This window comes from Pinus tabuliformis, chromosome 9 (assembly GCF_031772625.1).
Source record: "Pinus tabuliformis cultivar Carrire ecotype Pingquan chromosome 9, CPIR1, whole genome shotgun sequence".
NCBI lineage: Eukaryota > Viridiplantae > Streptophyta > Pinopsida > Pinales > Pinaceae > Pinus > Pinus tabuliformis.
In genome coordinates, this window is record NC_142307.1 from 866,076,589 (window position 1) to 866,148,677 (window position 72,089).

A 72,089-nucleotide genomic window follows, 5' to 3' on the forward strand; every position below is an offset into this window, starting at 1 on the left:
ATACACGCAAGGAAAATTTGATGCCTAAAGGTATAGTCACGTTGGAAAAGTTGTATGATTTGCATAATCACTTCAAAGGGACCCCAAACACCAAGACTTAAAGTTCTACATTAAGGCATGAAACAAATGAACCTTGGTACAAAACAAGATCCCAAGTATGTAAATATCGGTACCTATTGCACCGAGGTAGAACGCCAAGAATTCATTCAATTATTTAAGAATTATCGAGATGTATGTTCTTGGCATTATGATGATCTAAAGGCATATGACACCAAAATTATCAGCCTGTCATTCCCATAAAAGAGGGTGTCAACCCTTTATAGCAAAAGTTGTGTAAGGTGCATCCAATTCTAGAACTACTTATACATAGGGAGTTGAATAAGTTATTGGATGCATGGGTCATCTTAAAAGTAAGACATTCTATTTGGGTCTCCAATTTAGTTCCTGTAAGGAAGAAATCAAGGAGATTTGACTGTGTGTAGATTTTCGTAATATGAATTGAACCTCTAATAAAGATAATTATCTTGTTCCATATGTGGATTGATCCTTCAAACAATGATTGGTTCTAAAGTGTTTTCTTTATTAGATGGTTTCTCAGGTTACAATCAAGTTTTGGTTTGTTTGATCAAAAACAACATTCAGGACTAAAATGGGGCACCTTCACTTATAGGTGCACGCCTTTTGGACTAGTAAATGTTGGGGCTACTTTTAAGCATCATATGGACATAGAATTTATAGGATTTATCGGGAAAAGTGTGGTCATATATCTTGATGATGTCATGGTTTTCTCTAAAAGGTGGTCAAATCACTTACGCCATCTCAAGAAATTTTTTTAGCACTGTCGTAAATACATAATATCACTAAACCCCAAGAAGAGCATCATTATGAAGGGAATATCTCGGGTCATATAATCACAAAGAATGAAATCACCATAGATCCTGAAAGAGTGAATTCTATCACATAAATTACATATCCAAATGGCAAAAAGTCTATGTAATCCTTTTTGGGAAAGTTCAATTTCGTCAGGAATTTTATAACTGATTTCGCACAAATTGTAAAATCTTTGCAGGATATGATAAATTATGATGCAATATTTAGATGGAATCAAGAAGAGAAGGAAGCTTTCACAAATATCAAGGAATCTATCACTGGGGACCCCGCCTTGTACATTCCTAACTTCAATAAAGAATTCATGCTATATAGGTTTTCCTTTGATTGCTCTCTTGCAGTGGTACTCACGCAGAAGATGAGCAATGAAATGAATGGCCAGTATCCTTTATGAGCACAAGGATGCAAGGATTAGAATTAAAATATCCAAAAATTGATGAAAATGCCTAAAATGTTTTTCAAGTAGTGAAACATTTCAGGCCTTACATTCTAAAAAACCATGTCAAATTAAACATTCCCTATCATGTGGTTAGAACATTATTCATGCAAAAGCAACTAGAAGAACGACGAGCGAATTGGATGACTTCACTACAGGAATATGACCTTGAATTCAAACCTGCACATATTATCAAAGGTCATGGGTTGTGTAAACTAATTGCACAAGCCCTAGATCCCAAAGTAGAAGTCAGTGAAGATTGGGTTAAGGAAATTGAGATGTATAATTCAAATTCTATGCACAGGTATGCTTATGAACCATCTTGGTATAAGGAACTGAGGTCATACTTGGAACATGGCACTTTATCTTCTAATCTATCAGCTAAGCACAAACATGTGATCAAACTCAAATCAACTCAGTATCAATTGATAAATGACATTATTTTTAGAAGACATCATAATGGAGTCTTATTACAATGTTTGGAATCATTAGACACAAGTAAAGTTTTAGGTAAACTTCATGATGGACCAGCTAGAGGTCACGTCATTGGTGACACCATGCCACATGTAGTCATTTGGGTAGGATATTATTGGCCTAATATATTCATAGATGTGCATGCTTATGCCAAGAAATGTCTTGCAGGTCAAAAGTGTGTCGGGAGGGAGAGAAGTGCAGTCGCTCCATTGCAACGAGTTACGGTTGAAGAAACTTTTTAGTAATAGGGTCTAGATGTTATCGGTGAGGTCATTACACATTTCCCTAAACAACACTGATATATTCTCATTGTTACACATTATTTCACACGTTGGGTTGAAGCCATATCTCTCAAGCAAGTTAATGATCAAATGGTAATACAATTTATCGAGCAACACATTATTAACAGTTTTGGAGTTCTAATGTCTCTTGGTTTTTACAATGCTTCCTATTTCTCATTAATGAAATTAATTGGATTTGACTTGGATAAATGTATCATTTGAAGACATTCTTCTAATTATTATCCACAAGGAAATGGCCTAGTTAAGTCAAACAACAAGGATTTAATTTGAATCATTAATAAAATCATAGTCGACCAACAACATAATTGGCACAATGCCTTATCTAATGCTTTGTGGCCCAAAAATGTGACCCCAAATCTTTGCTAGGAGCTTCAACATACTTCCTAGTGCCCCAAATATTTGCTAGGAGCTTCACCATACTTTCTAGTGCATGGGAAATAAGTTATTCTCCCTCTGAATATTTATCTTCCTGCATTCCAACCTTCTCAAGATTCCCTTGGTTAGTCATGCCCCATTATTCAAATCTGAATCGATACTTTGCTTAAGCTTGATGAATAAAGACAAAAAGCCCATTCCAAAATTTTCGCCCATCAATAAGGAATCAAGAGGCGGTTTGATAAGAAGTATACAAGTGACAAGGAATTATAATTAGGTGACCTTATATTTAAATGGGATAAACCCAATGAAGACAAGGGAAAACATGCCAAGTTCCAATCCCTCTAGCTTGGTTTGTTCTTCATCCATGAGAAGCTTGGCCTCAACACTTATCGATTGAAAAACTTACATGGGGAGATAAAGCCCCTCCCTATCAATGGCCAAGATGTAAAAGCTTACTTTCGGTGATAACTCTTTGAGTTGTTTTACCTTGTACACATTCCATTCATGCCTTTTCTTTTCTTTTGTCGGATTGTTCCTTTGTTTTGCATTTCAATGTGAAACCCTTGTATACAAATAATTAGGTTTTGTACATAAATAACTCACCCATATAAACAAATAAATCATGCTTTATTGATGCCATGAATGGGTCTGTAGTAATTGTTCATCAATTGGCTAACACCCAATCTTTGTCAATTGGTTAAGTCTTAAACATCTCTACGAGCTTGCATGGTTCATACATAAAATAAGAGTTGAGTCTTGTGGGGAACTCAATCAAGTTGGTAAAGCTCAAAATTTTAATAGAATATTTGTGACTTGATAGGTATTGAATAAATAGATAATGTGTGTGAAAGTATCAACCCATTAGTTAGAGAAGAGAAGGGGAGAAAAGTTCAATTGTGAGAAAACCCATTTCATAAAAACTTAGAAGTCTAAACAAAAAGGAACAACCCCTTTTTTCTCATAAAGCTAAGTCGAGATGCCTCATCCTCCCTGGCACCAAATGGCCAAAATAATATTGCAAAAAATTTCATGCAAAGAAAATCAATAAAAGGGTAAAGGCACGAAAAAGGATTTTGTTGGAAATATTGAGAGGGGGGTGAATTAGTTATACCATTCATCAGTCTATCGTGAAAGCAACAACATCAATACTATCAAAAGCATACACATGTGACATAGTTATTTTTAGGTGGAAACCCTTCTAGGAGAAAAACCACCGAACACTTTTAATATAGGTCTTGAAGAATTACATCAATAGGAAGCTCCAACTTCCAAGACTCTCCATAAACAACTTGAAGGAGGCTCCAACCCCTTGGTTTTATTAGATCCAACTGAAAGGATTATCTAACACCCTGGTTTTATCAACTCCAACTGAAAGGATACTTGGACACCCTATTTTTATCAGCTCCAACACCTTGCAACATCAATCTGTTGCCCTAGAACCACCCTATCATCTTAAAGTATTCTCAGGATCCAACCTGAAGGAGACTTCGATCTTCGCTTTGCACCACCCTTTCTACTTAACAAGCCACCACTTTCCCTGAAGTATTTGACCTTCAATTCACCACAATGGACCATGTTTCATATATTTTCAAACTGGATCCACCTTTTCTCAATATCAACATAAACAACATCAAAGCAACTTGTTGAATTTGTAAATCTACAATGTTGGCACAAGGTCATCAATAACAATACCAACTCTCTCTACTCACCAAAAGATCAAACCCTAGTTGATCAATTTGGTAGCACTCAACACTCTCTATTGCTCAACATGTATATCCAATATTAAACCCTAACAACATATAGATAGATCCACAACAAGTATTTGAGATGAAATCACTATACCAAAATCATCCTATAGGAAAGAAATTTGGGTTACCAAACCAAATCATTCAACCATAACAACTTCAACAATAAACTCCTACTCATAAAGAACATCAAGCCCTGATTTCCACCTATTGAACAAACTTTGTCCAAATCCTATCAACACTTATGACCAACCAAAATTCAAGATACTTTTACTGCTCAACAGTACATCAAATCCTAGCTCAATAATTCTCATTCAACCATATATGAACATACAAACTTGGCCATTACTAAAAAAAACTCAGTAATATAGGAATACTTGCAACACACTGACTCAAGTATACATAACTAGTTCTGCCAAACTTTCCCAGAAACAATATCTTCAGGGCAATACAATGCTCATAACAATGAGCTAAAGCAATGTTATCAAATCTCAACCTCAGTTACGCTTATACAACAATATATGGCTTTAGAAACAAATGCATGGCAATGATGAAGAAACTTTGCACCATGGTCCCTAGATATCACATGGAACAATTTGCAACAATCCTGGATAATATGGCTTAGGTCATTTAAGTATGATCACACTATTGTACCAAATTATGCTTTTGACAATCTTAATTTCAGTCTTAGATAGGCCCTAACTTTCTCATTATCAACGGCTAGGAGTGGCTACCAAGAAAGCCCTAATACAAGCCTTATACATGTATACTTTTGGCCCTTAACATTGGCAAAAAAACTCCTTACTTCTACTTCAGATTACACTTATAATCATCCCTTTAGTCTATGTTTGATTATACTTTGTTAGTGCACCAACCAACCCTTAGCCTTCCTCGTCCTACTGCCTTATGTCTTCAACTAAACTAGGCCTAATGCGACCCTTTCTCAAGATCCAAATGGCCCCAAAACAGACCTCATATCAATCCTTAGGCAGTCCAAAGTTACAGTTAAAAATGCCTTTAGATTTGCCACAGATAAGTCCAAAAATAGGCCTAAAAGTAAGGTCATAAAAGATCACAGGGTGAAATCTCCTTTAGAATTGAACCTTAGATAGGCAAAAACAATGCCTCAAAATAGGGCCTTAGACCAGGCCAAGGTTTGCCTCAAAACATGCCTTAAACAGAGCTCACACATGCCACAAATAAACCTGAAGAACTTGACTTTAATCAACAACAATTATGCCTTAGAAAAGATTGAATTATGCCATAGAAAAAACCTTTAACCTGCCTCAGATAAGACCAAAATAACCTCAAAACATTCTCTTATCCAACGAAAACCTCCCAAAATGATAAACCCTTTAAGCTCAAAAAATCCCTCAGAAAACTTAGCATTCCATAAATTGGTGTGACTCCTCTTGGCCTGAGATGATTTCAGTAAAATACAAGATATTGAAGGCCGAATTGATTAATTATGACGACAAATGGGTACCCTGTATATACACAATGAAAGGGGGGCTAACAATGGAGTTGACCTTCAAATAAAATAAAAAATTCAACATGATCTGACTTGACTATAACCTTAAATTCAGATTTATTATAAGTCGACCTTAAACCTTCCTTTGAAGTCGAATTCTCATTTCTCTTTTTAAGGCAGATTTGGTCAACACAAGACCCACATAAATCATTCAAGGATTTCTTAAATATTAATGCCACATTTTGATCCAATTATAAGGTTTCTTCTTATTATCTCCTTTGGGGCACCTTGACCATACTATTGGGGCTCCAAATTTAATAAGGCATATCTCCTCAACCATGAGGAATTATGTGCCTTTCCACCTACCGTTAGAAATGACATGACGAGTACAATTAAATGATGATGGTATTGTTAAAAAAATCACTAATCTTACCATTCATTTACCTCAACAAATGTGTGGCTTCTTCTGGAAACTACTTGGGTTGACATCAATTGGTTGCTTCTGGTTAAACTTTGTCATTGATTTCAAAGGGGGAGACAAATATTAAAAGCATGGAGTCATGAGAGCAACATGATCTCAACCCAAGTAGTATCTAGAAGAATTCCCACATTTGTTGAGGTAAATGAATAAGAAGATCAGTGAATTTACTAACAAGACCATGATCAACTGATTGTACTCATCATGCCATTTCTAACTGTAGGTGGCATGCCAAATACCTCCTCATAGTTGAGGAGGTATGACTTATTAAATTTGGAGCCCCAATAGTATGGTCAAGGTGCCCCAAAGGAGATGATAATAGACGACCTTATAATTGGGTCAAATTCTAGCATTTATATTTAAGAAATCCTTGAATGATTTATGTGGGTCTTGAGTTGACCAAATCTACCTTAAAAAGAGAAAATATTCATTAAGCATTCAACTTCAAAGGAAGGTTTAAGGTCATCTTATAATAAATTTTAATTTATGATTATAATTAGGTCAAATCTATTATTAAGGTGGTTTTAGGGCAAGTCGACTCCATTATTAAGGCAGTTTTAGGTCAAGTCGGCTCCCCTTTCATTGTGTATATATATGGTACATGTTTTCCCTCATAATTCATCATTTTGACTTGCAATATCTTGTATTTTGCTGAAATTTTCTCAAGCCAAGAGGAGTTACACTAATCTGTGGAAGATTGAGTTTTCTGAGTATATTTTTTAGCTTAAATGATTTGTTTTTTGTGGAGGTTTTCGCTAGATAAGAGAACACACATATGAGGTTATTTTGGTCTTGTCTGAGGTAGGTTAAATGCCTATTATGTGGTCTAATTTAGATATTTTTTGAGGCATAATTGTTGTAGATCAAAGCTAAGTTCTTTGGGCTTATTTGTGGCTTATGTGAGCTTTGTTTAAGGCTTGTTCTGAGGCTAATATCAACCTCGTTTGAGGCCCTCTTCCGAGGCACTATTTCAGCCTATCTGAGGTTTAGTTTTGAAGGAAATTTTTTCTTGTGGACAGTGTAGATTTGAGGAATCACAAAGGATTAATCAGAGCTTTTCTGAGCTTACTTTGAGGCCTATTTTTGGACTTATCTATGGAAGACCTAAAGGCATTTTTAAGTGTCATTTTAGACTGTCTAAGGATTGATATCAGGACTATTTTAGGACCATTCGAATCTCGAGAAAGGGTCACATTAGGACTGGTTAAGTTGTAGACATAAGGCAGTAGGATGTTGCAGGTTAACAATTGGTTGTTGCATTGACAAGGCAGAATCAAACATAGACTAGAGGGTTGATTAGAAGTGCAATCTGAAGCAGAAGTAAGGAGTGTTTTTGGCTAATGTTAAGGGCCAATACCATACCTGTATAAGGCTTGTATTAGGGCTTGTTTGGCAGCCACTCCTATCCGCAGAGAATGAGTAAGTTAGGACTTGTCTAAGATTGAAATTAAGGTCTGTCGAAAGAACAATCTGGTACAACAGTGTGATCATACTTTAATGACCCGACCCAGATCATCCAAGACTATTGCTAATTGTTCCATGTTATATCTAAGGATTACAATACAGAGTGTCTTCATCATTTCCATGCATTTATTGTTAAAGCCATATATTGTTCTATAAGTGTAATTGAGGTTGAGATCTAAGAACATTGTTGTAGCTCTCATTTCCATGAACATTATATTGCCCTGAAGATATTGTTTCCGACAAAGTTTGGCATAACTAGTTGTGTACAACTGAGTTAGTGTGCTACAAGTATTCATAAATGACTGAGTTTTGTGGCCAAGTTTATATGTTGATATATGGTTGAGCAATAATTGTTGAGCTAGGGTTTGATGTATTATTGAACAGTAAAATTATCGTGAATTATGGTTGGTCGAAAGTGTTGCAAGGATTTGGACAAAGTTTTTTTTGCGAGTGGAAATTAGGGCTTGATGCTATTGATGAGCAAGATTTTACTGTTGAAGTTGTTATGATTGACTGAGTTGGTTTGGTAACCAGACTGTCTTGCCTATAGGATGTTATTTGTATAGTGATTTCATCTTAGAGACTTGTTGTGGATCTATCTCTATGCTACCAGGGTTTACTATTAGATATACATGTTGTGCAATAAAGAGTGTTGAGTGCTACTAGATTGATTAGTTAGGGTTTGATCTTTTGGTGAGTAGAGAGAGTTGGTATTTCTATTGAAGATCTTGTACTAATATTGGAGATTGATATATTCAACAAGCTGTTTTGATGTTTCTTATGATGATATTGAGCAGAGGTGGATCCAATCTAAAAATATATGAAACATGGTCCACTGTGGTGAATTGAAGCTCAGAGCCTTCAAGGAATGTGGTGGCTTGTTGAGTAGGGTGAAAGGGTGGTTCAAGGCGAAGATTGTAGTCTCCTTTAGGTAGGAGCTTGAGAACACTTCAGGGTGGCAATGTGGTGCTAGGGAAACAAATTGATGTTGCAGGGTGTTGGAGCATCCTTTTAGTTGGAGATGATAAAATCAAGGTGTCAGAGCATCCTTTTAGTTGGAGATGAAAAAACTAGGGTGTTAGAGCATCCTTTCAATTGGACTTGATAAAAATAGATGGTTGGATCCTCCTTCTAATTAAAACTAGAGAATATTGGAAGTTGGAGCTTCCCTATGATGTAATTCTTCAAGACATATATTAAAAGTGTTCGGTGGATTTTCCCTCATAAAGGTTCTCACCTTAAAATATATGTGCCACATAGGCATTCTTTTTAGGGTATTGATGTTGTTGATTTGAACATATAATGATGAATGGTATAATGGTATAAATTGAATTATTACAGAAATATTGATTCACCCCCCTCTCAGTATTTCCAATAGGCTTCTTGCATAAAAGGGTGATGCAAATAGCTTCATTGGGGCTATGGATTCTTGCTAGTAGCCAAGAAATGCTTGTGTCCCTTGAAGTGACTCTGTCGAAGCTATGTATGCTCACTAGCATCAAAGAAACACTAGAGACTCATCTTAGTTCTGAGCATTTTTAACTCATGTGCACAATATCTCCATTTCTCATCAAATCTTTTGGTGTATGATCTTTAATAAAATTGGTGTTATGAATCAAGACCGAGCTAGTTAGCGGGTTGAAAACCTCTTATCGGGATCAAACAACTACACAAGTGGTACCCACAGATTCAAGTAAGTAATTCCCAAGACATGTTAAGATTTATCATAACTAAAGGCTAAACCTGAGATGCTGAAGTTCTATCAGTGATTTGCCAATTGTTGTAGCAACTACAACAACCCTAAAATTCTTCAACAAGAGAAAACTTTTGGGGTCTCCTCATTCAAAACTTAAACATCTATATGAGATATCCTTGAAAGTTATTCTTCATGCCTTTAAGTTACATCGATGAAAAACCTTTAACTTAGAAAATTTTAGAAATTCAATAGAGCATTGCATCTCTGTAAGGAAACACATCACATCTTTACAATGCACCACAACCCTGCAATGGCACATCACAATCCTTCAGTCCATCGCGTCACACCTTTTCAACCCATTCTTCCTTCACAAATCCACTTGAGAAAGCACCATAAATACATATTAAATGCTTTCACATGGGGGGAATTGCTAAATATATCTCTCCTCTCCATTTCATTTTCACCATTGGGTGTTATCTCATCCTTCTTCACTTCCTTGTGTTGCACACTTTACTATCACTTCCTTGTCATCCAAAGTTACATTGTACCACCAAGATTCGTAAAGCTCGCGTCACGTGCAAGGTATGTACTGTGCACTTAACTCTTCCAATCATCATTTTTTAGTAAGATTAGTGTTACCTATTGTTTCTCAACCATTCACCTACCTTTCCATTTCATCTTTTGCATATTTATACATATAAATGTGATCATCACTAGTCCATTCCAACACTTAACCATTTCCTTTTCATATCCCCTTTGTTGGTGTGTTGCAATTTCATAGCGCACTGGGCTTTCCCCTTGCGTTGTTGCATTACTCTTTTGTGCCGCACATGTTGCATCACCACATCACAATCCCCCACAGCACATCACAATTATGTTTCATAGTCTAACTTCCATAATTGTGAAATGATTCATTCCTCCAATGTAATCTATGATAAGAGTCTGCAATGTGCATATAATTATGTTACGATTGATTCCCACATTGCGTTGCACTTCCATTTATAGTCTCACTCCTAGCTTTGCGTTATGGAACATTTCTCCTTCGTAGCCTATGGTGACATGAGGTGATGTACCATATAATCACAATGCAATACAATTCAACATTGCATAACAATCCCTCTTCCTAGCCTAATTGCTTGCCTTATGCCATAGTGTAGTTCACACCCTCTCACTGTATTATCATCTTACGTCGTGCACTAAGCTTCTTTTATTTTCTAATTTAAATGTTATGATGAATATATTTGATTTTCCAAGTCTAATAGATTTGTTGTTTCTAAGCATGTCTTAATTTGAAGACGTGGCTCCTCTGAAAAGGAGGTCTAAAAAATAACTTGTGGACGAAGGATCAGAAAAAGGTCTTATTGCTTTGGTAACTACATATGCTGACACAAGGTATTTTATTGAAAAATATATTTCCCTCAATTGGTTTGAGATCTATCAACTATTCATAATAAGGAAATACCTCGATGGAGAACAAGATATTAATGTTTATCAAAATATTAGAAGATCAAAGTTACACAAAGTAGCATCTCACCCAACAATATTTCCATGTGAGGAAACTATTGAATGGATCATCAAATGCACCGACAACAAGGACATGAATATCAGGGAAAATCATGGCAACAACATCGCTGCACTCACGTATCCTCAAATAGTTGAATATTATAAACTGCCCAAACATCAAGTGGCTCTCTCAGTGAGCTAATATCACAATTTCATTCTAAGCAGCAAGTATATTTTAAAGAGTTGGTGGCAAGACCCTAACAAATTTAGGAGTAATGTTGATGGTATATATAAAACAAAGTTACTCGTAAAATCTTATCAGCTAGTTGCAACCATGTGTTGCAGACTTTATGGCGAGGCCACTACAGAGTTATTCGAGGAGAGTTAGATCCCATTGATGTATACAAGCACCCATGATGGAGCCATATTCAATTTGGCTGAAATCATTGTAGCATCCATTTAGGCCAAAGTCACAGAGGCTCATAATCTAGTGGTTGGGAAGTAACCAAAGTTTTATATGGCTTCATATTTACTTGACTATTCGCCAGTTGCAAGTTCAAAATGATGGGGTGGAGGACGAATCTCATCCCCGACATCCAACGAGTACATATTTATTGTAAGGACATGAGGGAAATTTTACAAGTAGCATCATACATGAGAATAGTCGAATGCTTTGTTTCATAGCTATTCCACATTCTATTCAGCCCCGATTCACCCTGTATGTTAGGCTACACTAAAAAAAAATTACACGAAGTAGTTGATTGGTTTAGACCACTAGGCTCAATGTACATCCAAATTTTCGGGTCTTGGAAGCCACCAAACCAGCTCACATTGTTCGTGACAGATAAAGTGATTTTGTAAGAGGTTACTTATTAGGTAACCATAGGATTTAGTGGCTCGCTAGAACGGTAAAAGAAGGCACCATGGCATATATACCCATTTTATGTAGGTATGTATCGTATAAAGAATTATAAAGAGGCATAGGTAGAAGCTGTAGAGCTAGAGCACTTCAAATTTAAAGAACTTGACTTTCATAAATATGACCCCAGGGGCATAGTCGTGACACATTGCTCCCAATGCAAGTGTAAGTGGACTTGCTCATCAAAAATCAAAGAAGACAACGAAAAAACAAAGAAATTCTATAATGTTGTAGAAACCTTGATGAACACAAATGGCTCCAAACCTACAAACAACGATGAACCCACAACAAGAGAACCTTCGAAAGGGAAGGAGGAAAAAGATAAGAAGGATGCTTAGAAAAGAGAAGGAGAAAAGAAAACAACTAAAAGGAAAAGGAAAATAAATTAAAAGAGGACATGAAATTAAAGAAAGAGAAGGCAAAAGTAGAACATAAAGTAAGAGAAGAGACAAAACAATCACAAAAGGAAGAAGATGAAAACAAGAAACAAGAGAAAGAAAGGATAGAAAGGGAGAGATTATAAAAACAAGCCCTAGATGAGGCTAGGCTAAAATAATAGCAAGAAAAAGAAGCTCAATATATGACCAATGATGGTCTACCCAACATGGATATTGACCTATCAACCTCGGTTTCAACGCCATTAAGAGGAGGTCATTTGCTAATTCGTGAAATGGGCATCATTGTAGGTGATGAAAATCAACTGATGAACTTAGAAAGCTTCCAATTCGATAGAAATATCATTCAAATTGTCCAAGAGAGGAAGAGATATCTCGCCTGAGAACCAGTTAAGCCTATCTCAGTGACCAAGGAACATAATGTCCAACACCATAGACAAACCATTGGCCATAGCCTCAGCAATAGGAACATCCTTTTCCTCAACAAAATAAATAAAAAATGAAAAATTTAATGGAGAAGGTTAAAGAACAGGACAAGAGCTTGAAAAAGGCACATTAGGAAATTGGAAGGCTATGCAAGGAGAATCAAGCTCTATTGGCCTCAGGCTCATGTAACATATATTATTAGACAACAACATTGTAAACGTATAAATTGTTGGAATACATTATGAAGCAATTGTACCGAGAGCTTAGAACACTCTAGAAGATGGATTGCACGCTCATATATGTTCAAAACGTAGTTAAAGCAAAAGTTGTGCAACTAAAGGAAGCCTTGGAAACCATTAATATAATGCACAAGTGGGGTACAAAACACATGCCTTCACTAGAGACTTTGTTGAGGAAAGATTAGTTGGGTAGGGAAAGAGATAAAGCAGAGATGAGGTTTGCCATTCCAGCCCAAGAAAAGCTTGAAAAAGATGTGATGAGAACTTTGGGAACTTATCAACAACACCACATCATGATGGAGAGGTTGATCAAAGCTCACAAATTAGTCTCCATTGCAACAAGAGGAGAGGTGAGGCCCAAACAAAAAATTGAACATGAAATAAAATATGATGCATGCATCAAAACTAACTATCACAGAGAAAGCCACAAATCCCACCAAAGAAGAATTAGAACAACACTTGGTGGAATCCACAAGGCTACACACAACGCTGGCTTCACTATTCCACAAAATCTTGGCTGATTTGAAGACAACAATGCCCAATATATGCGAGTATGAAGTCATCAATAAGGGGTTAATTTCAAGAAAGGTTTTGTCTATTGTAATTGACTACAAGCCTTGGCACATCCATATGATACAATGGTTACAAATTCAAGTGCAAGCCTTGTCAGTTTTGGACTTAAGCTCATGATAAATGTTTATTTTATTTATTTTGAATTTTAATGTAATTATGTAAAAGAAAACAAAATTAGAAAATAAAGTAAATTAAGAATTGGACACAAGGGTAGGTGAAGAGTCATGTAAAGTAAAAATCCACCTCATTTTGTATAAATATAACCCTCATGTAAGGAGAAGGGACTTTTAACTTTTGGAATCTTGGAGCACTCTTGAAGGGGAGAAGTATGTAACTACCTTGAGGATTAAGTTCCAACTTTATGCACCCCCACTATTGGGTTTCTTGAAGATACTTTGTGACTTCGCATTAAATTTTTTGGCACTAATACTTAGAAGCCTAAAAGGCCACAACAAGGAGTTTCCATCATGTGTTATCAAATGTTGCAAGATTTTTCTTTATTGTTATTTGGAGTATATGGTTGTTGCACACCTGTTGCAAGTCAATGAACTATTTTGTTAACTAAAAAAATCCATATTTATAGGAATTTCTTGTTGATTTTACATGCTTTCATGCTGGTTATTAGTTGCAAACTATTTTACAATTAATAGCTAGTATGCTTTAATCTTCATGTATCTTAATTAACGACTGCTTGCAAACTATTTTACAATTAATAGCTAGTATGCTTTAATCTCAATGTATCTTAATTAAAGACTGCTTGCAAACTATTTTACAATTAATAGCTAGTATGCTTTAATCTTCATGTATCTTAATTAAAGACTGCTATCACTCTTTCTTTAAGGTTCATGCTCATTTACAAATCTACCAAAACATTCCTTGTATAAATTCACTTAAGGTATTTTCAGTAAAGTTGATTTCACTTTCATCTCCTCAAGGGATTTATTTGTGTTTCCCTGTCTTATCTCGTTCATCTAAAATCTAACTTTCACGGAGCATAAGATGAGATTCGAGCCAACAATCTAGATGGGACTCTCATCCCACATAGTGTGAAGTCTAATTGGGGCATTATATTGGAGAGATTCCCTTAAGAATGTAAGCAAAGCATTAGCTTCGTCAACACAAGTATGTGATCAAAATATGGTGATCGATCTTCCTCTTTATGGTATTTTTGTTGGCTCTATTATTAGCAAACATCATTATGACAATTTGACAAGCATGCCTTAGCCCCTTTGCAACTTGTTCATGGTGATTTTTGTATTTGACTTTATTTTCCTTCTTTCTCTAGGTACAAGCACTTCTTAACTGTCATTGATGACTTCTCTAGATGCACTTCGTTTTACTTCTTAAATTTTAAGAGTGAAGTTTTGAGTGTTTTTGGTCTACAAGGTCCCAATAGAAAAATAATCTCGACATCAACTACAAATGTTAAGAACACATAATGGGGGGGGGGGGATATTTAAAGACAAATTCACAACTTAATACACTACACAAGGCATTCAAATGCAACATATTGTTCCATACATACCACATCAAAATGGTGTTATTGATAGAAAGAATTGAATCTTAAGGGAAATGGCTAATTGTATGATCCAATCTAAGGGATCAAGTCTTCATTATTGGGTAGAAACAATCAATTGTACAAATTGCATAATAAATTACACTTCCACAAAGGTGTTAAAAATACAACACAGGAAGAAGCATGAACTACAATTAAGCCAAATGAAGCCACTTCCATGTAATTGGTAGTGAAGCATGGGTTCACATCCTTGATGAGAAAATAAAAACAATGTTACAACCTACAAGGGAGAATTTCAACTTTTTTTTGGATATTCTAAAGATGTAAAAGGTTATAGACTTCTCCAACCTCATTCCAAGGAAATAATTATTAAAAGAGAATCAATTTGACAAAAATCTCTCGGGTCGTCAGCTTATTTTGGTGTTTGTGTCGCTTAAGACCTACGAGTTGTGTTTGATGCATGTGCCATCTTCTAGTCCTATTCTAGTTTCTTCTTTAGGCGATGGTAATATGGATGAAAATCCACCTCTGCTTGCTCACCTTCCTCCATATGAGTCCATCAAACATGAACCTACAGTAGCACCACAACTTTCTAGAAGGGTTTATTCAACATGAGAAGCAACTATAGATCCTATAGATCAATGCATACATGTTCACAGTTTCAATGAGCCTCCTATATTTTGGCTCAAGTTCCAAAGTCTCGTGATCCATAAACATTTGCAAAAGTTTTGGGCCATATAGATTGGGATACAATGATTAACCAAGAATATAATTCCTCAATTGCAAACAATACTTGGGAACTTGTACCTATTTGGAAGGAAGAAAACTTTCCAGATGTAAATAGGTGTATAGAACTAGGTAAGTATCAAATGGAAGTGTTGAAAGACACAAGGCTTGATTAATTACCAAAGGATTATCTCAAGTTGAAGGAATTAACTACAATGAAACACATTCTCCAATAGCCAAAATGAATTCCATCTACCTTTGTTTTAACCCTTATTGCCTAACATAGACGGGAGGTCCATAAGATGGAAATTAAACTCACCTTCTTCCATGGGGATCTATAAGAATAAATATACATGGAAAAACCTCTTGGCTATGTTCAAAATGATTCCAACCTTGTTTGTCACCTTAAGGAATCTCTCTATGGTCTTAAGTAAGTACCTCAAGCATGATATGCTAAATTTGATAATGTTCTTCTTGATAATAGATTTTCTAGATATCATCCTAATCCCAATTATACACCAAAAAAGTAGGAAAACATCTCATAATCTTTATTGTTTATGTCAATGACCTTATCCTCCCTAGTAATGACCTCAATCTTTAAACCCAGATGAAATTCAAACTTAAGAAGAAACGTGAAATGATATACTTGGGCTATTTGCATTATTTCATTAGCCTCTAAGTATTGCAAACCAAGGAAGGAATTTATCTTTCACAATATAAGAATGCATGGGACCCTTGCCGCTTTACAATTGTAAACCAACCCCTTCTCCTTTCTAGTATAGAGTCAAAATTACTACCACTTGTACTAAACACCCCATGAAAGTCATTGGAAAACAACAAAAAGGATTTTTAGGATATCTAAGGTACAATTCAATTTGGGATACATTACAGTTCAAGGGGGACTCCTTTGTTTGTTGGTTTCATGATTCATATTAGGTTGGTTACCCTAATGATCGAATGGCTGCTATAGATTATGTTTTTACTCTTGGTTCAAGACTTGTCACTTAGGCTTGTAAGAAACAACAAGCTATTGCTTTCTATTTAACAAAAGCAAAGATTTAGCAACTATTAATGTAAGTCAAAATGCCTTTTGGATTTGATAGTTCCTTTTAGAGTTTGAATTCCAATAGTAACATCTAACCACCCTCTAGTGCAACAATTAGAGTGTCAACAAGCTTGATAAAGATAGAGCTCAACATTAGCACAACAAACACATTGAGCTATAAATGCACTTCATCAAAATGCTCATTAATGATTTTGTTATTGAAGAGCTCTTTTGCTTGATAATTGATCAAGCTATAGACATTTTCACAAAGTCTCCCATAGAAGCAAATTTTTCTAAACTTCGATCTATAGTAGGAGTTTAATGAGTTATTGTTAAGAGGGATTAGGCTCTAACACCTCATTTCTTCTCCTATTGAGTCACCTTTATAAATCATTCAATCCTATCCCGGTTGTTATTAAGGGGGAATGTTAGGATTTTAGACACTTGAGAGTTAGTTAAGATCAACATGATCTAATGTGTCTTTAGGTAAAAGTAAGTTTCTTTAATATGCATTTGTTGTTATCTAATTTGATTCTCATGACATGTTCTAAATATAGCTTGGCCCCTTTAGCCCCTTCTTTCGTGGAATCATATCCCTCTATGACTCTATCATTGTCTCTCTACAACCAATGATTCATTTTTAATATTATTATTCAAGGCACTACATTATTTTCCCCATGACCATTCATCATATGTAAACATACATTACTAATATGGGTATTGAAATTGGAGTATTATATAAGCCAAACCCAAAATGACCGAGGTGACATTGCTCATGCTCTTGTAGAGTAACATAAGGTAGTAAATGACGAATTGTTGTCTAGAGGCATCATGAAAGTTGTTGTGAAAGGTGATGCAAGAAACCCATTGCCAAACTATCAACAAGAATCATTGTATCTCCCTCTCACTCTTCTCAATTTTTTGATAAAAGCTCATTATCTATATTCAGTTGTCAAAATGTTAAATGACAAAAAGTTTGACTATCAAATTGTGACACTTCTCTCATTATTCACACATATCCCCATAAAAAGAAAATAAAATAACCCAATTAACCACAAACTAAACTAAATATTAATAGCATGACAATTCTAAACCACAAACTAAATATCAATAGTATTGGGCAAACTCACCTCCCTTTAGGTGAAAATTTTCCTCTAAATATTTAATTTACATAAGTCATAGAATTATTAGAATATTGACCATGCATTCCAATTTAGACCCATTTTAATAAGAATTCCGAAATATTGAAAATGGTAAATGGTGAAGTCTAACTATTTTAGGTTTTTTGTTTGTAAAATGCACTGATATTTTTTTTGGTGAGATAACTATTTTTTGTTATTTGTAATGCATTTTTGAATGCATGAACTATTTAAAACCGTGAAAAACATGGGACACCCACTTTACATATTTAACAACTCAAATATGTCATTTAAAAAACTCATTTAAAAATATAGAACATAGTCTTTACATATTTCACAACTCAAAATTGCCATTTAAAAAACTCATCCAAAAATATGTCTCGGAAAAGGCAAAAAAAGTAGAACATACTCTTTACAAATTTCACAAACTCAAAATTTCCATTCAAAAAACTCATCCAAAAACATGTCTCGGAAAAGGCAAAAAAGTAGAACATACTCTTTACAAATTTCACAAACTCAAAATTGTCATTCAAAAAACTCATCCAAAAATATGCCTCGGAAAAGACAAGAATGTGGAACATTTAGATACCATTCTTGGTGAGATCATTTAAAAAACTCATCCAAAAATATGTCTCGGAAAAGGCAAAAAAGGTAGAACATACTCTTTACAAATTTCACAAACTTAAAATTTCCATTCAAAAAACTCATCCAAAAACATGTCTCGGAAAAGGCAAAAATGTAGAACATACTCTTTACAAATTTCACAAACTCAAAATTTCCATTCAAAAAACTCATCCAAAAACATGTCTCGGAAAAGGCAAAAAAAGTAGAACATACTCTTTACAAATTTCACAAACTCAAAATTGTTATTCAAAAAACTCATCCAAAAATATGCCTCGGAAAAGACAAGAATGTGGAACATTTAGATACCATTCTTGGTGAGATCACCATTTTTAGTTATTTGAAACGCATTTGTCTTTAGTGAGACTTTTCGGAAGCTTTTTTGGAGAGTTTTTCCGGTCTAATTAACTTGAGAGATAAAATTCCAAAAAGTCGCACTAAAGACAACTCCATTTGAAATGCATAAACATATTCATAACTCTAAAAACAATGAGGCACTCACTCTTTACATATTTAACAACTCAAATCTACCATTCAAAAAACACATCCAAAGATATGCCTTGGAAAAGGCAAAAAAGTAGAACATACTCTTTACATATTTCACAAATTCAAAATTGCCATTCAAGAAACTCATAAAACAATCCAAAAATATGTTGGGAAAAGACAAGAATGTGGAACATTTAGATACCATTCTTGGTGAGATCACCATTTTTCATTATTTGAAATTCACAAAAGATTCAAAACTCTAAAAACAATGGGACACTCACTCTTTACATATTTAAAAACTCAAATTTACCATTCAAAAAACTCACCCAAAGATATGCCTGGAAAAAGCAAGAAAGTAAAATATAATATTTACATATTTCACAACTCAAATTTGCAATAAAAAACTCATCCAAAAATATGAATGGGAAAAGGAAAAATGTAAAAGATTTAAACTACTCTATACAAAAGAGAACAAACAAGTAGAAAATTGGATGAAAACTCTCTTCCAAATCCCTAATGTAAGGAAACTAAATATTAACAATATTAGTTAAAAACTAAATCTTGATCAAACTCATCTCCTCTAGTAAATCCTTAATTTACATAAAACTTTACACTTTCCATAACTTTTAATTATGAAAAAGAAAGTAAATAAAATAGAATTTTATTTATAAGTTCAAAGATTAAGTCGGCCTGGAGTATGCCGTAAAACTGCTTCTGCTTGGCTAAGGTTAACGGCCCAAGACCCAGAGGCATCTGGCAGGAGTGAAAGCCTGCTCTCTTACGGACACGAGCGGGTTATTACAGGTGGCGTGGTTTTCCTTGATAACGGTGATGAGTCAAACCGACATTCGCGGATAGCAGCCAGAGATGGCTGTCCTCACTGTTGGTTCGACATTCGCGGATAGCAGCCAGAGATGGCTGTCCTCACTGTTGGTTTGACACCTGAGTTTGATAGGTTTTGCCACCTTCTGGAAAAAAGTTCAAAGATTAAGAGAAAATTCTCTTCTTTAAATCCTTATTTTAGGAAACACATTCATAATATTGTACAAAATCACTTTTTCTTGAGTGAGAATTCTAAATTGAATATGTAAATAGTAAATTGCTCACAATGTGTAGAATAGATGGTGATGAACTTTATTGTTAAGACACTCTTTGTGGAGAAAAAATCTAACCATGTTAAGCGCTGGCTAGTGCCATTCTAGCTGATTATGATTATGACGACCTAGGTGTCCACACGTAACCATTTCTCAAACTAGAAAGTTAAGCTTGTAATCATTCAATCATCTCAAGCTTGCAATCATTCAATCAATCATCTCAAGACTCACGCAGCTTAACAAAAAAAAAAGAAAAAAGGTAAATTAAAATGAAACTGTACTTATCAATTATAAAATTAGGTTCAGATTCCCTTCTAAACACTTAATTTACAAACTATTGAATAAACCCACCGCCAAATTATAGGACACTTTGATTATGTAGGGGATACCTATCAAACTTGTAATTTCAATAAATCCCTGACAAATTTTAGAGAAATTAGACAAAAAATACTCACCCGAAAAACTTCCAAAAAATAACACTAAAAACAACTCACAAATTAAAATTTTATTTAAAAAATAAATTTCTTTATTTTCTCCATTTATTATTTCACCTTTTTATCCATACCACTTTACGTGGACGACTTTCTAATTCATTTTGATCATATAAAAATCCCTTTGCAAAGAAACAACATATAAGTTTTCTCACCAAACGAAAGCATGTGGTATTGAAACTGCTAGGACCATTTCAACTCGCCTATTTTCCCGTTCTCTCTGCACCTATAAATGGTTGACAAACAACAGGTTCGAAAGTGTCCCGGCGACGAGGTTTGTTACTTCTTTTTAATTATTTCGAGGCTGCCAAGGAGAGGAGCGCGGTTCGAATCTCCATATTGCCTGCGTACCTACACTCAGTGGAGTTCAAATCATCGGAGAAGAGTAGTTATTAAAAAAAGTCCATAACGAAGAAACTGGTGAAACAGTAGAGACAGAGAACCGAAGGAGACGGAGAACCGAAGAACATGATTGAAGAGATGTAAGTGTGGAAAGAGATGGGGGAGGAGAAGGAGAAGACCAAGTCCAAGTGCAGTCGCTGCGAGAAGGAGAGGTGCTGCCTCCATCACCTCAAGGTAGAGGGCCTGTACCAGCTCCTCTGCAGCTCCTGTGTCCTCGTGACTCATTGTCACATGTACTGCCCCTATTGTCTAGATGACTGCGGTAGCTCCGCCCAGGGTCTCTTGAAATGCTCCGCCTGTCCTCGTAGCGTCCATGTCAATTGCCAGCACATGGCGGCCGCCACTCTGCCCATGGCAGTGCCCATGAGCGAACCCTTCTTGTGTCCGCACTGCCAGAACCCTAATTCTGATGTCATGCCCTTTGCCCTGCTGAACAGCCACAGACAAGGCCCCCCTAACAAGAAGCTCAAGGGCGCCCACGGTCGCCCCGTTAACTCGCAGTCGGATTTTGTCTCGGCCAAAGTGGTCTTAACCGCGGCTAGAATTGCATCCTCTTCGATGCACAGCGTCGCGGCAACTGCGAGCGCGGAGGCCCAGAAGAGGGCCATGGAGGCCGCTCGGCTGAGGAAGGAGGCTAAAGAGGCCATCCACAGAGCGCTCAATGTAGCCATGGAGGAAGAGTCCAAAGCGCATGCAACCAACCCTAGTGCAGCTACCCCTACATCCTTTACCGCAAATGCAGGTACCATTCGGTTCACATAAATATTTTGGATTAAATTAGATTTTCTATTTACATTTTGGTCTGTAATTGTATGTCCTAAAATTTCATTTTTGATTAAGTTCTGTATAAGTTCAATTTTCTATTTCTCTTCAGGGAGAAGAATTCCTATAGATTAAGTAGGTCTCACATCATTCGTCTTTGCTTCTGGGAGAAAAGGTCCCATAGATCAAGCAGGGCACAAATAAATTTTGATTAAATTCGATTTTCTATTTTGCCTCTGGGAGAAGAAGACCTATAGATCAATTAGGTCTCAAATGACATAAAATAAACATTTACATGGCCTTTTGATTGTTGGAAAGCCCCAGAGGTGTGAAAATCAATTTAAAAAGCATGTTTCCAACTATATTTTCTGCGTTGCTAGTCACACGGCACGGAGTTTTAATTTTTTTTAAGGAACAATGTTTTTTCCACCTATGTTTAGGTAGGAAATAACCATAAACATTCGTATGTTTCTTTTATGACTGGAAAATCAGCCCTAGATGGTTGAACCATTATCGCAAGCACTTCCATTTGTCTATGCTATGGACAGATTTGAACTTAACCCCAACTGCTTCTTTGTGTCTCCGAGCAAAATTGAACTGTGGTGGATGGCCCAAAGGTTCAATTGATTCATCACCAACACTCCCTTTTAAAAAATAAACACAAACAATTACGTCCCAAAAAGTTAATTAATTTAATAAATTATAATTTTCAACTGTATTTTCTGATCTGTTCACAGGTCACACATCATAATTTTATTTTCTGAAGAAATAACTGTTTCTCTAACTATGTTTATATAAGAAATTTGTGCCCAATATTTATCTGATCTTTGTCAAGACTGGATTCTGGGATGGTTTTCTGAAGCAAAACTTGAATTTGTATTTTTAATCTATCCGCTGCAAAACATGATTTTGAATAAGTCACAGGACACTTCCCCAGGGGGCACGTGACCCGTATTTCACGTGCCGGACATGAATACGACCTAAAACACGTCCAACACGGTTTTGAATGTGTCCACCAATTGAGACACCCGTGTTCGACGCGGTGAAAACGTGCCCTAGCATTTTTTCCTCTTAGGACATGTGTCCCACCCACGCAAGCTTCATTTTTTCGGTGTTTTTTCGCCGTCGAAGCTTGCTGGAGTCGCTACCGTCCAGTGGCATTCCCTTAGTATCTATGTAATGTAATACATTTTGATTTTGATGACCTAATGGAAAATCTGCATTTTATGGTTTTAATATCTAAGTTCTTCTAAATTTCTAGTTAGTAGTTTCTTATGTGCTTGTAGCCTTGTACAATTGTTAATTAGTTAATAACATGAAGATTCAAGAATGAACATTGAACTGTGAACAATGAACCAATGAACATCATTGATGTAGTAAATTAATAAACTAATACTATATTTTGTTGTTTCAGTAACTTAATATGTATCAATAACTTAATATGGATCAAGAACTATATTTCAGTATTATATATATATATATATATATATATATCACGTGTTCCTCGTGTCCTGTTTTTGGGGCCATTGTGTCTCGTGTTGAATACTCGTATTTACGTGTCCTTTGTGTCTCGTGTCCTCGTGTCATGGGACTTAGCTTTTAAACTAATTTCCCTTGCATTATGTGTTAGCAACTGTGAGTGGGGTACCTATTTGGCAAAAGTATCCCAGGACTGGCCCTTGGCCCTAACTGCTGTTGCATATGTTGGTAAACATCCAAAAGTGTGAGCACAAGCAGTAACATGTCACTTGGTAGAACTTGAACCTTGGTGTTGGCTATATTAACTATCTGCTTTCATAAACTTGGAAAGCCATCGTTGATGATAGTGAAATGTTAATAGAAAACATTATTTTGACATTTCCGTTATTTGAACATCATGTGTGTAAGGATAAAGAAAACAGTGACAGGTGTGTCACCATGTTATAGTCCGAAAAGGGGTCATTAATTAAGGTCCCTTTACTAACTACCTGATGTTCAAGGGTGAATCAAATCATCATTGCACTTGGGTCCTAAAAAATTATTGTTATCATACAAAATTTAAAGTTTATAATAATTGTTCCAAAGGGCATACCAAAATCAATCATAAATATTTAGGCTGTTGCAGAAGGTGGAGGATGTGTTTTATTTTTATTTTTCTAGTTTGTCCATGACTTGTGGGATTACCTCTGGCTAAGAAACTGCAATCTTGGGGCATTTAAGCCCTTTCAAAATCACCCGGGGATCACACTTGGCTTGGGCCACACCAACCCTTAACATGGCTGGATCTTTTTGTCCATGAGGTTTTGAATTGACAACCTTAATATAAGGAATGCCTTAACAAAACATCTTGTCATCGACTATTCTACATCTTGTGGGTAGAAGGTGGAAGATGTTGTGGTTTAGAAAATGACTTATTATTTCTTGCATTTTTGGAAGATTGGTGATTTTGTTTTGATTATTTTATTATTTGTTATCTATCTTGATGCTTTTAGAGTGGAAAATTATTGGAATTTGCTTGGAGGGTCATTTTCACTAGTTGGTCCCAATTTGGAGAATTAAGGTTTGAAACCTTTTGGAGCCGTTTGAGGCATTAAACAAAGTTTTCTTGGCACTGTTCTACACTCAGAGACCTTTTTAATGATGTAAGTGTTGTCAAATGGAGTTTGTATACAAAAGTTATGCCTCTTGCAAGTTGACTGTTGTGGTTTGAGTGGATGCCACATCAACCTTTGTTACTCATGCACATGGGGCGAGCCATGTGTTGATTTTGAAGAAGACTCCAGAAGATTCAAACATGTAACTCTAGTTGAGGGCTGAGGGAGTCAAACCTAGTTGGCTTTTGGACTATGTTAATTATCGAGCCACTAGGAGGAGTAGGGAAAGTTAGAGAGCAAAATAGATGGGGGTTTAAGATTTTGTAGCAGCCATACAATCTAGAGGCCTCAGGTAAATCCATAGAGAGTACCTCGTTTTTGTATTTGGACATTTTCCATGGGAGAGAAAAGAGAGCAGAGTAGCCTCACCTTCTAGTTGGGTTTTCTCTTGTAAGGGTTTCCTAGGGCAATTTTTGTCTATTGTGGATGGTGTGTATTTCTTTTGGTTTTCTATTTCTTACATTTCAACTATTTCATTCAATTAAATAGAACATCAACCAACTAAAGAATTTGAAATTTAAAGGAAAAATTAAGAGTAATGATTTAATTAATTTTATCAGATTTTGTTAAATTTGGCAACTAGGGCCAAACTCCACCTTGGACAACTCATATGATGCAACTGATATTTTTATTGGATTCCTCTTTCTGAGAGGTGTAGGATTGATTGATCTAAAGATTATCTCATATTGACATGTACAAATGAAATTATGAATTTATTTTGTTTATGGACAAATTGTCAAGGTCGACCAACAATCTAATGTAGGTTCAGAAGCCCAAAAGAGACGTCTATTCATCCTCAACGTTGCATATAAATAGGAGCCTCTTCCTCATTTGCTTACTCATCTCTCACACATCTCTCTTTCTCTCTCTCCACATGTGCGAAGGACAACCTGCAATTTTCTGTTTTGGGCGTTGACCGAATTGCAGGAGGGCTTCACCAGCGTTGACCGGGCAGTTGTTGACTTGATTTGACTGTGTTTTTCTTGAGGATATTTCTGTTTGGGCAGGCTGCAATTTTGGGCACAAAAATTGAGGCAATCTGAGTTGTTTGACTAGCGTTGACTGTAGGAGGGTTTGACTGCAGGTTTGACTCTGTTTGACCAAGTTTGACTGAGTTTTTTGGGATTGTGTTGGGCAATCTCAACCTTCCATCACTTAGATTAGGTCAGAAAATTATAAAAGAGGAAATAGGTTGTTGGAGAGGCAGATTGATTAGCACAAGAACTGGGCATTCAGCTGGTGTAGGAGGTTGAACTGACAGAAAAGTGAAGAGCAGTGAATAGGATAATTTCAGGGGCTGCGAGCAGGCAAGGAGGCCAAATTACCCAGGCTGTACAGGTCGACAGAACTGGGCCAATTTGATAGGGCCGAATTGAGCTGATTTGACTGGGCTGAGCTGGGTTATATAGACTGATATCAGCTGGGTCGTACAAGCCAAATTGTGTTGGGGCCGTACAATGAGTTAGTTGGGTCGAAGAGGCTGTGCAGAGCTGGGCCATACAGGGAAATTCCTGAACTTAATTTGCTGCTGAAAATTCCTGTAGTGTACTTGCTGTACTCAATTTTCTGAAACTGAATAAGAAGCCCAATTTTTTCGGTATCTGTTCTGGGTATAATTTTATTGGACATTAAATCTCACCTGGGTTCAAGAAAAACTAACAGTCACATGTTTTATCTATCCTTGACTGGTGTGGTAGAGAGGTCTTGTGCAATGACTTTACATCCGTTTAGGACTTGTGGTTTTATCTGATGTTCTAGAACTTGTACATGTCTACAGCTTTGGTAATATGGCTGATCACTTACTTGGTAGACATTTTCCAAATTGTTCATTGAGTTTTATAAGTGCTTTGATAGCATTATGAGTTGACTAACCTTCGGAATATCCCCTGCTCACTCAACTCTCTTATTTCTTTCTTTCCATGCTTGTTGAGCTTGAGGCACAGGTGTCAAAGCACATTAAAAGCACCTTTATTTCACAGATTTGAGTGTTTTACTTGCAGATATGAAGTAGATCATAGCAGATTTTTGAAAGGCAACATTAATGTTTCTATTTGTCTCCTTCCAGTTTCAAGTGATAACATTAATGAAGTTCATACTTCATATCTTTTGTGCACTCTGAATTTAGTCTCTTATTGACCACCACCATAGAGTCATAAAAGGGGTTGTCAATCAAATCCTCTTTTGATCAGCTAACTAACTGAGATCATAAAAGGGGGATCATCGGACAATTCCTGTTGAGCAATTGCTTACAATTATCCGACATCTAATCTCTGAGATCATAAAGGGGGGGTCAATGGACAACTCCTGTTGAGAAATTGCTTACAATTATCTGACATCTAATCTCTGAGATCATAAAAGGGGGGTCAATGGACAATTCCTGTTGAGCAACTGCTTACAAATACTACACGTCAAATCTTCATTGATCTTGGGCCCTAAAATTTATTCATGATAGAAAATTGGAAGTCTTAAATAATTCCCCCAAAGTAAAGTATCGACAAACATAGGATCAACATCATAAATGTTTAGGCTCATACAACCACTGCTGCCACAGAAGGTAGAGAATCTTATGTTTGGAAAATGACTTATTATTTCTTGAAATTTGGCAAATTTAGCTCAGTAAGTTGCGATTAAATTAGTAAATTACTGCTGTCAACATTGGAATTTCAGATATTAATTGGAAAAGTAGTCCTTGTTAAACATTGGAAAATGTGAAGACCTTTTCTTGCATTGCACTGTGGCAGAATTTAATGAATTAGTTATTACTATAATTAGCAAATCTCATTTTTTTAAACAGGAGGTTATTTTGCAGTAAAGTCCCCATCTTTGCCATTTGTACAAAAGCTGGAAGAGTTTGGTTGGAGTGACCAGCTTTGCTCATTTTCCAGAACTTAAAATGTCTTTTATAGAAGGCAACTCTAAATTCTAATATCATTTTTAAAAGCCGTATAAGGTATTGGCCTGCAAACTTTTTAGCTTGAAAAATGAAGATCTTTTCATATTAGTATCTCTCTCGTAAATGAGGAGGAATTGCATGTCAGCAAAATATGGCATTGGAAGATACATTCATGACCCCTTCTGTCATCTAGCAGTACTGCAATCAACTCGTCTATACAGTCATACAAGCATATCTTCTAACTATCTGACTTACTATGAATACAAATATACAATTCTGTCTTCTAATAGTTACCAGTATGTGACCCCTATGTGTTTAAATTAGGATGTCAAACACCACACATTATTGACACAGTATATGCTTTTATAGGCTGATATCCAACAATATTCAAATGTGCATGGGAAATACAATGTTCAGAGACCCATTTATACAGTTAATGACTATAAACAAAATGGATGTAAGATTATACATTAACAACTATATAGACAAAATGGTACTCTCGCTGCCAATTTTGGATGAGAATGTCATGTTCATAACATTGAATGATGTAAAGCAAAACAGAACTGAGTTGCCGCACCCATTAATATGCTTTTATAAGCTGATATTCGACATACTCAAATGTGTGGTGAAATGCAATAGGTCCAGAACCCCATATCATATAATCAAATACGGAAAAGGGTTTAGTCACATCTATAAATATCTGACTATAACAATAATAACATCGGTGACATTCATTAACCCTAATTGAAGAGTATGCACTAACAACTATTGAGAAAATGGCACACTAAGTGCCTGTTTTGGATAACAGTATCAATGTCATAACATTGCATAATGTAAAGCAACAAAACATAATTAAGTTGGGTGTTGAAAATTGACAGCTCAGGGATGAATTTCCTTAAATAAAATTTCATTTCTTACAATTCTGGAGTGACTTTTAAAAAATAGAAAGTCATGTCTAGCATTTCAAGTTTGACTTTCCAAAAATAGTTGAAGAAAAATCACTTAAACTTATCATTAATCTGTCCTAGTAGTTCAATCTTGAATTAATAATCAATATTATTACTATTATTATTATCCTTTATGATATTATTATTAAAAAGAATTACAAGTCACCGTACCTTCATCACCTCAATCAATTCACGCCTCTCCTTGATGACTCACATGGCACTTTGTAACTCTCTCTCACTCTTAATGATATGTTACACTCATTAAAGACTCTAGAATTACCACAAAATTCTGATATACTGATAAGAACAATCTGAAAAACACTTTCTTTTCTTACAAACACAAAATTTCTCTACTCAATTTGCAAAGGAATTAGGAACAAAAATAAAACACAGTCACACAATTCAAGACACAATTTTTTTACTAGGGAACTCAATTGAGAAAACCCTATGTTTGATGAGAATTTTATTGATAGCAAAAACCAAGCACTTGATCTTTTACAAAATCCAATTGTTTCAATCTGAAAGACACACTTGTCTTTCTTGCTTGTTCTAAGCTTGAAACCCTTGCAAAACTGCTGATCTATGCTGCCCTCTACCAACTTGTGCACAAGCTTCTCTTGCACACTCTTCCTTTCACAAGCTCCACGCATTGACTCGTGCTCCTATTGCTTGGTCTCACCAACTCGTGCTCACCAAAACAATGCATAACTTGTGCCTTTGTTCCTCCTTTTAAAGGCATTTCAAATGGTTAAAATTAGTGAGTTCTATGTTTGGAAAGTCGAATTGGTGCTTTTCTATTTAACAACAGTTAACTCAACTTGTTAACTAATTTCAATTTCAACACATCAGTTCACTGCCTCATGCACCCCTAATTTTAGGGAAACTCTTAAATTTTATAAATTCAACCATGCACAGAAAGGGACTCGGTTTTGACTCCTTGAATTAAGGCACAAATCAAGGAATCACTTTTCTTGTTAATTTCAACACTCCCTCTTAGCTAGGAAAGTGTTCTTGGAAGAACCTCGTCCACTTGGATCTTTCTACAAAGACATGACATTTTCCTCTTACACTCATTAAAGGCATGTCATAAAAGATTCCTCTTACACTCTCTTTAATGCATATGTTACACACTCCTTAACTAAGGCATGCATACCTCTCTTAATGGCATAAGTTACTAAGGGATGCTTTCCTCTCTTAATGGCATAAGTTAGCTAAGGCATGCATTTCTCTCCTTAATGGCATGAGCTACACTCCCGTAAATGGCATATGTTACTCTTCCTCAAGGCATGTGTATTGCTCCTCCATTATGACAAGAATTTGTTGCTCCTCCTATATATGTGTCTCATGTCTTCTCACCTACTACAAGTACTTGTGCATTGTGAAAGAAGAATTCGAACTTGAGAGAGATAGTTGGAGAGACTTGAAGGAGATTGTGAGAGAGAGAGACTTGGAGAGGAAGAGTAGAACTTGGTGAACCAAGGTTGATTCAGTGTTTCCGTGTTGATTCAATTGAAGGGAAGGTTGATTCAGTGTTTGCATCTGCTGCTGCTACCAGTGATCTTCGTGTTACAACTTGTTCAAATTTGAGTGAACTTACTCATTCTTTTGATCTCTCATTGTACCCTGGATCTCTGTTGAACAAATGATATCTAATAGAAAAAAATCTAGTTTGGTTTTCCCCTTGTGGATTTTGCCCTGGCCATTGTACCTAAATTCTCTCTCATGTTGTTTTTGGCTATCTTTTATTATGCATTTGGTTTATGTTCTATGTACAATAGCTTAACTAATATTGTAGCAGAAAAAAAGAAAGTTGTTGGAATAAGTAATTGTTTCAACATAAAACATCATAATTTCAACATAGTATCAAAGCTTTGGTGAAGACTTGCCCAAGAAGATAAGAGCTATCACTCATTTTGTAGAAATATTACTTCAAAGAGATCTTACACGCTGCTGAAATTTGTTGCTCAAGAAGATAATAGCTATAACTACCTTTGCACAAATTTCACTTTAAAGAGATCTTACTTGCTGCTGAAGTTTGGTTCATGGAAGGCGAGATTGGATATTACTCTTGAAGAACATGATGTATAGGAATATGTGGAAGGCGAGGCAGTAGAACCACCAGAAAATTTGAATGCTGTTGTCAAGGCCAGATTCAAGAAGGGAGAAGTCAAGGGTAAGAAGATTATCCTTGGTTCTCTTGGAGACCATCTCATCACTTATGCCTCCAAGTTGAATAAATCTAAGGAAATGTATGACAAATTGATTGAAATTTATTAAGCAAGCAACTTGAGTCAAATCCTTGCTTTGAAGAATCAATTCAAGGACATTAAGATGAACAGAGGAGAGACCATTCAAGCATACTTCATGAGGATATCAAAAATTAAGGATGAACTGTCAATTGTTGGTGAAATTGTATTCGATAAAGCGCTGGTGCTAATTATGTTGGAGGTCCTTTTCAAACTTGGGAAACTTTTATTACTACCATCAACAACAATGATAAGTTTTCCACATTTGATGAGCTCCTAGGAAAGTGCAGTAAGGAAGCAACCAAAATTATTTTCAGAGGAAGAATTCCCAAGTATGAAGAGGGAGAACCTATAGCCTTTGCTGTCCAAGGCAATAAGTAGAAAGGAAAAAGAGGTCATTACTTTACAAGAAAGCCTTCTCCTAGATCCAACAGTTCCTATAAATGGAATAGAGACTTATCAAAAATTCAATTCTACAATTTCCATAAGCATGACCACTATGCTTGTGACTATCCAAAAAATATAAGAGCAGTAACATCCAACTACAATAATCGCAAAAACAATTTCAGATCTGATTATAATAGAAGAGAAGCTCCTATGGTTTGTAAAGAAAGCTACCGTTCTTCCAAGAGTTCAAGGAACCCAAGATATGATAATAATGCAACTGAAATACAATCACAATACTTTCTTGTTTCTGTTCTTTCTAGTTCCTCTCCTGCATATTCTTGTGGCAATTGGTTGGGGTTGATAGTGATGCTTCAAGACACTTTACTGGTTATAAAGAAGTTCTCTCAAATCTGGTTGAGAGGGAGGTGGATTTGAAAATCATTCTTGGAGATAACTCTACATATCCTATAAGGGGATCTGGTTCTGTTTCTTTTCATCTGGATCAAGGTAAAACTGTATCTCTTCAAGAAGTTTTGTATGTAGTTGCTTTGAAAAAAGAAACTTGTATCTATATTTGCCTTAAAAGACAAAGGAATGAAAGTTGCTTTCATAAATGGAAAAGTTCTCACTTGGCCAATGAAATCTAGCATGCGAGATGCCTTCTGTGGGATGAAGATTTGAAGGTCTTTATAAAGTTTTAATGGAAGACCAATCCATGCAACATTCATGACAACAATCATCAATGTGAACTTTGGCACCGAAGGTTCGCTCATCTACACTATAAAGCATTGCCTCATGTGAGATATGGTTTATAGAATGTATGAGATTAGAGTGTGCATCATGATGGGGTCTGACAAGGATGTGTAAGTGGAAAGCATGTAAAGGGACCATTCCCTTCAAGCAAAAGCAAAACTACTAATGTACTTCATCTTATACATTCTGATTTATGTGGACCTATGCTTGTAACTTCTTTTGGTGGTTACTTGTATTATATAATCTTTGTGGATGATTTTTCTCGCAAGACATGGATTTTCTTTTTGAAAAACAAAAGTCAAACATTTAATATGTTCAAAGATTTAAAAACTCCGGTAGAAAAACAAACTGGAAAGTAGATCAAAATCTTTAGATTTGACAATAGAGGATAGTTCACTTCAAAATGATTTCATTGACTTCTGCAAAGAAACTGGAATTAGGAAAGAGACCACCGTACCATATAACGCAGAACAAAATGGCGTGGCCGAAAGAAAGAACAAAACTATCATGGAAGCAATCAAAGTTATGTGGCATGATCAAAAGCTACCAAAGTTTATATGGGGAGAAGCGGCTAACACTGCTATCTTGTGTCCAAAATAGATTTCCACACTGAGCCTTCAAACAACAAGACTCCTAAAGAAGTCTTCACTGGTGAAAATTTGAGGGTTGGCATTTGACTGCCCTGTCTACTTTCATTTGCCAAAGGAAAAGAGGAGCAAATTGGAAGCTTTAGGTAATAAAAGTATGTTTGCTGATTACTGCGAAAATTCTAAAGCTTATAGAATATACGTGCCTGGTCAAAGAACTATAGAGTTTAGTAGGGATGTAACATTTGATGAAGATGCAACTCATTGGAAAGGCAAGAGACACTCCTCTTCCTCCTGCTAATGTTGATAGACAAGATGATGCCTTTGATGTTGAAATTTGGTACCGGAGGACAGGTGGTTCCCTTAGGCTTTGATCTTTGGCCTAGGGAAAAGTGTCCAAAAGAATTTAATTTTTCTCCTAAAGTGACTTTATAATTTTATAAAGTTAAATCTAATTTAAAAGTGACTTTAAGTGATAAAGTTATTAAGTCTAATTTTAAAGTGACTTTTATAAAGTCAATGAAAAATTAGAAAGGAAAAGTGACTTTGGAAATAAATGACTAAGTGGGTCTTTATTAAAGTGGGGTGAATTAAAAAATAGAAAGTGAGATTTAAATGAGCATTTAATCTCAACCATTGATCTAAATCTATTTCAGCCATTGGATTTAGAGATCACCCAAAAGTCACTTGGATCACCCAAAAGTCACTTGGAGTTATATTAAAGGAGGAAAAGGTCATTCATTCTTTCATGAGCAGATTGGGAGAAGGAGAGCAAGAGAGCAAGAGAGATTTCTGAGCAGGAAGGAGAAGGAGACAGCAGCTTGGCACACATTCCAAGGCAGCAGTTGAGCAGATTTGTACAGCTGATTCAGCACATAGTGAAAGGCAAATTTTTGCACAAAAATCGAGGAGCAGTTTGCTGATTTTTCTGCACACAAAACGGAGGTCGTACAGCATTTATTGCTGTCCTGTTTGCTGTAATTTCCAGATTGCTGTGAGGCACGGGAAAGGAGATAAGTTGTAAATTTGCTTGCTGATTTTTTGCTGAATAATTCTCACTGTAAAAAGACAATTTTCAGAAATAAAGAAGAGCTCTCAAACTGGTTTTCCCCAAGAGTTGTAGGGGGTTTTTCCAGGGTCAAGTTGACCAAAAATATCAGTGTTTTAATGTGTTTTAACTTTTAATGGCTGTTTTTAATTGCTGATTTTTAATTCTGCAATTTCCAGCATTCTGAAAAATTTCCAGAATTTGTGTTTTCAGCAATATTTATTTTTTTCAGTTTGTTAAATGTATGGTTATGGGAATGAGCATTTAACTACATGGGAGAAATAAGGAGAAACTGAAAACCGGGGTGGGAAAACAGAAATTTTTACATGGTATCAGAGTTTGAGTGCTGAAGGGCAATTTGGGACAGCAAAAGGAAAAATTACAGTTGCTGATTTTTCACTCAGAAAATTCCAGCAAGTTGATTTTTTCATAAACAACAGTTTTATCTTTACTACAGCAGTGCTATTTTTCAGTTTTAGGACAGCAGGATGTCATTGGGATTGAGGGTGGAGGATAGGCTGGGTGGGCATATAAATTACAACGTTTGGAAGGAGAGAATGCAGAGTATCTTTGAGGAGGCAGAAGTCTGGGATATCATGGTGCATACCGCACAGAACCCTGTTGTTGTGCCCACTGATGTTACTCAGTTGGCTGAGTATAAAAAGAAGAACAATAAGGGTAAGAGGCTGATTCTAGACGGAATCAAAGACCATTGCATTCCTCATGTGAGAGGAAAGAGCAATGCCCATGAGATGTGGACAACATTGTCCAATCTCTACCAGAGTACCAATGAGAACCGGAAGATGGTCCTGAAGGAGAAGCTGAAGAACATTAAGATGGGTAATGATAGTGCAGTTGGATATCTCACAAAGATTACCAATGTGAGAGATGAGTTGGCAGCGATTGGAGAGGCCATTCCATCCACTGAGTTGGTGCGTATTGCAGTGAATGGCCTCCCCCGTTCATGGTTGAACTTTGCTGATGGGGTTTGTGCACGTGAGACCCTTCCCACATGGGAGAGGTTTTGGGATGATTGCATTCAGACAGAGATCAGGAAAGGACAGCTTGGAGCAGCCAAGCCAGTTGAGCAGGATGAGGATGTAGCACTGGTGGCAGGAGGCAAGAAAGGCAAAGGGAAGAAGCAGGCTTCCACAAGCAGTGGTGGGGGCAAAGGCAAAGGTAAAGGTAAACCGGGGAACACACAGAAGGACTATTCCAAGGTGAAGTGTTGGAATTGTCAAAAGATGGGACACTATGCAGTTGTGTGTCCGGAGAAGAAGAAGAAGAAGGGAAAGAACCAGGACGTGGCAGCTTCAGCTGAGATTGAGGACTTTGCAGGTCGTTTTGACCGGGAGTTTGCGTTCACTACATGTGAGTCCTCTAGTGCAGGATCACCTGCCACACAGGTTCAGAGGGAGCATGCTTTTCCCTCGATTAGCGGAGCATCTACAGGTATTTGGTATGTGGACAGTGGGGCTTCACGTCACATGACAGGAGTCCGTGAGTACTTCTCAGAGCTTTCAGAGAGTGGCACTGATATTGAGGTAGTACTCGGTGATGACAGAGTTGTTAGAGCAGTCGGGGTGGGGACAGTGACATTTCAGAGGGAGTCCAAACCTCCCATTGAAGGTGTCAGAGGTTCTTTATGTGCCAGGGATGAGGAAGAACCTCGTATCCGTCTCAGCTTTGGAGGACAGAGGATATGACGTACTGTTCAGGGGAGGACAGGTGTTGATGTATCCCAGGGACACTCCAGCTGATTCAGCTAGAGTGATAGGTGTACGCCATGCAAAGGTGTACAAGTTTGCATTTCATCCCCTTTTGGCATTGAGCAGTAGTACCGACAGCAGAGCTAGCAGTTCTGAGCTGTGTGAGATTTGGCACCGCATGATGGGACATATGTATCATGGAGCCTTGAGGACATTGCGGGAGATCACTACAGGTGTGCCAGATTTCAGTACTGATCACTTTGATACTTGCAGAGGTTGTGCGATGGGCAAATTTGCCAAATCCCCTTTTCCCAGCAGTGACAGCAGAGCGACGGGGATACTTGATTTGATTCATTCCGATGTGAGCGGTCGGATGTCTCATGTTTCCTTGAGTGGGTATGAGTACTATGTTTTATTCATTGATGATCACTCCAGGAGGACCTGGATTTATTTCTTGAAGACCAAGAGTGAGGTCTTCAAGCGGTTTCAGGAGTTCAGAGCTCTTGTGGAGACACAGACAGGCCGAAAGATCAAGTCCTTGAGGTCGGACAATGGAGGAGAGTACACCCTTGGAGAGTTTGTTGACTATTGTGCGGAGGCAGGCATTAGGAGGGAGTTCACTGTTCCTTACAACCCCCAGCAGAACGGGGTTGCGGAGAGGAAGAACAGATCCATCATAGAGGCTGCCAAAGCTATGTTACATGATCAGGGGTTGCCATTGTTCTTGTGGGCAGAGGCCTGCAACACAGCTGTTTACTTGCAGAACAGGAGTCCGCATCGTGCCTTGGGGCACATGACTCCGGAGGAGGCTTTCTCTGGGAAGAAGCCTGATCTTGGTCATCTTCATATCTTTGGATGCATTACATACTCCTATATACCCAAGGAGAAGAGGACCAAACTAGAGCCCACCGCAGAGAAGGGTATCTTTGTGGGCTACAGTGAGACCTCAAAGGCCTTTCGGATTTACATTCCTGCACAGAGGAGAGTTGTTGTCAGACGGGATGTGAAGTTCGAGGAGGACAGGGCCTTTAGGAGGTCACGGGAGTTAGAGTATCTGGATCAGCCAGACCCTCAGCAGCAGTTGAGTCAGTCGCAGGGATCCAGTGGGCAGGGATCAGGAGGATCCGGAGGTACATCTATGAGGATGTCAGGTCCGTCAGTGAGCAGTGGCTCATCGAGCCAGAGGGGTGGTGCTCCGGGCAGCATGCAGAGCAGTTCACAGAGCAGTTCACTAGGGAGTCCACTGATGGACAGTTCACACGGTACCTCAGCTTCTACAGGTTCAGGTGCAGGCAGGAGGACAGCAGACAGACAGTCAGGAGTTCAGGCTACTGATGATGATGAGGAGGAGGAGTTTCATTCTCCAGTGGAAGAAGTGCGCTCAGGGAAGAGGAAGCCCAAGTGGCTTCAGGACACCTTGAGAGATGCCACATCTGTTGCTGAGCCGAAGAGGCCGGTCAGAGAGAGTAGACCACCTGAGAGGTTTTGTAGTTATATGGCGATGGTTACCAGCATCCTTGACTCTGAGCCTTCTAGCTATGAGGAGGCAGCTAGCCAGCAGGTCTGGAGAGAGGCCATGCAGGAGGAGTATTCTTCTATCATGAAGAATGATGTTTGGGAGGTGGTGTCGAGGCCTGAGGGCAAATCCGTGGTTACTTCCAGATGGCTTTACAAGGTAAAGCATGCTGCAGATGGCAGCATTGAGAAATTCAAAGCGAGGTTTGTGGCTAGAGGGTTCTCCCAGGTAGAGGGAGTTGATTATGAGGAGACCTTCGTTCCCGTGGCTCGATATACTTCGATCCGCTCCATTATATCGATAGCAGCAGAGATGGGTTGGAAGATCCACCAGATGGATGTGAAGACCGCATTTCTCAATGGTTTCATACAGGAGGAGGTGTACATTGAGCAGCCACAGGGCTTTGAGGTGCATGGGAAGGAGTCCCATGTGTGCAGATTGAAGAAGGCCCTTTATGGCCTGAAGCAAGCTCCCAGAGCTTGGTACTCCAGGATAGATGCATACTTGCAGGGGATGGGTTTCACAAAGAGTGAGGCAGATCCGAACCTTTACTTTATTGTGATTGGTGAGGAGCCTCTCATTCTGGTGCTGTATGTGGATGACTTGATCATTAAAGGTGCAGAGAGACTCATAGAGCACTGCAAGAGAGATCTTGCGGCGGAGTTTGAGATGAAGGACATCGGCTTGATGCATTACTTTTTGGGTTTGGAGGTGTGGCAGGAGGAGGGGCATTTCTTCCTGGGGCAGGGGAAGTATATTGTGGACATCCTTAGCAGATTCCACATGGAGGATTGTAGACCCATGTCGACACCGATGATCACCAACTGGAAGAAGCTTCATGCTTCGGATTCCGAGTTGGTGGATCCCACATTGTACAGGCAGCTGATTGGTTCCTTGATGTATTTGGTCAACACTAGATCAGATATCTGTTTTGCAGTCAACACGATGAGTCAGTTTATGTGTGAGCCTAGGAAGGTTCACTGGGTGGCTGCAAAACACATTTTGCGGTACTTGCAGGGGACAGTGGATTATGGTCTGGACTACAGGCAGGGAGATGGAGTGAGATTGGCAGGATACACTGATTCTGATTGGGCAGGTTGTGCTTCTGATAGGAAGAGCACTTCAGGGTGTTGTTTTGGGTTGGGTTCAGCAGTAGTGTCATGGTTCAGCCGGAAGCAGCAGTCAGTAGCACTGAGTTCAGCGGAAGCAGAGTATATGGCAGCCAGTCTAGCTAGTTGTGAGGCCATCTGGCTTCGCAAGATGTTGTTTGGCTTATTTGGTCAGCCGTTGAGACCTTCAGTGATTTACTGTGATAATCAGAGTTGCATTAAACTCACGGAGAATCCAGTATTTCATGACAGGTCAAAGCATATCGGGATCAGATATCATTTCATCAGAGACTATGTTCAGAAGGGAGCTGTGAAGCTTGAGTATATTTCCACTGATGAGCAGGTTGCAGATATCCTTACCAAAGCCTTACCACGGGGCAAGCATGTCTACTTCAGAGACAAGATGGGTGTGGTGAGGAACACCTTCCTCGGTAAGAGGGAGTGTTGAAATTTGGTACCGGAGGGCAGGTGGTTCCCTTAGGCTTTGATCTTTGGCCTAGGGAAAAGTGTCCAAAAGAATTTAATTTTTCTCCTAAAGTGACTTTATAATTTTATAAAGTTAAATCTAATTTAAAAGTGACTTTAAGTGATAAAGTTATTAAGTCTAATTTTAAAGTGACTTTTATAAAGTCAATGAAAAATTAGAAAGGAAAAGTGACTTTGGAAATAAATGACTAAGTGGGTCTTTATTAAAGTGGGGTGAATTAAAAAATAGAAAGTGAGATTTAAATGAGCATTTAATCTCAACCATTGATCTAAATCTATTTCAGCCATTGGATTTAGAGATCACCCAAAAGTCACTTGGATCACCCAAAAGTCACTTGGAGTTATATTAAAGGAGGAAAAGGTCATTCATTCTTTCATGAGCAGATTGGGAGAAGGAGAGCAAGAGAGATTTCTGAGCAGGAAGGAAAAGGAGACAGCAGCTTGGCACACATTCCAAGGCAGCAGTTGAGCAGATTTGTACAGCTGATTCAGCACATAGTGAAAGGCAGATTTTTGCACAAAAATCGAGGAGCAGTTTGCTGATTTTTCTGCACACAAAACGGAGGTCGTACAACATTTATTGCTGTCCTGTTTGCTGTAATTTCTAGATTGCTGTGAGGCACGGGAAATGAGATAAGTTGTAAATTTGCTTGCTGATTTTTTGCTGAATAATTCTCACTGTAAAAAGACAATTTTCAGAAATAAAGAAGAGCTCTCAAACTGGTTTTCCCCAAGAGTTGTAGGGGGTTTTTCCAGGGTCAAGTTGACCAAAAATATCAGTGTTTTAATGGCTGTTTTTAATTGCTAATTTTTAATTCTGCAATTTCCAGCATTCTGAAAAATTTCCAGAATTTGTGTTTTCAGCAATATTTATTTTTTTCAGTCTGTTAAATGTATGGTTATGGGAATGGGCATTTAACTACATGGGAGAAATAAGGAGAAACTGAAAACCGGGGTGGGAAAACAGAAATTTTTACATTTGAAATTCAAAAAGATCTTGAGGCTGAGCATGATCTTGCTGATGAACCCATGGAGCCCATGGACCTCTTGAATCCTCCTCCATGTGATCCTCAAACTAGAAAGGGACCATTATGGCTTCATGACACTCTATAAGATGTTGATAGACATGTTGCGCCCAGAGGAACCTTTAAAGAAAGTAAGAAACCATGCCAGTTCCAGGGATATGTTGTAGCCATGAGCATCATTATTTAGGCTGAACCATGTACTTTTGAAGAAGCAATGAAAGATCAAGTATGGAAAGATGCAATGGTCGAAGAATATGAGTTCATCGATGTATGGGAAGTAGTTTCAAGACCCAAGGGTAAGTTTGTTACGATTTCTAAATGGTTGTATAAAATTAAACATGGCGCAGATGGCGATGTGCAAAAATATAAAGCTAGATTTGTGGCTAGAGGCTTCCCTCAGAAAGAGGGAATAGACTATGATGAGATTTTTGTACCTGTTGCTCGACATACTACCATCTAATCTATTGTGGCTCTAGCTACTAGCCAGGGATGGACTCTTCACCAAATGGATGTGAAAATTGCTTTTCTGAGCGACTTTCTCAAGTAGTATTTGTGGAGCAACCATAAGGCTTTGAAGTACATGACATGAAAACTCATGTGAAGAAAGCTCTTTTTGGATTGAAGCAAGCCCCAATAGCTTGGTATGCCCGCATTGATGTCTTCTTGATGAAGCTTAGTTTTACCAGAAGAAATGCTGATCCAAATCTCTACTTCAAAACGGTCCAAGGTATGCCTTTGATTTTGGTATTATATGTTGATGACTTATTCTTGACAGGTGGAGAACCTCTTATCCACCAATGTAAGAGGGAGTTAGCTTCCGAGTTTGAAATGAAATATCTTCATTTGATGCACTACTTTTTGGGCCTAGAGGTATGGCAAAGGCTTGGTGAGATTTTCCTTTCTCAAGGAAAATATGTTGTCAAGCTTCTGGAAAGATTTGGTATGATGGAATGTAAGTCTATGAATACCCCAGTGAAAATGAATTTCAAGAAGTTATGTGGTGAAGCTGCAGGTTCCAATTTTACAAATCCTTCTGAGTATTTACAAATGATTAGGGCATTGATGTGCTTAGTGATCACTAGAATGGACATATGTTTTGTGGTCAATACTTTGAGCCAATATATGATTAAGCCATCACATGAACACTAGATTGTTGCAAAGCATGTGTTGAGATACCTGCGTGGGACCATCAATCTTGGATTGAGATATATTGACGCAGAATTGAGACTACTTGGGTACTCTGCTGATTGGGCTGGTAACTCTATTGACAGAAAGAGCACATCTGGATGCTGCTTTAGCTTGGGATTTTCCACGATATCTTAGATGAGCAGAAAACAGAAGTCTATAGCCCTTAGCGCGACTGAAGTAGAGTACATTGTTGCCAACATGGCTAACTATGAGGTAGTATGGCTAAGAAAGCTTTTTTGAGAGTTGTTTGAACATGTACTAGATATGACAGTAATATATTGTGACAATAAGAGTGGGATTCGACTTGCAGAAAATCCCGTGTTTCATGACAAGTCCAAGCACATTGAGATTAAATATCACTATATCCGGGATATGGTGTAGAGAGGAGCAGTGAGACTCCGTCATATTGCAACTGATGATTAGATAACTGACATACTTACCAAGTCTTTGCCGAAAGGGAAGTTCTTGGTATTCAGAGAGAAGCTAGGACTGACGGATGGGACCCTTTGTGGTGGGGGCAGTCATGGATGATTGAGAACACTGAGCTATGCTCGTCCCTCTTGTTTGAGCTCATAAGTTGGGAATGGAGCCAGGAGAGCTCCTGTGGTTGAGGGAACTCTTGATTGTAGGTTGTGCGATCCTTGTCTTGTGTTGACAAGTGGTAATCCCCCCTACCATCAAGTTTGGGACTTGCCAAGAGTATACCCTAGTATGCATCTTACCCACAAGTTGGGCTTGTTGGGATTGCCAACCATCTAGCCAATGGGTGTGGTAAAGCTTGGTTGTGTTGACAAGTGGTGATCCACCCCATAGTCTGTGGACGATCCTTGGCATGTGTTGACAAGTGGTAATCCCCCCCATAGTTTGTGGATGTAGGTATTCTACCACTTGACTCTTATGGTAAAGCTTGGTTGAGTGTGATCCTTGTCATGTGTTGACAAGTGGTAACGCCCCAAGTCTGTGTCAAGGTGGGAAGATCAGTGGATATAGGGTGATAGATGAATCTCCCCTATGATGATTCTTCTTCATTAGATTGAGACATCATTGTTCTAGAGCAAAGATGAACAAAAAAATTGAGATCTTTGTTACAAAAAGAAATTCCTCCCTAGTTGACAGAGTGTTGAAAATTGGCAGCTCAGGGATGAATTTCCTTAAATAAAATCACATTTCTAACAATTCTAGAGTGACTTTCTAAAAATAGAAAGTCATGTCTAGCATATCAAGTATGACTTTCCAAAAATAGTAAATCATTTTGCATCAATTGGTAATCAAGTATAGTTGAAGAAAAATCACTTAACTTATCATTAATCAATCCTAATAGTTCAATCTTAACTCAATCATCAATTTATTAATATTATTATTATTGTTATCCTTCATAATACTATGATATCATTATTAAAAGGAATTACAAGTCACTGTACTTTCATCACCTTAATCTCTTCGCACCTCTCTCCTCGATGACTCACATGACACTTTGTATCTCTCTGTGCCTCTCTCTTAATGATACACTACACTCTCTCTTATGCACTCATTAAAGACATAACATATTCCTCTTACACATTAAAGGCATGCCATAAAAAATCCTCTTAAACTCTCTTCAATGCATATGTTACACTGTCCTTAACTAAGCATGCATACCTCTCTTAATGGCAAAAGTTACTAAGGCATGCGTTCCTCTCTTACTGGCATAAGTTATCTAAGGCACGCATTTCTCTCCTTAATGGCATGAGTTACACTCCCGTAAATGACATGTGTTACTCTTCCTCAAGGCATGCATATTGCTCCTACTTTATAACAAGAATTTGCTCCTCTTCCTATATATGTGTCTCATATTTTCTCACCTACTACTACTACTTGTGCATTGTGAAAGAAGAATTCGAACTTGAGAGAGAGAGTTGGAGAGACTTGAAGAAGATTGTGCGAGAGAGAGAGAGAGAGTTGGAGAGACTTGAAGAAGATTGTGTGAGAGAGAGACTTTAAGAATAAGAGCAGAACTTGGTGAGCCAAGGTTGAATCAGTGCTTCAGTTTTTCAGTGTTGATTCAGTTGAAGGGAAGGTTGATTCAGCTTTTGCATCTGCTACTGCTACTAGTGATCTTCATGCTACAACTTGTTCAAATTTGGGTTAACTTACTCATTCTATTGATCTCTCATTGTACTCTGTATCTCTACTGAACAATTGATATCTAATAGAAGAAGAATCTAGTTGAGTATTCCCTTGTGGGTTTTGCCCTGGTCATTGGACCTAAATTCTCTGTGTCTCATGTTGTTCTTGGCTGTCTTCTATTGTGCATTTGGTTTATGTTCTATATACAATTGCTTAACTAACATTGCAGCAGAAGGAAGTTTTTGGAATAAGTAATTGTTTCAGCATAGAACATCAGAATTTCAACATTGAGAATCCCAACTGTTCATATTGTATTGAGAAAATGGCACACTATGTGCCTATTTTGGATAACAGTATCAATTCTATAACATTGCATAATGTAAAGCAGCAAAACAGAATTGAGTTGGGAATGCCAACTGTTCATACTGTAGTCCCTGATTCTAAGAAGGAGCATGCCCCACATTCATTTGCCAGTGGTTGGTGACATGGCTTAAGCTGTCTGAGCCCGCAATTTCAAACTCCTATATAAACTCGAGTAGTCCTTTCTATCTTATTATCCGCTGGAGCCTTCAAGTCCATCATGGATTTCCATTGGAAAAATGTGTCATTTTTACCTTGATTATCTAACGGCTTGCTCAATAAATAGTGCATGAATACCTGCCAGGTTGCCAACCCTTCTGTGAGGATGTTATCCACATTAGAAAATGATGTGCCCACATATCCTGGCTGGCCTTCTGAAGTTGCTTGATCTCTTGCAATGCTTCATAATCTCCATATTCTTGATTCAACCATACCTGCCTTCTTGCTCACTTGGACTGGGATTTCTGCTCCTTGGTTGGGAAAATATGTGAATTTCATGAGGCTGTCAACCTATTCTCTCATGTTGAAGGGATTCCTCTTTGTTCCATATGGCTCTCCAGAGTCGAAATTCAGGTTTAGTTTTCCTAGATCTACCACATTTTTGATGCTTACTGGGTTCTTCCATGATTACAATCAATAGGGAAAGAGATGGATACTGGTTGGATATATGATGCAGGGTTGCAATACAATGAAAGCTCCTATCCTGTTACCTTCTCTTAAACCTGTGTATCCTCTGTATCTTTTACATTAAACTATCTTGAGTCATTGGGTTTGGGTAGGTTCTCCACATGAGTAGGCATCTGTTGGCCCTCATTTATTACTTGGATGTGCACAAATGAATTAAATGAAATCATGATTACCAATTTATTGCCTCTCCTTGATGCAAGAGGAATTAACGAGCTTAAGGCTAAGGCTGTCAATGTTCTAGATTCAATATTTAAAGCACTTTGGGGCTGAGGTCTAGGCGTAAGAGTGAAGACCACAAATATTCAAGTTCTTTTTTCCATGCTCCTTGCAATTTGGCACGTAAAGTTCTCAAAACCTGCAACAGTAACATAGTTTCTTGATTATATATCGAGACTTATCAACATTTTGCTGTAGTGAGACAAGGAGATGCAGTTCAATATAATAGCTTTGCTGCCATCAGAAAATTTCACTATGAAAGGTGGACCCCACTTTCTACTGCCCAGCTTTTGACCATCTCTTAAAAAAGTGGTTCACATTGTAGCTGGTGAGTGAGGATAACTGGTGTTGATTTAACCCCCTCGGCACTGGGCAGCGGTGCCTTGAATTCTTTTTCCATCATATCTTTCTGTGGTTCAAAATTTTCAATTTATGCAACAGCTATTCATCTATTGCATATTCTTCTTAACTGGGCAAATTAAAGTGTGGTTGCAAGAATCAAATAGAACCTCTCCAATGAACATTGAGTGTTCACATTTTATTTTATAACAGTTTTCTGAGAAATACTTTCAATAATTATTGGAAATGTACTGAGATTAGGACTTGCTTTTCGGACAATCACTGTACCAAATACTCTAGAGTCAAAAACTGTCAGAAAACGAATTACTATGAGTAGACATTGATGATAATGCACAAAAAGAAATGCCCTAAATTCACTACCTGCAAAGGGCCTAGGTTGTAGTTACTGTATACCATTTTTAGTTCAATAGCTGCCTTGTGATTCAGTCTGAGTTGTGGAGCATTTTTTGGACAGATAAGATGAATTCTGAAATCGTCAGTCAAAACTTGGCTACTGGTTCATTGACTTCTATGCCCGTGAGCAAAGCAACGATAGCTGGTGAGCCAAATGGGCCAGCACGATGAAGCTTCTTGTACATTTTTGTAAGTGAACTGTGACTCTAGCTTTGAGATCTTGGCAGACATTCTGCACGGGGATTTTTTTATTATTATAAAGGATGTTGGCACTTTATGCCCATGCCCTGATTGCCTCTTAATATTAATGCCTATCTGGACGCTTGGGCTAGTTCCTCATGAAGGATCTTTGTGATAGCCCAGCCATTGGGTTTGTTGGTTAAGAAAGGCATTCGAGATAAGCCTATGGAAACTCAATTATAGATTATTCAGATGGAAGTGTCATATATTATAACTTGTTTCTTTCTTTGCATAGCTTCTGAACTTGGTGGTTTCTTGAAGGAAAGGTTTTAATGCATATCTTCGTCTGTATTTGTGTAATTGTTTTCATTTTTGTACTATAAGACCTTGCAAACATTTCATTTTTGTTAAAAACGTATTTGGTTGGTTATTCATTATTGACATGTGCAAGTCCATCTTACTTTTGAGACATTGCTTCACTCACATGGTTCTCATACTGCAATGGAAATTTTAATTTAAGTGAACTCAGAAATTCTGTTTGGATATCTGAAATGTTGCGTAGTTAATCATTTGATGTCAACAGAAGTCTGTTTGGATATCTGAGATGTTGCATGGTTAATCATTTGATGTCAACAGAAGAAAGGCGCCACTCGAGTCAATACAGTCTAAATGGAAAGTTTAGTCTATCTATTGTTGGTAGTCAATAAATCCATTATCATAGAATATGCTAATATGCTGAAGTTTGTTTTTCCACCATCATTGTACACGTTAGAAGCTTGTTTTTCCGACATCATTGTACACTTGTTAGATTGAATGGAACATCTGTTGGCTTCTTTTGGAATTGTTATAGGTTGAAATCAAATAGAAATATACTATTAGTTTTCTTACCCGGCGTTCTATTCTATTCTATATCTTTAGAAGCTTTTATATATCAGTGGAACATTTCTTTCACTCCCATCTAACAATAATCCGAATCCTTGTTTATGTTGTTTGTGTTGCAATTTGTAGTTCATTCTTTAGAGGTATGTTACTGGTATTATATATGCTATAAACTGGTGTCCATGGCTATTGATCGCCTTCAATTGCCAAGGGTTGCAATGTAGAGGGGCATCTAGAGTACTGTATATGGGTATCTCTGTCTTCTGTGACGGTAATGCCCATCTCATTTGATTCACAATTGCAGAGTGTAAAATTTAATTGGTAGAAAAGCATCTAGAGTACTGTATATGGGCATCTCTGTTTTCGGTGATGGTAATGCTCATATCATTTGATTCACGCTTGTACAAACACTGTAAAATTTAAACTGTAGAAGGGCATCTAGAGTACTGTATATGGGCATCTCTGTTTTGCATGATGGTAATGCTCATCTCATTTGATTCACACTTTTACATGGTAAAATTTAAACAAGGACACAACACATGAATACGTGCATGGTGCGACAGAAATGTGATTAAACATCTTAAATGATTGTAAATTTGTTTTCTAACAGGTCACCATACATTTATGATAAAGTCATTACAGAAAAGAACAGTATCCCAATCCGACATCTCCCTTGGAATCAACTGTGATGTTTTGATTGACAGACATAGTTCAAAGCTTTTGATTCGGCTGCTTCTTCATAATCTGTAATATCCAAACTACAAATCTCGAAGAATTCATTTTGTCCCTGGGGAATCCTTCACGCAATAAAAACCTGCAAAACAGGAGAACCATCGTAGCAAGTTAGTAATCTCCAACAATATATTTTCTCTATTTCAGTAATCTAGTGTTTCTCCTATTTGTGCAAGTGATGGTCTCTTATAGTGATTGTTCAAGGATTTTATAAGCCTCTGCTCTTATTAATTGCGAATGAGTGGAGGCGTACTTTTCTTGCAAGGAATGGATCTAGAGTGGGTATTTTTGACTCTCCAATTTATACGATGTTTTATGAACTTAGAAGCTTAAATTTCTTGACACATTCTAGCTTATACATTTTCAGTTGTACACCTTTGGGATGTTTATCTCTAAAGTGTATCTTAATGATTAGTAACTATCGATAGTAATTATCACCTGAGGATTTACAATAAATTTTGGAATAGCGACATTGTTAGCTGCTTAAAACCTTGCAAATATTCTTGCACTTGCTCATATTGGTTCCGCACTTGTGTCATAGACTCTGTAGCTGCAGTGAATACTGTTTGCATTGAATCAGTATGACTCATCTAGTCACCAAATTTGTGGCCATGACCATAAACTTAACATTAGATCCTTACACTATCAATCGTAAAGGTCCATCAAACCTGAAACCCTATTTTCAAAAGGAGTTTGAGCCAAGATCGGATGAAGAGTTAAAAAGTTTAGCCTAACCTTCCTTTTTATAAGTTTCAGTTATTGACCGAATTCCAATGTTTTAAAATTCCGACTCTGACTCTGACTCCGACTCGGCTGAGGGTTGACTCCGACTCCAACTCGGTATCGACTCAGTTGGCTCAATTTCAATGACTTGGTCGTTGTAAAAAATACATTATATATATATATATATATATATATATATATTTTTTTTTTGGTTTCTGTTTTATAAAGAAACATAATTTTAAAGATTTCCATTCATGTTTCCAAACACACAGCATTAGAATATTGATAGAAGACAACATATGATCAAAGTATGCTCATGAATATGTCCATTGTATCAAAATGACACCCAATGCACTGTCCAATACATACATGATGATGATATAGAGATCAAAACAAAAACACATAACCAAGGAGGCTAGAAACGGCGTCATCCTCCAAATTAGATTGTAAGTCATCAAGGAACTAATACAAGGGTCCAAGAGTGTTCCTCGCTCCAAGAAAGTCCCAAAGTGCATGTGTACATCTTCAAAAGGTGCATCTTCCACCATGATGTCATCTAGGAGAGACCCTATGTCACCCTTTTCAAGCATGTGAGTGACATGGCACCCCTAAGGGTAAGCATTGGCATCAAAGAGGTACGTGCTAGCCCTCCTAAGGCATCTCAATGATAACCATCTTCATTTGTGCTTTGGAAGAAGGCACCATCCACCAAAACAGGGTCAAGGCCAGCCAGGGGGCATCTTCAATCCATTTGGGCATATCATCAAATAGTCCAACGTCCAAGCTTTTAAGTTTAGTGTTTTAGCATTTGGAGGCTCATCAAGGGGTGTAGCATCATGTGGAATCAACTCAAGGCTCGATGCTCATCTTTGGAGGGCCAAGGTTGGGGCCACAAAGTTAGGTTTGCTTTAAGAAAGGGGCAAAGAGCCTATTGGAAAGTTTTGAAGAAGGAAGCTATCCCTTAAGGAATCTCTACTACATATGTGATACCATCTAAACAAACCTCTCAAGATCAAACGAGATAAACTTATTTAGGGACAAAAAACCATTAAAGTATCATAGTGAAAACTTTGGAGTCCCCCAGAAGCAAAAAAAAAAAAAAAACCGCTGTTTTTTAGTTCACGGGCCACTGTCATCCAACTTGACCGAGTAGGCTTGGACTCTGTCGAGCCGGCTGGGTTATTACCGAGCCGATTGTGTTGTTATAGAAATCGGCCGGCTAGGTAATAACCCGGCCGACTGAACCGGTTCATTGGCCGAGTCGACTTGGTGAGGCTTTGACTCGGACCAACTCGGTTGAATTGGTTTCGAGTCGACCGAATCTTAAAACACTGTCGAATTCACAACCTTAATCTCCATTGTGATTGATGTTTGAGATTAGATCTCAACATCGCATTAGATCAATGGTTCATATTCATCCAATTCACTAATGCTTGGTTCAGATTCATCCAATTCACTAATGCAAATAACGTTTGCATTTCATTAGATTAACTCACATCTTATAAAAGTCAATTAGTTTAATAATCAAAATAATTGCTAAGGTTACGAGTTAATTTGACAATTTCCACATGCCTAGACACTTAGGTATGTGCGGAAGTACTTGCCTGAATTGCTCTCATTCACACATATATACCATGATCTTGTGTATTCACATCATTCCCAGTAAATTTTTTGTTTTGAATTTTCACTGTTAGTCGAGAACCCAAATAATGCTTTATCTCCTGTAATAAAATGATGTTGATGCACCACTTTTCACAATCCAATCACTAGAAGCACTAATAGCACTTAATGCAATGGATCCATTCACTAGAAGCACTAGTAGCACTTAATGGAATGGATGAAGCAAGCAAAGGTTTATTATTATTATTATAATTATCTAATTTTAAGGTCACGACCAAGCCATACCACATTGGTATACACATTCACGATTAATCACTATTAATAGGCTGATCAACAATAACAATATGCATACCCAAAGTATTTGAGGCATTCTCATTAATTGAAGCATTCTCATTAATTGGTGAATAGGAAAGGGAAAGAAAGGCTCCCCTGGCGTGCCTCTTACCTTTTTGTCTATGGTCTTCATCTGTTTTCTTTGGTATCTTTGCCCCTCTTGTATGGTCTATTTGTCTTATGTTCTTGAGTACAATACATTAGTTTTCTTTCATCCTTTCATCCATGCACTTAATTTTGACCAACATATTTGGTAAAATATAATTTTGACCAACATATTTGGTAAAATAGGCAACATTATTTTTAGTTACCACCTCAATTTAAGATCATGTAACTTATTTTGTAACCTATATATGACGCCTAGAGTCTCTTTTTGGACTCCAAAAATTTATAGTGGTGTTTCTATATTTGCATGTATGACCTAATTCGTCTGCATTATCTTTTTTCAACCAAATTTATGCTAAAGTTGCCAAATTTAGGCTTAGGGGCATTTTTATTTATCCTCTAATCTCTTCCTAGTTTGAATAATCATTTCATATGTGGAGTGCAATTTACTCTGAATAATCGAAACAACGTTGAAATTAATGCTTCAAATTTCTCACCATGTTTTTGAGCTTCTTGTGCATTCTTTTCTTAATATACTCTTGAATAATCTCCAAGTCTCGAGGATCCTATGTATTCAATTTACTTTCTAATTTTTAGACTATGATTTTTCTCCTTATTATATTGCTCTTATGGGGATTTTGATATAATCACTAGACACTATTCAATAATAAGTTGCTTTTAGATTGGGATTTAAGCTTGCCCTTATCATGCCTTGATTGTTTTCACTTTCACTTTTTCTCGTTTTCTTCTCCACATTCGTCTTTATCATTTGCAGGTTCTATAATCTCTTCCTCGACTAGCCTCCAAATATCTTGAGACCTCAATACGTCAATGTTACATAATCTCTTCCTGGACTAGCCTCCAAATATCTTGAGACCTCAATGCATCAATGAGAGTAATGTCCTAGAAATATATAGTAATTTTTTTTTTTTTTTTTTTTAATCAAACCCTCATCTAATAAACACATTAAGAAAAAACAATGCTACAAAATACTCTAAGAGTGCAACACAAGTAGAGCAAATTGATGGAGGTACCCATAAACAATGAAATTTTAAACACATTTGAATGCGATTATTTCATGAATGTAACGTGTTGTGTATTTTTGTCACATACCGGGGTTAAAAATTAAAGAACTAGCCTTATGTAGGAGACTAGACTAACCTTACCCTAAATTACGTTACAATATAATAAAGTAAAATAATTGTTAGCTTTTGGGTTTCTCCAAAAATGTTTATATCATGTTTGGGTTGCTTCTTAGATTTAGGTTACATAGTGCATGCTTATCCCCTAGATTGTCGCTGATGGATTTGCACACGGGAGATGGTCCTCGATAGATTTGCACTTTTGAGATGGCTGACTTAGTGGTTGCTTGAACATAGTTGGGTGCTTGCTTGGTATTCTTTCATTGGGCATTGGAGCTTTCTTGAGTTTGACAGTTTGGGGGATGTCTTTCGTGGAGAGGTTCTCTTGCTCAAAGAACATCCTATGAAAGATCGTTAATTTACATGAAATCAATAATTCATTTACACAACTCACTAATAAAACAATTTGCAATAATAATAAAACAATAGGAACCATGCCCAAACACTTGAAAATGAACAAATACAGCCCATAATAAATATGTATAATGTACATACAATAGATTAATCTCTCTCACAATATCATGGGTGTGAACAAGTAGCATTGTTGCCCACCACCAATAACATAAATACATAACTAACCTTTCTAGCTTGGTCATGATATATTTCAGGTAAGTATTGCATTCATAAGTAGAACTTACAAGCGACCATCATCAGGGTTCCTTGTTTACAACACTCACATTCTACTTTATTTGGCACAACTTATCACAAATAGCACAACTTATCACAAATAGTAAACACAATAATGTTCACAAGACTATAAATAACTCGAATAGATATGCATGAATCCAACATTAAACCACTAATTTAACTAAAAAGTTTAAATAAATCTATCTCTAATACTATATTAATAAAATGAACACCATTAAAAAAGGTAAAAATTTACTTTACTTTCCCTCATTTCTCACGTGTGACCTTCAGCTTCAGAAGGAAAGCCACCTAAAATAAAAATGTATTTGAATCTACTTCTCAATAATATTAATATTAATTTATGCGATAATAAAAAAATTAAAACAAAAAGTATTATGATACACCTAAAACAAACATGTATTCGAATTTACTTCTCAATAATATTAATATTAATTTATATACCAATAAAAGAATTAAACCAACAAGTATTATGAATTATGAATATATTCACATATTCTTGTGTATGAAATGGCATTGTTATTCACATTTTTTTATTAAAGATCTTTATTGTGTATGAAATGGCATTGTTATTCACATTTTTTTATTAAAGATCTTTATGTTCAATATTGGTGGAGTGTATCGATAAACTGAATTTTTAGATTACATCTTATGTGTTTTATTTAGTTTCATTAGAGTACACGTTCAGTTAACAAGGTTCAAAGATATTATAATAATATATTCTTTTTGAAATAAACATATTATTTGTGAGAATTGAATATTTATGGATAATATAATAATTATTCCTTTTAACCACCTGAGATAAGTCAAGTGAGTTGGAAACTTAATATATTGACATTATGATTTTTATTTTTTATAATTGTACAAGAATGTAAATTGAGTTGGAAAATTAATATATTGACATTATGATTTCTATTTCCTATAATTGTAAAAGAATATTTGAATATCCTCTGTAATGACATGGACAAGACATCTAATATATGCAGCTATGTTGTTTTGGTTTGTCTAGTTATTTTAATACTTGAGGTGAAGGCTGTAAGATTATATCTTATCTATTTAATTACAATAAACTATAGTTATTGTATACATTAATAATATAATTATAGCAATAAATCCTTTTTTAATGTAAACATGGTTTATTTTCCTTTACAATTATGTAGAAAATCACAAAATATAGGAGTTGCCAATTCTTTTACATAATGGTGAGTTCAAATGGCTCGGAATGGATCATAATATATATTTTCATTTGTATTTGTACTTTCTAGGAGAAGAAATTAGAGTCATCTTGCAAGACCTAATTTAATGAGAAGTTCCGGTTTGGAAATTTGGAGCTTGGAACCTTGAGTTATTTTGAGGCATCATATGACACCGTTTGGGGTCAAAACCTCAACCCACATTGATATTCTATACATTGATACCTTTTCAACAATGTAAAAATAACCTTAATAAGCGCTGTTATGTAAAAGTTATGCCTCCCATAAGTTGACCTACCTTGTTGACCACCATGGCAGTAAGTAGATGCGACATTGACCTCCATTACTAATGTATGTAGGGCTAGCAATGTGTGGACTTTCAAGAAGATTTTAGAAGGTTTAAACCTAACACTAATTAATGGTTGAGACATGCCAAACTATACCCTAGGTGAATATATAAGACTATGTTAAAATCCTAGGCTGATAAGATGAGAGGAGTTTCGAGTTTCCTTTCTTTATCATTGTACTTGCTATGTAATTTAGAATTACAAATGAGTTAGGTTTGAGAGCATAATAGAGGAGGAGGAAGATTCTGTAGCTAGAATTCATGCCATGGTGTTAAAGTAAACTCCATAGTGAACATTCCTTTCTTTGTAATTACATTTTCATAATTGAAGAAAGAAAGTATACTGCAGGCCTCACTTTGTAGTTAAGTTTTATCTTGTTCATTTGTGGATGATCTATTCATTTTCTAGTTTTATCATTTTCATATTTCAACAATCTTTGTAAATTCTAGCAATAAGCTAGTGATGATAAAATAGAGATTTAAAATTGGCATAATAAAATCTTTCAACATATTATAAGATATATTGTGATAAACTCTTCTATTTGAATATCCACAAAAAAATAAAAATCCTATTGGTATCACGTCAAATTTTGTTTGGGGTATTTATCGGAATTTTCAAGATCTAATAATTGGCTTGAAAGGGAAGTCATAGAACCCTAGCCATGGTAGAGGACTCTAGCCATTAAAAAACCTAGAATGCAATAAAAGAGAGATTTTTGATGTTTAAAGAGAAAGTTGTTGATATCTATCACAACATTGCCTTCCTCACGGTGGATTTAATGAACAAGATTGAGCCTTTTGGGGGTGTCGGTGGCTCTAACTTAGAAATTGGATTGGGTGAGAAATTGAGAGATAATGAACACACACACACACATATGATCCCGAGAGAAAGAAACCAAGTTTTGGTGCCATCACTCCTTCACAACATATCTTCAAGAAGGAAGTGAAAGTGGGCATCAAGCCTTTCGAAGGTGATATTGAAACATTTCGTTTTCCTAATTGAAACTAGATGACCATGTGCTAAAGTTGTGAGAAAGCCACATATCGAAGTTTAGGCTAGAGGGTGATCCACCAATAATTATGTGGGAGGTGTTCAAAACTATCATCACAACCCAATCTTACCTTGTTGGGTATGTAGAGGACCAATAAAACTGTTGGTACCTCTTTAGGTAGGGGCAAGTGGAAAGTGTGCAAGAGCACACCAATGAGTTCAAGGAGATGGTGAACATGTTAAGTATCTCTCCCAAGAACCCAAATGCATTCCTAAAGTATCTAGGTGTTAAAAAGAAACACCCCTTGTGGACAGGGGATCTCTCACTCAGGTCTTCTATTGACCTAATATAGATACTGAGATCATATTTGAAAATCATGTTTAGTGTTTGAAATCACTTCGTCCAAAATATGATTTTCATTAAACATAAACTAAGAGATGATGTGAAGAGATAGGGTTACCAAGTACAACTAATACAGGGATGACTATAGAAGGTCAATGAGACAAGCATATGGTTGGCTCATCTTACTTCCATTGAACATATAACATGACACATTGGTGAGTTGTTAGCATAGACTAAAGAGCATGGTTAACATAATGCAACAACATGGGAGGCATTGAAGCACTCTCCATAATGATCGGAATAATAACAAATTGGAGGAGTATATGGCTCACGAGAATGAAAAATGTTAAAATTAAGCTCATAAAGAGAATGTGTGGCATAATGTACTGTATCTATGTCCCATGTTGGTAGGACTGACATATACAAAATGAATGAAAAATGGTACAGGCAAGGCATGATCACTTACAACAATGTTTCTCTCTAAGGGTAGAAAGGTTGCATAATGGGGGGAATTTGATGCAATTGACAAGAGGTTAAGTGTGATTTTGATGGTGGTAAATGGGATTAAAGTGAGCATTAGCTAATGAGTAGGCACCAAGACATAAGCAACAATATGTAAGTGAGACTAAACTACAATACAAAAATACTAAATCCGCAAAGGACATGGCTAGAGGATATATAAGAAGGATAAATGAGTCTCAACTTCAAGTCATAATGGTTCTACATGGGGCTCCTGAGCCTACAAAGGAATGCAACATGGGTATGAAAATACAATGAAGGTGCTAATCTAGGGTGTCCATCAAGGGTAGGAACTACAATCAAGTTACATTGTGTAAAAAATAATGAATAATTTTAGCAATCAAGAAGCAAGTAACGATTAATAATGTAGATGGCGAGGAAAACACTGTCACTATATGCTAACTATGAAAACTCACCTCAAGGTTTAGTGGATGCCACCATAAAAATGCCACCTTATCTTATAGAAGCCATCTAGAAAGAGTATACCCGTGGTTAAATCACATAGTGAAAGCAATAAAGCATGGATCATGTAATAATATGACCACATTTTTTATTTTTGAATTTTATAATGTTTCTTTCTTTTTGGATTTTTGGATATGATGTACTATCTATGAATGGTTAAACTATTAATTTTGATTTCCACACATGCCAGTGGAAATCCATGTTTAATGCTCAATTAATGTGACATGCTAACATAGAGTGATAACTTGCATGTAACCTCTTGCACTCACCATGGATGCATCTATTGTTGAACATGATGTCATTGATGTCAAAGAAGAGATATGATAATATTGTCATTGATGTTAAAGGAGAGTTCATGCCATCCATAATTATGGCAACAATAATACAAAGTTAATTGACATAAGTCTCAAGATTAATTATGGCAGTGATTCATATTAATATAACATATAATTAATCATATACATAATTATCTCTCTCCTATATGTAATACCATGGGCCTCCAAAACCACATGCTTATAAACAACCACTGGTATTTCCCACTTTTACTTTAGGTAAATTCCTATTCTCTAGGTGGAAGAATACTCATTCCTTGATTCTAGGAGATAAGGCAACATTGACACCACTGTCCATGAAGGGTCTCCATTGGATATAAATTAAAAAAAATGGAGGGAAAGGTGTGTGACCTAAAATGAAATATCCTTCTATATAAGGAACAACATTAAGGAACAACATTTGAAGAGGAGATACATATCAGTGAAGATAAGATAATAGTTATAGAAAAATAGATTTTGTAAAAGAAGAATATATATGTGAAGAAGTAGAGACAAAAAATTGTAAAGGAAATTATAAAGCTCCAACACCTCCATGAAGGATTAGGATATAAATAAGGCTTGTGAATATAATGAAAAATCCATTAATGTTGTCTTGTGTGGTCTATCAAAATTAGATTTTGTCAAGGTGATGCATTGTGAATTGGAAAAATAAATTTTGGACAAACTTCAAAATATATATGAAGGCAAGGTTAAGAAGGCAAAACACCAAACTCATAGAAGTGTTGACTAGGTTGTCATTGATGTCAAGGCGAGTGCAAATATCAAGGTCAATTGGAGATCAATAATGTGATGATATCTATAGGTGATGCAACTTGATGAGACCCTAGCTTAAGGGTTTGAAGAACCCAACTGGATGACATGCCCCGATGGAGCCCCACACATATTAGAAGATCTTAATGATGATTCTCAACATAAGACCATTCCAAATTGTGGAGTTCATCATGCCATTTCCAGTGGTATGCGGAGCATCTTGTGGGTCCTCCTGGATCAAAAGATATGCCTAGCCCTAGGCCACAAGGTTGAAGCCCCACATTTGTTGAGAATTTTTGAAGATATAGATCAATGAAGTTGCCTTGGAGGCCTTCGCTATTGGATTCTCCTTGTCGTGCTTATTCCAACAATATATGGTATGCCATGAGATTCCTCTCGCTTTGAGAGATATGCCTGTCAAAAGATATGAAGCCCTACCGTGTGGTCCAAAGCCCAAAAATGGTTGATGTGCCCATTTGTTATTAGCTCGCAAAATCATGAAGTTAAAAAGTTCTTATTGAAAATTAAATTAAATATTTGTGAAGGCATCAAATTTGAATTTTAAGGTCGATCTAAAGTTATCAAGTGTTTTGGGTACAATTTAAAATTCAAATTCAAATTTGAATTTTAAGGTCGATCTAAAGTTATCAAGTGTTTTGGGTACAATTTAAAATTCAAATTCAAATTTGAATTTATTCGGTTTCCCTCCAAACCTCAAGTGGGCTTGCTCATATTGGAGTCCTCCACAAATCTACATAAAACAAGGCATTTCCATCCTTAAGTGTATCAAATGAATTGAGAATTTCTCTGTAAATCAATTCGCTGTTTTTAATCTGCTTGTTGCCTTGAGGAGTTATGGGCTTATGGTTTATTGTTTCTGGGTTTAAGGGTTTCGTTTGGTGTGTCATGTCTTTGCAGGTGGTTTTCATATTTCTTGTATGCTCTGCGGCCAAGACTTGTCAATTTCCTACTTCTCTAAGGATGGGTATTTCTAGAACCTTCGACCTCCTTCAAACATTGAGACTAGGGTGTAAGATATCCAAAATTCTGATGCAAATCCAAGTGGAAAAGATAACGTAGATCTTGTGGAAGAATTCGCTGAAGTCTCGGCTCCTGCTAGGGCACAAAATCTTCAGTTTTAAAGCAACTTCATTTTTCTTTTGTCTTTTTCTTGATTTAAGGGTTTCGCTGGGATCCATACATCTCTGTGCGTACAATGCTGGTGCGATTTTAATGCAGCGTGATTTGAACCCTTGTACCTATGCTGTGCGAATAGAATGAAAAATACCTGTAGCATAGCATTCAAGATGATTGATTGATGATGTGAGACTATGTAACGAGCATGGAAATATGGCCGAGACTTTGTATTGATGCGATGGCAGTCTGAGTATGTTTCAGATCCAAATGGATCGTTTTGATCTGAGTTTGAACAACTACATGTGTATGAAAAGTCCAATTTGCCGTGTGAATTATGAGCTATGGGCATGGAGTGCGTATGGATGTGTGTGATCTGGTCACAATGCATATTGGAGCCTGAATATGTCGTTGATCTGATGTAATATGGTCTACACTAATCCTAGCCTGAGATGTAATGTGATCGACAGATCTTGTGTTGCAGTGATTCGACCCTAGTCTTGTTGTGGCACATCAGTTCTGCTCCATACTTCAAATCTTCTCTTGATCATCTGTCCAGACATCGACATCTGAAGTATGCCTTTATGTCTTTAACCAATTTTTCATAAGCACCAAATCAAGAATACACATTTTTATTACCATTGAGGAATTAGAGCAATATTTGTTTTTAATATATTAATAAATTAATATCATAATTTAAATATTATTGTTCAAATATAGCAGACTTGTTGATTAGAAATGCGTTGGCCAAAAATTTCTCTTAAGTCATTTCTACCAAAAGACTTTGCTTAATTCATTATGGATTACAAAGCTTAAATACATAAAATATTAATGTTTAAACCTTATACCTTTCAAAAATAACTTGATATCAACTTGATATATATCTATATATAGAAAACATTGTTAAAAGAAAATATTTTAATGTTGTATAGAATAAAATATTCAATGTGGGCGGGTTATGAATATAATATTTTAATATGAATTAATATTGGCGTATACTTAAAAATATATTAATAACAAAAAACTAGTTTAATGTGCACTTATAAAATGACTCAATGCACATGTTATGTAATCTCTATAACATTCAAAAATACATTTTAAACAATAAAAAATTACACATTGTTTTTTGCACTCTAAATAAGTTTACCTTGGGAAACCCAACATTGGGAGAAAACCCAACAAATTTTCTTTAGGAGAAATTATTCTTCAGCAAGGCTTACAAATCAACAATTTGTCTAGAAATTTGAATAAAAAATCCAAGTCAAACACTAGTCAAACCTGTTCAAAACTTTAGCAAGTCAATGTTGGTCAAACTAGCAAAATATTTAAGAGATTCAATGTTAGTCAACTTGGCTTGGTGAAACATGCATGCAGTGAAACCCCTATGGTCAACTTTACGGTTTGTGGTGGAGAAATGATGAAGAGAGAGAACTTGCTCTTGCTTGGTGGAGAAAAATGAAATTTCACATCATCTATTTATACTTGTTGAATGGGGTAAAATATCCGAAGGGACACACCTCATTCATTGGTTAGGCTGATTTGTCACTCCATTTTTTTTTGGTTCATAATTCTTCTAGGCCAACTTGAAGACCATTTTCCATATTGGAATACCTCTTGATGCTACAAAAATCAAATTTCTCCTTAGTTGAAATTTCTCCTCCACAAGAAACGTTCATGAGCTTGCTATGTTGATGTAGTGTCTCCATCTTAGAGTAGGAAATGTGAGTCCTCACATGCATGCCTATAAATATAGATCACTCCATCTTGGAGTAGGAAACGTGACTCCTCACATGCACGTCTATAGATATAGATCACTCCATCCTAGGTAAGAAATGTTAGTATCCCAGGCCATTTACCCCTAGCAAAATCTACATGGATCCATGGGTAAAATGTATCAATATCCCCTAGTCAAATTAGTATGATCCAATCAAATCAACATGGCTTTTTAGGAGAAAGTCTACCCTTGGTCCATTTAACCCTAGCCAAATCAACATGGCCCAACCAAATCAACATTGCTTCTTAGGTGAGTGTATCATTCCTTGGGCCATTCACCCCTGGCTAAATCAACAAGGCCAAACCAAATAAACATGGCTACCAAGTGAATGTATACAACTTGAGTGGGCCTAATGGTTAAGAGCATGTGCTTCCTCTTAAGAGGTCTCAGGTTTAAAACTAGAGGGGGGTAGAGTATGTATGCCTTTGTAGACTTAACAGTCAAATCGCTGCATGGAGATGGGTCCCTTGTCCCACAAACAAAGGGGTCTCATACGCCAATTTAGTGTTGGCTTGGCCGTGACCTTTAAAATGGATAATAATAATAATAATTATTATTCCTCCACTAGTTAAATTGACATGACTTCGTGGGAGAATATCTGCCCAATATTGTAAAGGCATCAACACTCCCTGTCAACGATTGAGAAATTTTGCATCATGCTAAGCTTGTCTGTTAGGTCCCTATAATACTAGTGATTCCCCCATTACTATTGTCATTGTATCCATTATTGTTATTATTGTGCCCCTATTGTCCCCATATTGTTATTAGTGTGCCCCATAGAAACCCATTATTGTTATTGTTGTGCCCTTATGTTATTACTGTTATGTCGGCTTGATTATATTGTGACCCCTTAGACTCCTATATATAGAAGGGAGGTTTAGTCATTTGTATCATACAAGAATGGTTCATTTGTGTAATGTAAAGGAGATTGCCCCCTCGAAGACGCTGAATTCTAAGGCGTTGATATATCTTTTCTATCTTTTTGTGAGTTGGTTTCCTAAGATTTGGTATCAGAGCTTTGGATTCTAGGGTTTTGTTGCTCCAAACAGGTCATCGTGTCATTTTCGCCTTAACTTTTTTTCTATGACGTTTCAGAAGCTAAAAAAACAACCCAATTGAGATGCAATCATTCTGAACTTTGGGTCCGAATTTCAGAGCTTGTCTCACTATATTTTTCGGAGATATGATCTGCGGAAATTAGGGTTTTTGTAGACTCCCAAATTACATTCCAAATAGGTGAAATGGGGAAAATTGTCATAACTTTTGTTCTGAGCATCATATTGAAATTTCGTAAGACGTTTCAGAAAGAGGATGGCTTGTAGTTTTCTGTATATTAGTTTCAGGTACTAAGGTTGAAAAAGTGACACGTGGCACTACATACAAGTTCGCTCTACTGAACTAGTCTATAATCAGGTCACTGTGGGATATTTAGCATAACTATTCTTTGGAGAATCCAATCATGATCAGACTTGTGGGGTTAGAAAGAGGACTTAAAGGTCTATTGTAGGACACGATTTCAGATATTCGAGATACATAGTTACAGATATACAATAGATTCAATATTGAGCTCTTACAAAGTGATAAAAATGTGTGTAGTTGTTTTTAAATTTTGCATAAGATTGGTTTGAAAAATTAGTTTGAAGGAATTCAAAGGGACTAGTGAAGAATTATTAGCATTAACTGATGCCTTGAAGAAAGAAAATGAAAACACCTAGTAAGCAACCTGAAATCTCTAGCATGACTCGTGAAGAAGAGGAAAAAATGCAACATGATATATCAAAATTACAAGACTAAGTACAACAAATTTCACTCTCACAAAAGGTAACTGAAGCCGAGATGAATGGCATGGAAGTTAATATGAATGGCATGCAAGTTAATATGGATGGCGTGGAAGCTAAGATGAATGGTATGGACGCTAAAATGAATGGCATATACACTAAGATGGAAGAATTGAAGATAAATTTGAATAAGTTACTACAAGAAATGGTTACTAATGGTGAAAAGATAGTAAAGGAAACTCATGATGAGAACAAAAAAAATGTTAATCATGATTTCATAGACTCTAATGTTGGATTGAAGACCCACCATGTTCCAAAAATCGATATGAGGAAGTTTGATGGCAAGGATCCCGGAACATGGATACTACAGATGGAGCAATTTTTCGATCTCCATAATGTGAAAAACACACAAAAGGTACATATTGCAAATTTATATTTGGAACCAAATCAGTTTGTATGGTATCGATGGCTTTGCTCTCGTAAACAAATTGTCACTTGGGCAATTTTTACGGAAGAAATGATAACACATTATGAGGATACGAAAAGCAACACCTTTTTTAGCCAATTGATAAATCTCAAACAAAAGGGTTCAATGATGGAACACATTGAGGACTTCCAAAAATTGAACATAACAGTAAAAGATATTCCAGAGGAGCATAGGATTGATGTGTTCATAGGGACTTTAAAGGATAATATCCAACATGAGGTTTGCCTTGGGAACCTGATTCATTGGAGAAGGCATTCATATTAGCAAGAAAAATGGAAAGCAAAATTATGGCAAGCAGGAAGCCTACCACGCACAACTATAAAGATGGAAGTGTTGTTGCCCCTAGCCTTCCACAAACTACAAGGTTGAAACCACAAAAATTGGAAGAAAAAAAAGCAAAAGGGCTTTGTTACAGTTGTGATAGCAAATACACTAAAGGTCATAAGTGTGCTGAGAAGAAATTATTCTACATAGATTGTGAATACGAGGAAGAAAAGGAACAAGAGATGTCAAAAGAAGAGGATATACTCCAGGAACAAACCCTAGATAAAGAAGAAATGAATCTGACCATATCTTGTCATGTATTGGCTGGAATTACTACTCCTCAAACTATCAAGATAGAAGGACATATCAAGAAGAAAAATGTAATAGTGTTGATTGATTTGGGAAGTACCCATAATTTTATTCATTGTAAGATAGCCAAGGAATTGAATTGCTTCCTATATCCAACACTAGAGTGTCAAGTGATGGTTTCAAGTAGAGGAACCATAAATTGCTTTGGAAAGTGCCATAATATCATGCTATCCATGGGAGAATATGTATTGAATAGCCCAATTCTTTCCATTCCAATGGGTGGTACTGATGTTGTACTAGGAGTCCAATGGCTACAATCCTTGGGTACAATAGATTTTAATTTTCAAGAAATTTTCATGAAATTTTGTGCGGAAGGAAAGGAAGTTGAATTAAGGGGTATTGCAGGGAAACCGAGAAAGATAATCAGCTCTAACGGTATGACAAAGCTTCTAAAGAAGGAACAACGAGGCATAATTGCACAATTATGTTCTCTAGAGGTTCCCACATTGAAATCATCTATTTTTCCAGATCTCCAAAAAGTCTTGGACAATCATTCCAAGGTATTTGAGACTCCCAAAGGCTTCCCACCTATTCGTGATCATGATAATGCTATTCATTTGATTCCAGGAAGTGTTCCTCCAAACATCAGGCCGTACAGATATCCCTATGCTTAAAAGAGTGAAATTGAACGTATGGTTGCAGAAATGCTAGAGGCTGGTATAATTCAACCTAGTCAAAGTTCTTTCTCTACTCCAGTTGTATTGGTGCACAAGAAGGATGGATCATGGCGCATTGTGTCCGGATTATAGGGAGCTCAACAAGCTCATTATTAAAGATAAATTTCCAATTCCCGTCATTGATGAATTACTGGATGAATTGCATGGATCAATTTACTTCATTAAGTTGGATTTTCGTTTAAGATATCATCAAATCAGAATGAAAACCAAATACATTCCGAAAATAGCATTTATAACTCATTGGGGTCATTATGAATTTTTGGTCATGCCTTTTGGCCTTACCAATGCACCTTCTACATTTCAAGGTTTGATGAATTCCATTTTCAAACCCTTCCTTAGAAAATTTGTGTTAGTATTTTTTGATGATATACTAATCTACAGTAAGTCTTGGAAGGATCACGTTGAACATGTTGACAGGGTGCTCAAACTATTGGAGGAGAAACAATTATATGTAAAAAGATCCAAATGTTTCTTTGGAGTACAAGAGGTGGAATATCTGGGTCATATTGTATCTCATGAAGGTGTTAAGGTAGACCCTAGCAAAATTAAAGCCATTAAGGAATGGAAAATCCCCACATCCATAAAGCATCTGCGAGGATTTCTCGGGTTGACAGGGTATTGTCGCAAGTTTGTTAAGAATTATGGGAGAATAACAGCACCTCTAACAACATTATTGAAGAAAGATGCATTTTCATGGACTCTAGAAGCAACAAAGGCCTTCGAACATCTTAAAGAGGCAATGTGCCAAGCACTGGTATTAGCTATGCCAGACTTAACAAAAACCTTTATTGTGGAATGTGATGCTTCAGGAAATGGAATTGGTGCTATTTTAATGCAAGATGAAAGACCCATTTATTTCGAAAGTCGTCCAATCAAAGGAAAGTATTTACACAAAGCTATTTATGAGAAGGAAATGTTGGCAATACTACATGCACTTAAGAAATGGCGACCCTATCTAATGGGAAGACACTTCAAGGTAAAAATGAATCATGATAGTCTTAAATACTTTTTAGAACAAATATTATCCTTTGAAGAGCAACAAAAATGGGGTACAAAGATGTTAGGTTATGACTTTGAAATCATCTACAAAAAAGGGAAGCAAAATGTTGTGGCAGATGCACTCTCAAGAAAGGATGAGGATGTGGAAGCATTGTTGTGCGCCATTTCTATTATCCAACTAGATTGGATAAACTGAAACAAAATATTCTTATGGAATTGCACACTTCTCCCTTAGGAGGGCACTCAGGATTTTTAAAAACTTACCACAGGGTTAAGAAGGAATTTTTTTGGGATGGCCTTAAATCGGATATTCAAAAGTTTGTGGCGGTTTGGTTTGCCAACAAAATAAAGTTGAAACAATTAAGACCCCAGGTCTATTACAACCTTTATCCATTCCAAGCCAGCGTTGGGAGGAGGTTTCAATGGATTTTATCACAGGTTTACCCAAGTCTGAAGGAAAGAGTGTCATCATGGTGGTAGTTGACATACTTACCAAGTATGCACACTTTTGTGCATTATCAAATCCATTTAAAGCCAGTACAGTTTCTACTGCATTTATGGAAACAATTCAAAAGCTACATGGAAACCCAAAGATTATTGTAAGCAACAGAGATCCCATTTTCACTGGAAATTTTTGGACAAAATTATTTTCTTGTCTTGGTACTCAGTTAGCTCAAAGCTCATCTTATCATCCTCATTCTGATGGGAAAACTGAAATAGTAAATAAATGTTTGGAAGGATATCTTTGTTACTTTGTATCTGATAAACAGACACAATGGATCAAATGGTTGCCTCTGGCTGAATGGTGGTATAACACTTCCTTCCATACTGCAACAAAAATGACCCCATATATGGCACTTTATGGATATCATCCACCATCCATCACATCATATTTAAGAGAAAATTCTAAGGTTCAAGCAGTGGAACATCACATCGAGCATCAACAACAAGTTCTCCAACTCTTAAAGGATAACCTCACGTTGGCGCAGAATAGAATGAAACAACAAGCAAATCAACGTCGCAACGAAAGAAGTTTTGATGTAGGTGACTGGGTATTCCTACGTCTACAACCATATAAACAAATTTCCCTCAAGCAAGCTAAGAAGGATAATAAATTATCACCAAAGTATTATGGTCCATACAAGGTGTTGCAAAAGATTGGTACTATGGCATACAAATTGGAGCTTCCTGCAGCTTCCCGAGTGCACCAAGTTTTCCATGTTTCATGTTTAAAGAAGGTTATAGGTGACAAGCTCCCAGTTCAAACAATATTTCCAGAACTTGACGAGGAAGGAAAAATCATATTGGAACCGGAAGCAGTCACAGAAACAAGAACTCGACAGCTATGAAATCGATCAATTTCGGAGTATCTCATCAAGTGGAAGAACTTATCCACTGAAGATTCCACATGGGAGGATGAGAATTTTATACAGAAGTATCCAAAACTACTCAAGCGTTGAGGACAATGATTTTCGGAAGGAGAGGGGTATGTTAGGTCCCTATAATACTAGTGATTTCCCCATTACTATTGTCATTATATCCATTATTTTTATTATTGTGCTCCTATTGTCCCCATATTGTTATTAGTGTGCCCCATAGAAACCCAATATTGTTATTGTTGTGCCCTTACGTTATTACTGTTATGTCGGCTTGATTATATTGTGATCCCTTAGAATCCTATATATAGAAGGGAGGTTTAGTCATTTGTATCATCCAAGAATTGTTCATTTGTGTATTGTAAAGGACGTTGCCCCCTCGAAGAGGCTAAATTCTAAGGCGTTGATCTATCTTTTTTATCTTTTTGTGAGCTGGTTCCCTAACATTGTCTATGAAGTACACAAACTTTTCTATCGACAAAGGCTTAGTGAGAATGTCTGCAATCTTTTTGTTTATGGATATGTACTAGAGTCTCATTGCTCCTTCCTGCACTATGTCTCAGATGAAGTGATATTTGGTCTCAATATGCTTCAACCTATCATGAAAAATTGGATTCTTCAAAAACTTAACACAACTTTGATTATCACAATATATTAAGGTCGTCTCTATCTCACAATCAAATAAACTTGCAAGTAGCTTCCAAAGCCACACTGTTTCCTAACTTGTAGCACTGGCTGCAATATACTCTACCTCTGCTGTAATGAATGCAGACAGAGGTCTGCTTCATGCTAAACCAGGATATCATAGCTGATCCCAAGCTAAAGAAACACCTTGAGGTGCTATTCCTATCCTCTACACTCCTATCCCAATTTGAATAAATATATCTCACATATCTCAAACCATATCCAACTATTCTGTGTATGTACCTCAACACATGATTTGCTGCAACCCATTGTACCTGCCTCGACTCAACCATATACTAGCTCAGGGTGTTCACTACAAAGAAAATATTCAACCTGGTGTTAACTAGGTACAACAAGGATCCAATCAATTTCTTATACATCGTGGGCTCCACCAAATCTAAATATGAAGTAGAATCACTCTAATTATTTAGATTAGAAACCATAGATGTAGCCATGGAATTACATTCCATCATACCAAATCTCCTCAAAATATGGACTATATACTTTCTTTGTTCGAGGAAGATCTCATATGGTCTTTACCAAACCTCCATTCCCAAGAAATAGTGCATCAGGCCAATATCCTTCATCTCAAACTCTGAGGCCAACTCCCTCTTACACCCAACGATGAGTCTCTTTGCCCCAGTAATGCACCTATCATCAACATATAGCACCAAGATCAAAGGATCATAATTAACAACCATCATCATCAACACACATGAAGTAAAGGTCAGGATCTACAACACTCTTGGTGAAGCCCAAACCCACATTAATCATGGAATACCATGCTCTAGGTTCCTGTTTGATTCCGTATAAAGCCTTCTTCAACTTGCAAACATGCGACTCTTTCCCATGTATCTCAAGGCCCCGAGGTTTCCCTATGTACAATTCCTCCTCAATCACACCACTGAAGAATGTGGTGTTTACATCCGTTTGATGTATCTTCCAACCCATGACATAAGCAAGAGAAACAATAATTCCACTAGGAGTGTACATGGCGACTGAAGCAAACATTTCATCATAGTCCATTCCCTCTTTTTGGGAAAACCCTCTCCTGACAAATCTCACTTTGTACTTCCTAATGTTTCCATTTGCTGCATTCTTGATTTTATAGATCCACTTGGAACTCACCACAAACTTCCCTTCAAGTATGGAAACTATCTCCCACACATCATGGCTTCCATCATGGCATCCTTCCAAACTTGCTAGCATGTTGCCTCCTCATAACTAGAAGGTTTAGAATAAATGTTGTGGCTTATCGATGCCATATAGCTCGAGAACCTCTGTGGTAGTTTACCCACCCTGAAAGTACCCTTGGGAGCTACATGCCCCTCTCCATCTTGTAAAGTATCATGAATCCATGTTGGCCTCTTCCTAGTCATAACAACATCTATGGGTAGATCCACTGGTTCTGCTATATCTACGAAATCCTCCTGATAGTATGAAGGATGATCAACTAGAATAGAGGGCCTTATACTTGCATCCTTCAGAGCCTCCTACTCCTCACTGTCAATCTCCATGTGGGACTCTCTGGACCTTCTGAAGGCTACATATTTGAAAGTAACATCCCAACTAACCTTAATCTGAGATTGTCCTGGAATTTAAATCTTGTATGCCTTTGAAGTTTCACTGTATCCCACCAAAGTACACCTCTTCCTATAAGGTTATAAATTCCTCTTCTCCTTAGGCACATGAATATATACTAGACAACCAAAGATCCTTAAGTGACTAACCTCTCGCTTCACTCCTACGAATGCCTCTTAAGGAGTCTTGTACTCCAATATCTTGTGAGAGCTCCTATTCTAAACATAAACCACTATGATAGATTCTTCTGCCCATAAGAACATGGGTAGATCTTGATCATGAATCATCACCTTCAATGCTTCCACAATGGACCTATTCTTCCTTTCTGCAACCCCGTTTTGCTGAGGGTTGTAAGGACCTATCCACTCCCTCTTGATTGCTGCCTCCTTGTAGAAATCACTGAAGTCTATGGAAGTATAATTTCCTCCATTATCTGACCTCAAGAATTTGATCTACTTCTCTATCAAGTTCTCTACACGAGCCTTGAATTCCTAGAACTTGCTGAAGACCTCATCCTTGGTCTTCATGAAGTAGATCCAAGTCTTCTAGTAGAAATCATCAATGGAAGTCACATTGTTGGACACCTAATTCTAAGTGGGTTAGTGTGGAATTCGAATGGACAAAAGGAGTCCAAGAGACCTTGGGATCTGAAACCCAAGAGTCACATAATGTACTATAAATGTAGATCTCTTGTTAATAAAAATGTATCACATGATTTATCTTTCCTATTCTTTGTTGTCCATGTGTGTTTAAGGATACATAAGGATACATAGAAAAGTTACTCTTCGTTTGATAATATATATATTAAACCAAAGAATGTCTTATATGTTGAAATTTTGAAACATAATATTCTGAGTGTTATTCAATTTTTTGATCAAGGACAAAATCTCATATTTCATTCTCAAGGTCGTGAGATAAATAAGGAAGGATTCAAAAGATTAGGAGAAAATGCAAATAGAACCTCAAATAATGTATATAAACTCAATGATATCGAAGGAGAAAAACACTATATGGGACAATTATATGAATGTTGGTCATGACATATAAGATTGGGCCATATAAACTTTGATAATCCACTGAAGATAAGCACTAAACATGAAACAAGAGAGAGTGCAAAAATCACAAAACCTTCAAACACTATTTGCAAGAGATGTCAACATGGGAATCAAACTAGAGAAAGCTTCAAGTCGAAGGAATAATCAACATCAAAACCATTGGAACTTGTACATAGAAACCTTCATAGGCCAACAAGAACACAAATATTACAAGGCAAAAATACTTCATGATGATCATTAATGATTACTCAAGATGGCATGGGTTTCATCCCTCAAATATAAGTTTAAGGATTTCAAATCCTTGGTTGAAAATGAAATTGATTTGAAAATAAAGTGCTTAATATTAGATAGAGGAGGTGAGTTTATCTCAAATGAATTTGAAGAATTTTGTGAGTTTCATGGAATAAGGAGACACCTTTAAGCTGCAAGAACTCCATTGTGGAATAGAGTGGTAGAAAGGAATAGTTTATCCATACATTAGATGACTAGAAAAATGTTTAATGAAGCTAAGATATCATATAAGTTTTGGAGAGAAGCAATTAACACTGCAGTATATATTCTGGACAAAAGGCGAATCAAAGTCAAAAACAACATAACACCTTATGAATTAAGGGTAGACGATCAATAGTTAGATTCTTCAAAGCTTTCAAGAGCAAGTGATATGAAGGGAGATGTTGAGGATTTGGTAACATTTGACTCCAAAGTTGATGGAGGTATCTTTCTTGGTTATTTATCAAGAAGAAAGGCTTATAGATGTTAAAATGCATTGCATAAAATTGGAGAAAGTGCAAATGTAGAAGTGGATGAAGCAGGACCTAGAAAGAATAAATCAAAAACATGTTGGAAATACTGGGGGGGGTGAATCAATGTTCCTTTTCAATTGTTATTTTTACCAGTTAAATCATTTCTATTTAGAACGCAAAATGAACAATAGGAATAAATGCTTTTATTAATATAATCTTTACTATAAATCAGATACAATATATATAAGGCTCCAACATGTTGCCAAGCACCAACGAGGACTTTTTGTGAGGCTCCAACCTCCAGGGCACCAAGCCTGTCTTGTCAAGGCACCAACCTTGGATTTAGGAGCACCAACTCCAAGGACACCAATCCTTCCAATTCTGAGGTACCAACCCCAAGGGCTCCAACCCTCTCCTATATATTTTCTGGATATGTTTGGTAGTAATTATCTTCTCCCAAAATCTTCTTCACTGAATTCTGTCAATCTACAGCTTCAATGTAGTATCCATGCTACATCATCAATGACAGCCTGCCTTCATATTGTTATCACTCAGGTTGTTCCCTGCCTCCTGAAGGGAATACGACCGAGGTAACCACTAACCAATCTTTTAGCTGCAGGTCCTAGCCTACCTGCAACCAGAGAGGGCTCTCTCTTTGTAGTTTTAGCTTTGTTTTTGGAGTATTTTAGGCTAGCTATTATGCACAAGTTTTGTTTTGATTTTGTTGGAGGGTAATTTCAGGTGGAACAGGAATGTAAATAAGGAACAGTTTCTTCCATTGGGTAGATGGAGTCAGAGTGAGTGAACTGGTAAAATGCTGAAGTGTTCATTTGGTAAAAGGAGTTTGCTACAGAGCAGGGTAGTCAATTTAGGAGCAATTTTGATATCTGAAATGGTGAAATTAAGTCAGAGAATGAAAGGCACTCAAGAATCTTTCACTATGCTAGCAGAGGGAAAGTGAATGAAGACTACTAAGGAGCAATGAAGAATTCCTAAGCAATATTCAGAATGAAAGAACTAATGCAAATAGGAGCAATTAAGAATTCCTATTTATGATTAATTCTGAAGAAAACATATACAGTAACTGAGATTGAACACAGAGTACCCTTAAGCAAATTCTGTGCTATTCTTCTTCTCCGCTACTAAGTTTATGGAACATACATGAAATTTCATACATAGAAAACATAAAAACACGGAGAAGAGGGACTTATTGATCCACAAAAGACGCAAGAATTCTGTAGCGTTCCCAGAGCTTCAGTTCCACATTCAGATGGTTCGGCACAGTGAAATTCCAGCAACCTTTGTATTATATAGCTTTGATAACTTACAGCGCAGTTCAGAAATGAAATTACCAACCCCAAATACATATTATGGGGGGGTATTTATACAAAAGGAGGATACAAAATATCATGAGGATAAGATTTTAGCTCATAACTTTCTTTACCAACTATTTAAGAAGTAGTAAGCGAAGGAATAAATGCTGTAGTAAATATGAATGCGCTAGTTGTCCAATTTGTCAGAGGAGTTTTGACTTTCTGGGCTGAATGAGTCGGCTGCTTGCTACGCATTTATTCTGTGTGTGCTGTCCTTATGCTGCTTGTTGCTGTCTTTGTCTTTGTCTTCATCATCGGTGCTCAGCTTCTTTGCATTCATTGAGCTGTAGTGACCATTCTGTTTCTGCCTTGCACTGCCTTTTCTTCCCTTTTGACAGGTGGAGCATACCATCTGTATGTGCTGACCTGTAGCTTACAAAAAGAATTAATAATCAAAATCACCTGAGCAATGTCTCCATCATTCCTCTCCACCAATCCTCTGTAGGTAGCTGATGCCTTTGTATTTTGATCAGTGTCTCATCAGCTTCGGTATATCTATAAAAGTTTGGCTGGACTTCAAAGAGATGGTTTATTTCGTGTGCAATGTAGAATAGATTTTCTAGCTTATCAAAGACACTCTGTCCAGATGGAGGCCCTGTTTCTTCTGATGTGCTTGAGGAAGCTGTGATTTGATTGGAAGCATAATTGTTTACCCTGTTGGCATAATGCTCATGTGACAACAGTCTTCCAACGCTGGTTACTAGGATGGGTAGCCCTCTACTCTGTAATGTTGTGATATTTATTTTGAGTTCATCCACCTCTGCTTGCATCTCTTGGCACTTTCTTTCCAAGGTCTACACAAAATTTCTTAGGGTCAACACCCTTTTTACTAGCAAGATAGTGTCAGTCCTATTCCTGATTCCTATTGCTGCCAACCGCTCTTTGGTGTGAGTGTTTAGGAATTGGATCATCCTATTAGCTTGCTCAGACATATTTCGTAAAGATGCTCTAGCCTTTTGATTTTCAAATTGAGCTATGCCTATCAAATCCATTTGCTCATGCATGGTTTCAATGGATTGCCATTGGTCTGTAATGGATTTGCCAATCTTGGCCCACAGAATTTTCTTGATATCAGCTAGAGTTCTATCGAAAGTGAGCTCTTTCTCCAGTTCTTTTATCATTTTTTCCAGGGCTTTCACTTCCCTTGTCTTCTCAGCTACCTCCTGCTTTGACTTGTCATATTTTTCCTCAATTTTAGCCAGCCTTTCTTTGGTCTCTTTCAATTCCGCCATTTGCAATTCCAGGGCTTCTATTTCTTTCATCATATTGTCCATTCTCAGGCTAGTCTCTTGCTCTGCAGGTGCTGTAGTAGTTGCTGAAATTGGTGCTGAACTTGAGGTACCTGCTTCTGATGCTGGAGAAGGGGGAGGGACTGTTGTGGTGGCCGTAGGAGGAGCAGCTGTAAAGATCTGAGCCGTTTGAATTGGCTGAGAGGCCAACTCTCCCTGTCTTCCCTGTAATGATGCCTCCAAGGCACTCTCTGTCTCTATCAACCTTTTATGCAAGGTCATAAGCAAAGCTACCACATCCTGCTCTTCTTTTTGTTGTGCTACCTCTGTAGTTTGAGGATGCAATGTAGATGGCAACTTGATTTTTCTTCTAAGGGCGGCTATGTCTTCCTCCTCCTTTTTTATCAAAGCTTGCACGCCCTTGGGATCAGTGGGATCATGTCCCAGCTCTATAATGATCTCCTCCAACGATTTGATTCTATTGTCCTTGGCCTGTGATGAAGCTTTCTCCAATTCTAGTTGGGTAGAAGTATTGTGCAAAGAGTTTTGCAATCTATGGGCTAACAATGTTTTATCTGCCAAGGTAGAATATACCATTTCCCTGGTCTACTTGTGCAATTCAATCTGGTCCATCGGATGGATATCTTTGGCGAACACTTCCAGATTGGTTCTAATATAATCAGCAGCTGATTGGGGTTGCTGCATTGTAGGTCTGAAATGACTGAGAGTCATTTTTCCTTCCTGGATGTCATAGGATGACATTAGCCTTTGCTGATTGGTGGGTGCCATCCTTAGCAACTGGTTGTACAGCTGGTGTCTCACTGGCTCATTTCTAGCCTTGATATCAGTAAATGCTTTTTTGATATCAGAGCCCTGTCGGCTCTGTTGCCTGGTGGATGTTACCTCCACCCCTTGTTGTCTCTCTTGCTCCTGCTGAAAGGAGCTGGCCGATG

The 72,089-nt window shown here is 37.0% G+C and overlaps 1 protein-coding gene across 3 annotated transcripts; it reads left to right on the forward strand.

The window, feature by feature from the left end:
* Window positions 1-20,659: 20,659 nt before the first annotated feature.
* LOC149151525 (uncharacterized) lies at window positions 20,660-46,310 on the forward strand. 3 transcript variants are annotated; one of them, XM_089437924.1, is made up of 3 exons: window positions 20,661-21,649; window positions 44,380-44,507; window positions 45,988-46,310. In XM_089437924.1, the coding sequence occupies exons 1-2, from the start codon at window positions 21,004-21,006 to the stop codon at window positions 44,487-44,489; spliced, it is 756 nt and encodes a 251-aa protein (XP_089294050.1). In that variant the 5' UTR covers window positions 20,661-21,003; the 3' UTR covers window positions 44,490-44,507; window positions 45,988-46,310. The 3 variants fall into 3 exon arrangements, with proteins under 3 accessions (XP_089294051.1, XP_089294050.1, XP_089294049.1); XM_089437925.1 differs by lacking the exons at window positions 44,380-44,507; window positions 45,988-46,310 and adding an exon at window positions 25,187-25,708 and having other exon boundaries at window positions 20,660-21,649; XM_089437923.1 differs by lacking the exon at window positions 45,988-46,310 and having other exon boundaries at window positions 20,662-21,649; window positions 44,380-44,858.
* The last annotated feature ends 25,779 nt before the right edge of the window (window positions 46,311-72,089 follow it).

Coding starts and splice junctions, on each gene's coding strand:
- LOC149151525 (XM_089437924.1), top strand. CDS start 21,004: ATGGGGGAGGAGAAGGAGAAGACCAAGTCCAAGTGCAGTCGCTGCGAG. Junction 21,650..44,379: donor ATCCTTTACCGCAAATGCAG/GTACCATTCGGT, acceptor TTTTTTGGACAG/ATAAGATGAATTCTGAAATC.